This window comes from Pantherophis guttatus, chromosome 10, assembly GCF_059756535.1.
Source record: "Pantherophis guttatus breed Tessera chromosome 10, ASM5975653v1, whole genome shotgun sequence".
NCBI classification, from domain to species: Eukaryota; Metazoa; Chordata; class Lepidosauria; order Squamata; family Colubridae; genus Pantherophis; species Pantherophis guttatus.
The window spans coordinates 12,849,284-12,921,372 of record NC_142072.1 but is presented as its reverse complement, the minus strand read 5'-3'; the positions used below and the strand labels follow the sequence as shown (position 1 = coordinate 12,921,372).

Below are 72,089 nucleotides of genomic sequence, written 5' to 3'. Positions count from 1 at the left end.
TTGTTTTTTTGTTTTTTGGGTTTTTTTGCCTCAGTATATCAATGATACATTTGAATCTCCTTGTCATAGCTGTGATCATTTTTTATCTTTAAACAGTTTCATACGCCTACGTATTCCATGGCTGTACTAGACTAAGAGCCTTATATCCTCCTAGTAAATGTCATTACATGCCAGTTCCTGCTATTTGATCTCAGAATATTTCTTTTTCTTTTCTTTTTTTCAAAAGGGAGACATTTTATATACAGTACATTTTGCTAGTCTATTTCAAAGAGCAAAATTCACTGAGAGTTATTTCCAGTCATGAAGGTTTTTCCAGGTCTAGCGAGGGGGAGGAGGAGTGGGGGGAAGGCTTCCTTATTATCTGTTGCTTCTGTTGTGGTTGTCATTATTATTGCTTTACAACAACGTACAGGAGAAAAGTAGAAACGTGGAGAAGGGGGAGGTCTCGTTTTGTAAACCTATACAGGAATTAAAACTGCCATGTGTTGTGTTGTGTCTGTTTGACAAGCGATAATTAATTAGTGACAGACTTATTCCGGTTGTGACGCAGGCTTGTTTCTCATTAGAATGAATCATGGAACATTTGTCTTAGATGTTACAACTATTCAAATCTCTAAGGCTATTTAGAAATACATATACCCGTACTTTTCGGAGTATAAGACGCACTTCCCACCCACCCCCATAAAAGAGGGTGGAAATGTTGGTGCGTCTTATACACCAAATAAAGCCATTTTTGGCCTCCCGAAACCCCACCCCATGCATCCCATTTTCTCCAAAAACAGGCCCATTTTTCACAAAAACAGGATGCGTAGAGGGTTTGGGAGGCCTGCAGAGTGCTCCTGGGGGCCGGGGAGGGCAAAAAATTGTTTTTTTCTTGTTTTCCTCCTCAAAATCTTGGTGTGTCTTATACTTCGGTGCATCTTATAGTCTGAAAAATACGGTATATGTCTCTCTCTCTGTGTAGCTATAGCAATACATACAGGAGAGAGAGGGGGAGAAAGGGAGAGAGAGAGAAAGAACTGTTTTGATGATAAATTGATTAGATGCCATTTCTAAATCAATACCGGTAGTAGGCAGAGCAGTTTAAATTCTATGAGTATGATTGGTTTGGCTCAAGGAACACTGTTTCCTTATAGAGTGTGTATTAGGTATAGATGTATACGTTGTATCTATCCATTATTACTTCTGTTTTTTCTCCATTTTTTAAAACTTTACATTTGGTTCATCTCATGTCTGTCTCACTTTGGAGATCAAGCTAACTACTTAGACAACCATCATGCTGGTATCAGCAAACTGGAACACATAGGTTGGAGCATATTGACGCAGATAACACATGAATGAAAAAATCCAGTGTCAACTCTTTATATGCCAGCTTTTTAAAACTCTAGGTCTTCCCACTAAATTATGTTGTACTGGAGGGAAAGGGAAAAGGACATGGGGGAAGGGGAGGGAATTTCCGCAACCGGTTCTCCAGAACTGGTCAGAACCTGCCGAAACCCACCTCTGATCCTACCATTCTTATTTCCCATCTCTATACTTTCTCTATACTTTTTTTAAAAGTTGTACCGAAAGAACCTGACTGCACAATTTTTCCCCACCAAACTTCACCGTTGGCCTCAATTCGGTTGAATCCCCATCAAGTCCCCTGCCTCCATTTTCCAGCTGACAAATGCCTTCCCACCATGAGAAAGACCACTTTCCAAGTGAGAATGTTGCCAATTCTGAAATCAGGCAAAATCACTTGAGATTCCCAAACCCGAAAGAAAAATTCCAAAATGGAGAGTCTTGGATATGTTTCTATTTCCACGGGAAGCACAATGAATAAAGGCCTATGAATGCTCTATGAAATGGACCACAAAGGGCCCTGCAGCCTCTTAAAAGACCAAATACATTCATCCTGGCATCAGCTATTGTGACAACTCATTTTTGCTGCAGGAGGCTAGCATAGCTACCTTTTTGGAACTGGATTACATTTTTTTTTTTTGTTCTACCTGAAGAGATTGTGCATTCAGTCTGGACTCTAATTTTCTCTGATTTGCCAGGTGTGATTTTTGTGGGTCTTTGGAGAAGATGCTGCATTAGCAAATCCGGATGTTTCTAATCATCACTATCCCTTTTCATTTCCCAAACTCATTGCTGGAAATGATCTCCCTGCTTCATTCTCTCTCTCTCTCTCTCTCTCTCTTTTTTTTTTTTTTTTCCCCGTCAAGAAAGAAAATAAGGAAGGAAGGAGGCATTGTAAGATGAGCTGGAGTACTTATTACAAGAGGATAATGCAATACGTGCCAGTTAGCCAATTTGCCATTTCAATGAAGGAACGATCTGAATAGGCTGAGCTTAGCGTAAAGGGAGCTGATTACTGCAGCATGATATACTTTCCATTTGTACTGGCATTGTTTTGCAAAATCTCCACCCTTCCTCTTGCCACTCAGCAATGTTTTTAAAAAGTCTTCCAAGTGTTGGAAGAAATGGCCATTTGGGTTCAGTTCCAAGTGGGGAGAAAGACACTGGAAACATGGAGGCTGCTTGGAAAGATGGTTTCATGGTAAAGCAGAACCACCAAGCATGTGTGATTTTGGATAGCTGACAACATGGAGTGGAGAGTGAGAGTTATTTATACCTTCTCTTGGGCTCTGCCCTTAAGCTTCCTGTTCCTGTACAGTGGTGGGTTGCCTCCAGTTTGGACTAGTTCTATAGAACTTTTAGTAAAACCAGCGGGAGGCTCCACCCACTGACCCTAACGTCATCAGAAGCAATCTGTGCAAGCAAACGATCCCATTGTGAACCGGTAGTAAAGGTAAGTAGAATACACCCCTGTCCCAAGGAGCTATGCAGGGGTAACTTTGTAGGCTTTCTGAATCAAGCTTGATTGAACTGTGAGCTGATGTAATATCGCCAGGTGGGGAATGGAAGGTTTTATACTCCTTACAGACAGTTGGTCATTTGCATTCTTTTAGTGGGTCACCTGGAGGTTTATCTGTGTCATCAGGGTCAAAATTGAGTGGTGCAAATGGGTGTGGAGCCTTCTTGGAACTGTTGAAAGGACTGTGTTGTAGATTGGAGATAGAGGATGTTGTATCCTTCCCCCTCTGTTGAGAGAGGGCTGTTCAATTTTGACACAGATGGCCTCTTTAACCCCTCTTTCAAGAAGCGAAACGTCTTCAAAGAAAAACCAGAAAGTCCAGTTGCCTCTTGAAAAAAAGCACCCTTGGTTCAATGAGATCTCTTTTCTAAGTGTCTGTCCAATGAGGCAGTAGTGATTAACTGCCAGAAAAGTAACATTTTAAGGGGATTACCTGATGCTTCAGGCTTCTATTTTCCCCATAATGTTGACTGGCATCTACTTTGTGGTGGTTTGGTAATGGATGGAGAAATGGAGGTGGAGTGGAGAAGGAGGAGGAAGATAGGAGAAGAAGGAGGAAGAGAGGAGGAGGAGGAAGAGGAGAAGGAGAGGAGGACGAGGAAGGAGAAGGAGAGGAGGATGAGGAAGGAGAAGGAAGAGAGGAGGACGAGGAGAAAGAAGAGGAGGAAGAGGAGAATGAGAAGAAATGGAGGAAGAGGAGGAAGGAGAAGGAAGAGAGGAGGAGGAGGAAGAGATGAGGAGGAGAAGGACAAGGAGAAGGACAAGGAGAAGGAGAAGGACAAGGACAAGGACAAGGACAAGGACAAGGACAAGGACAAGGACAAGGACAAGGACAAAGACAAAGACAAAGACAAAGACAAGGACAAGGACAAGGACAAAGACAAGACTGTTTTGAACTGACAAAAACTTCCAGAAATTTCAGGACATGATCCAGATTATAAGTAATACTTTTCTAACAATGCAAAGGAAATGGGGTAGGTTGGTTATTCTTTTAGACGTGAATTTATAATCCCTAGGAAAGTTGACTCAGATCCTCCTTCGGTGTCAGTGAAACCCGTATTACCATCAAATGCATCCTCACCTTCGTGTGCATCTTGTATTTTTTTTTTCCTACCTGCAAAAAGAAGAGATGGTTCCCATTTGAATTATTTAAGTGAGAAAATCACGGCAGCTCTAGGAATGCCTCCCAAATGATGAAAAGATACCATACAGGCAGTCACACAATCGGAAGCAGTCGTGGTGCCCTTCATCACCTCCACCCCATCAAGTCAGCTCACAAACCGCCAAGAGGGAGTTCAAAAGAAATCCTCCTGATCCTTTAGTACAAGACAGAAAAATAAAAAACAAAACAAAAACTTCTTTGCGCAAGAAGATTTTGGTGCCACTTTATTTAAAACACCACCTGCATCCAATTCAGGCAGCCTTTGAAATGAAACTAAACCGTGAACTCCGTTTGTACCCATTTTTATTAAAACCTGATGTGCATTCTTATAAGCAGGCAAAGATTCCATCCATGGAGGTCAATAAAATACCAGTTTTGGGATCTTAGCATTTGGATATTTGTCCCTTGATTCAAGAAATCTTTTTTTGTTGTTGTTGTTTTTTAAGAACTCCTGCCAGATTAGTTGACAGCTTCTTGGTTTTCAGGCAAAGCATTTTTTTCTCTGTTGCACATATTTCTCAGCATATGCATTGGCAGAATTCCTACAGCCCCGTTACCAAATCCTCATCAGAACATAGAGGTATAATTATACCCAGAAAAAAACCAAAATTGTAATACGCATCTTGATATTTTCCCTACATATGGGAGATAATTATCCACAATTACCTTGTGCTTACCCTGTAGCATGTATAAACTTTATTCTCTCCGAATACAAGCTCTCGGTGTGAACCGAGCTATCTCGGCAACTTCGTTTTGCAGCTAGGCAGCAAAATGGTTTTTCTGCATGTTCTCGGTCTGTTATCATATAGGAGGTATGGTGACAGGAGTGGTACTCACTTACCTTCACTACCAGTTCGCAAATGTGAGTGCATGCGTGCACTCGGTTCGCTCACACATACCACCATATCAAAAATGGAACGTGATGACTTACCTTTACTACTGGTTCGCAACGGGGCCATGCACACACTCCACTGCACATACACAGAAGCGTTTTGATGACGTTGGGGTGGGTGGGTGGGCGGAGCCTCCCTCCGGTTTTACTACCGGTTTTATAGAACCGGTCCGAACCAGGGGCAGCCCACCACTGGTGATGACATCCGGGCGTATGGGCGGAGCCTCTTGCAGTTGCTGCTACCGGTTCGCACGAACCGGATAGAACCGGCTGAATACCACCACTGCATGGTGGCACCATGGTTAGAATGCAGTATTGTAGACAAGCTCTGCCCACAGCCAGTAGTTCGATCCTGACCAGCTCAAGTTTGACTTAGCCTTCCATACTTCCGAGGTTGGTAAAATAAGGACCCAGATTGTTGGGGGCGATAGGCTGACTGTGTAAACCGCTCAGAGAGGGCTGTCAAGCTCTATGAAGTGGTATATAAGACTGGGTGAAATCCTCCCGGTTCGGACCGGATCAGGTGATCCGGTAGTGATTGTGGCAGGTGGTTCAGAGAACCAGTAGTGATGGCGATGCGAGGCTCCGCCCACCCACCCAGGTGTCATTACTTCCTGGTTTTAACCAGGAAGTAATATGTTTTTTACCCTCTGCGCATGCGCAGAAGGTTTTGCGCATGTGCAGAGGGTCTGCGCACGCATGTGACTTCCGAACTGGTAAGGAAGGTAAGTAGATTTCACCCCTGGTGCTATTGCTATTGCTATCATGGAAGACTAGAAGGAGGAATTGACTTTGAGTTGCCCAACTTCTGCTTCCCACAATGTCCTTGATTAATAACAGCAATCCACAAAAACATCCAAAGGGTACTTGGTAAAGTCTTGGTAAAGTTTCTCCTTTGACGTGTTAAGCCTAGGCTGTTTCAAAGACTTTCCCAGGATGGTAGACCAAGGTTTGTGCATGCATAGACAAATCTTCTGCCAGGACTACCACCAAAATAATGCGGCTGTGAAGGCCCACGCGAGCAGAAACAAGCTGTTGAAGTTTTTAAAGCCAGAAAAAAGGGTTGCAATTTGTATTTGCAACAACCAGCTTCCTGATATGTTCCTTCTAATAGTTTGCAGAGCTGATTTAGCTAACACCACTCTAGATGTTCCCAGCTATATCCTTGATATCTCTAGCCAAAAAGCATCTCAGATACTGGATGAGGTGTTGTATATTGGATGGATGGATGGATGGATGGATGGATGGATGGATGGATGGATGGAAAGAGAGAGAGACAGACAGGCAGACAGAACTGCTCCTGTTGCATGGTAACAAAGCAATAACAATAATAATTGAAGAATAAAAACTGAAAACAATGCAGCAACAAACACATGAACACTGAATAACTCTCAAATCCATGAATCTATGGAGCACTATTCAAGCATAACACAACTCATGTTATCATCCTCTGCAGCTCTCTTCTCAGCCAAGAAGCTTTTTCAGCTCTGACTGGATGGTGGGGAATGGAAGGATTTGCCCACCATCCAGTCAGAGCTGAAAAAGCTTCTTAGATGAGAAGCAAAACATCTTCAAGGACAAACAAGAACATCCAGTTGCTTCTTGAAAAAGCATCTTTGGAACAACCATGACCTGGATGACTGAGAATCTCCGTAGACATAAAACTCTGCATGTGTCTCTCTTTCCTCCTCCCTCCCCTCCCCTCCCCCTCCTCCCAAGACAAGTCAGCAAAGAAATTGACTTACTAGTTCTTCAAATGTAGATGAATGCTAGAAGGAAAGAGAGGAAGGAATGTGCAAAGATGATGGTTTCCATATCCAGCTTGTAGCAGTCAAGTCCACATTTTGTAGAACCCACCGTCCTTTCCTCTTCCTCCTCTGATGGTACAGTAGTTTAAAAATTGACTTACAAATCCGTTTATATATCTTTTCAGTGCACTGGATTTTGATTTTTTTTCCCCTTCCCCTTAGCAATTAATGTTGTTTACATTCTCCAGACCTAGGAATATGATTATGCAAATTGCCGCAAGGATAGAGGATGAAAACTTTGAGAGCAAACAGGAAGAATGAGCAATGTAAATGCTCAATTAGAAATATTTCCCCTTTCATCTCTGCAGAATCAAGTATTTACTTCTTCCACCTCTCATTCATCAGTTTTATGCTGACAGTGAATACTTAGGAAGGATGAAATGTGGAAGCTCTTGGCAAGAAGTCCTATCTCAATCTATGTATAGTCAGCTTTTGATTGCATATGGGTCTTTCACACACACTCTCTCCACCAAAGATGGATGTGGACTTCTAGGTGTTATTACCCCGCTTAATTCCTATCAGCCTAAATAAAGATGGGGAAAAAATGTATTAGTAAGATTGTTGGCCGAGCAGGCACAAAGATATCCAGGGAAATGATTGAAGCCGGAGAAACGTGCCCCTTGTCAATCACAGAATTGTTGATTTACAACCAGTTTATCGGGTACTTAGGAACTAAGGGCTTGGCAGCACAAGGAAACATCACCCAATCACCGGTCATCAATACATCAATCAAAAAAGCCAACACAGTTCTAGGCTGCATAAACAGAGGGATAGAATCAAGATCACCTGAAGTGTTAATACCACTTTATAATGCCTTGGTAAGGCCACACTTGTAATACTGCATCCAAGTTTGGTCACCACGATGTAAAAAAGATGTGGAGACTCTAGAAAGAGTGCAGAGAAGAGCAACAAAGATGATTAGGGGACTCAAGGATAAAACATATGAAGAATGGTTGCTGGAACTGGGTATGCCTAGTTTAATGAAAAGAAGGACTAGGGGAGACATGATAGCAGTGTTCTAATATCTCAGGGGCTGCCACAAAGAAGAGGGAGTCAAGCTCTTCTCCAAAGCACCAGAAAGCAGGACAAGAAGCAATAGACTAATCAAGGAGAGAAGCAAATTAGAACTAAGGAGAAATTTCCTGATAGTTAGAACAATTAATCAGTAGAACAATTTGCCTCCAGAAGTTGTGAATGCTCCAACACTGGAAGTTTTTAAGAAGAGATTGGATAACCATTTGTCTGAAGTGGTGTAGGGTTTCCTGCCTAGGCAAGGGATTGGACTAGAAGACCTCCAAGGTCCCTTCCAACTCTGTTATTCTATTTCTATATTCTATTTCAATCAATAGGAAGGCACCACATAAATACAACTCATAAAATAACTCAAAACACAAATTCCAGTACAAAGAAGTTATCTGATGATGGGCTTCAGCACAAATCGAAAAGCTTGGAAAACTAAACCTCTGGTCCTGTTGATCGACCCAGATTGGATCTTGGAAAAATTTTCTGCCTAGCATTGCATAGAAATCTGGTTTTATACAAACAGAATCATAACACTGGGCACTAGATGATTGCATAATCTATTACAGGAAAGTCAACAAGTGGAGTAAATCAGATCACAATAATTCATGGGGTTGATTTCTTCAGGCATAATATGTTATGTCAGTACCGTAATTGAGTTTTGTTTTGTTTCAACTCAGTCCTGAAGCAAGGAGGGGAGGGGGGGGAACGGGACTGGTCTGATTTGATTTGACAGGATTGAAGGGAATTTGACAGCCTTCATTCTGCTGACAGATACGATCAAAGTATTGGGCAAAAGTGATAGATTTTTTTTTTCTTTTTTGCCAGGAGAGTGTTATGCATTTTTTTTTAAATGCATTTTATTTCTCTCCTCTATTCTGTAAAAGTGGAATTGATTTACTGCCCACTCTTATTGTTTTGCTTTGCTTTGCTCTGCTCTCCAACCCAAAATAGACATTCCTTCCAAGTGATTCAGAAGAGGAAAAGGCGGGTGTGAAATCCAGCAGGTTCTGACAGGTTCTGGAGAACCGGTAGCGGAAATTTTGAGCAGTTCGGAGAACCAGCAAATACCACCTCCGGCTGGCCCCAGAGTGGGGTGGGAATGGAGATTTTGCAGTATCCTTCCCCTGCCATGCCCACCAAGCCACACCCATCAAGCCACGCCTCACCCACCAAGCCACGCCCACAAAACGGGTAGTAAAAAAAATTGAATTCCACCACTAGTTAGAACTCCCTCTAGTAAAAACTCTTGTGTCGATCCTTATTTTCTGTCAGGCTGGAAATTTTGTGACCTTCCAAATTACCTTTCCCCCCCAAAAAATAAGCATTCTCCAGATGTATGGAGGTCAGCTCTCAGAATTTCCTAACCAGAGTGGCCAATTTGTGAATGTTGTGAGCTGCGAGTGGATCCTCATATTGAAAGAGAATTAAGGTCAGGTAGCATATGTAACCAACATAGCTAATGGACAGAAACTCTGCAAACTGAAGTCCGGGTATATTTGAAGGATCACAGCTTCGACGCTTCTATGATCATTTCTATGTGACTGGAGACTTGAAACTAAACGCTAGGGTGGTGAGAATTCTGTTACAAATGAAATCCCATAGCAACCTCTTCTGTCTCAAGGCTTTTATCATTATGGTTATGATTTCCAATGCAAGTAGCTGGTGTTTAACATACAAAACAAGGTCTTTGAATCTATGTTGAGCAATAATTAGCTAACTAACCATCTTTCTCTTTTTTTTTTTGCTTAGTTTCAGCAGACTTAGCAATCAATGTAATAGGGAAGATAGTGTAATGAAAGCATAATTGGATTCTGTACCACTTGTTATGCACAACTGAATGCTCTTATGGATAGGCACATGTACTCTAAACGTTTTGGGGAGTATCATTTGCCAAGTATGCTCGGTCTCAGCAGAGGAAGAACACAAGCATAATTTATACGTGGAAGAGAAAAAAAAAAGGAAGCATTTATAACACAAGATTTTTTTTCAGATGGAAATAAAAATCTTCCTTCACCTCAAACAAGTTAAGAATGACTGGAAATATAGGCAGTCTTCAGCTTATGATCACAACCGAGCCCACAATGTCTGTTGCTAAGCGAGACATTTGTTAAGTGAATTTTGTCCCATTTTACGGCCTTTCTTGCCACGATTATTAAGCGAACCACTGCAGTTATTAGGTTAGTAACACGGTTGTTGGGTGAATCTGGTTTCCCCGTTGATTTTGCTTGTCAGAAGGTCGCGAAAGAGGATCGCATGGCCTTGGGATGCTGCAACCGTCATAAATACGAGTCGGTTGCCAAGCATCCGAATTGGGTTCCCGTGACTGTGGGGATGTGGCAACGGTCGTAAGTGTGAAAAACAGTCATAAGTCACTTTTTCCAGCGCCGTTGTAACTTTGAACGGTCCCTAAAGGAACTGTTGTAAGTGGAGGACTACCTGCTTTTTTAGAAATTTTGTAGGACTTTAGCAAATGTTTACCAAAGAAAGGAGCTCTCAATTTAGCATCTGAGGCAGTTTTATTAATGTACTAGAGTCTTTGTTGGTTGTATTAGTTGCTCCTCTTCTTCCCTCTGCACTGTGATTAGGGGCACAGTTAATCCATTTACTATTACTTCTCCATACTACTGATATTACTACTAGAAGGAGCAGTCAAGGCAGGGGTGAAATCCAAAATTTTTCCCTACCAGTTCTGTGGGTGTGGCTTGGTGGGCGTGGCAGGGGAAGGATACTGCAAAATCTCCATTCCCACCCCACTCCAGGGGAAGGATACTGCAAAATCCCCATTCCCACCCCACTCTGGGGCCAGCCAGAGGTGGTATTTGCCAGTTCTCTGAATTACTCAAAATTTCCTCTACTGGTTCTCCAGGACCTGTTAGAACCTGCTGGATTTCACCCCTGAGTCAAGGCTTTGAAAACTTAACTGGCACTTTATCTAGCTGACATTCTTCCTTTCATTTTGTTGCATAAACAGAGCTCTTATTGCCTGTAATATCCATGGAATCAACCAACAGAAGACAAAGAACAACTTTTATACGTGTGTCAGACATCACGACACCATTGCATAAGCGTCCTATTTGTGCAATATATATAACTTTTGTGCTATTTGTGCTATATATAACTATAGATCCGTGACGGCAAAACTACGGCACGCATGGCGCAGCTGGTACGCAGAGCCCTCTCTGCGGGCACATGAGCCGTCGTCCAGCTCAGCTCCACCGCACATGCGCTGCCCAGCTGATTTTTGGGTCTCTGCTGTGCATGCATGGGGGGGAGGGGGCACATGTGGGAGATACGGCCGCATGTACGGGGGTCACACGTATATGCATGGGGGGACGGGGTCACATGTGCATGCATGGGACGGGGGAAGCGCAGGGGATGCAGCATGTGCGATTTCTGCACGGGACGACAAAAAGGTTAGCCATCACTGCTATAGATGAACTGCAAGGGAGGGGCCGTCTTTCCTGCCTACCAGACATTCCAAGCTCCAGTATCTCTATGCCCACAGGAAACAGATCAGAGGTGGGTTTCAGCAGGTTCTGACCAGTTCTGGAGAACCGGTAGCAGAAATTTTGAGTAGTTCAAAGAACCGGTAGTAAAAATTCTGACTGGCCCCACCTCCATCTATTTTCTGCCTCCCAAGTCCCAGCTGATTGGGAGGAAATGGGGATTTTGCAGTAACCTTCCCCTGGAGTGGGGTGGGAATGGAGATTTTACAGTATCCTTCCCCTGGAGTGGGGTGGGAATGGAGATTTTACAGTATCCTTTCCCTGCCACATCCACCAAGCCATGTCCACCAAGCCATGGCACCCCCCCCCAAGCCACTCCCACAGAACCAGTAGTAAAAAAATTTGAAACCCACCACTGAAACAGACCCCCCCACACACACTTTCTGTGACCCCAGACTTCATTCCATCACAACATTGACTCTTTATCCTTTAGGATGAGGGTCCCAGTCCCACTACAATGGATTTTCCCAGCTCAGATTGTACAGAATGCTATTTGTATCCCCTCTTTTCATGATACTTAAGCCTCATAGAGTGTATTCCTGAAAAGTTCAGCCACACCGTTGGGGGAAAGGAAAAAAACAGGCTACCGATTTTGACATCACATTCATTATTGCCTCAGAGGGGAGGGAGGGTTCATTGGTTTTTGTTCCCTCCGCAGCAACCCCTCCATTCTCTCTTAATAAAACAGGTTAACTGTGCCAGGCAGGGACGCCACTGGGACTGATATAATTAATGTCTCTAATGTGAAAGTTTAGGGGTTCATTAGATTTAGAACTCAGGCAGGTTTTTAATCAAGCATGTTATGGAGAATCATTAACAGCTAAACACAATTTGTAATAGAATATTTTGCACCGTTTAGTCATTTCTTGGCTCAGAGCAATGTGGCCATATAAAGGATTTTGGCTTGAAAATGATCATCTTTAGTCATTGTGATTTGAGGATTACTACCTACAGATGCTCTCTGATACTTAAAAATCTACTTACCGTATTTTTCGGAGTATAAGACGCACCTTTTTCCCCCCCAAAAAAGAGAGTGAAAATCTGGGTGTGTCTTATACTCCGAATGTATCCCCACCCAGCTTCCCAAACGGAGATTTCAGAGGCTTGAAGAAGCTTCAGAAAAAGAGCCTCTGAAAGGTTTTTATCTAAAATAATATGGCAAGCAACAAAAGAAGAATCAGTAAAGGTTCTAACTAAACTATGTTAACAAATCTGGAGAATGACACAATAACCAACAGATGGGAAGAGTTTAATCTACATACCAAAACCAAAGAAAGGAGATTGAACAGAGTACAGATAGTCCTTCAGAATAAAAGCCTCTGAAAGAAGCTTCAGAAAAAAAAGCCTTTTTTTTTCTGAAACTCTGTTTCGGAGGCTTTCAGAGGCAGAAAAAAAAAGTTTCTTCTGAAATGGAGTTTTAGAAGTTTCAGAGGCAGAAAAGAAAGCAAGGCACAGAGTTCACAACTAAGGAACCTGTTGCTAAAATTCACCTCTGGAAACAGCTGATTGGGGGTATTCCGGGATCCACCCACCAATCAGCTTTTTTCTTATTTTCCTCCCCCAAAACTAAGGTGCGTCTTATACTCCGAAAAATACGGTAGTTTCAAACGTGTCATTGGGAAGACTAACTTTTGGATCCTGTTGGATGGAGAGAAAAAGTCCTTTGGGATTTTTTTTAGATTAGTGCAATGAAAGATCCATTTCTCCAGATTCTTTAGATTCTCTAAGTCCTTTCTGAACTGTATTCCTGAAATTGCTTTTCCTTTCTTATGGGAGCTACTCTTCACACACAAAAACATATATGAAAATATTGTATATTCTACCGCCTGTCAATGCTTTCTTAAATTAACCATTTCCTAATAGAAGCATATTTTCTCATCAGTGAATAGAATGAATATACTGCTATCCTGATGCGTTGATATGGACTCATTATCCTCTCCGTCTCTTGAAATGTTATAATTCCAATGTTTATACACGGTTTCTTTGTTCTTCCAAAATTGCCAAATTCCCCAGTAAGGTTAAGTCATCCGCTAGATCTCTCTCACTCATGTGTTCTCATTTTAATATCTTTTTTTTGTGTGTGTGTGAAGATATTAGTCCAGGAATTAGTATAGTTTCATCGTTATTCCAAGAAGCCCAAATGGTTTATGAAGGCATTATAAATTGTTACTGCCTTCTTGGTATTATACCAAAGAATATGCCTTGATGAGGGTCAGCAAAGTCTCCAGGTAAATCTCACTCAATTGTTCATGCTGTAGTTGTATTGTAACTAGCCTAAGAACCTGACAATGTGCCAAACATTTCGTACGTTCACCTTTTGCCTTAATTTATGGTATATTGTCATGTTCTAAGTAAAATATGTGGGAAGACTTACAAAAGCAGAGCAATAGATGTGCAGGGGGGGAGACCAGTAATGGGTTCTAAGCGGTGTTACCACCAGTTCGCTTCGCGCACGCACTTTTCTTGCTTCGCTCGCATGCACACCAAACTTGCACTTCACACAAGCGCGTTGACTTACCTAAACAGCTGAGGTAGGGCAATCTGCTCTGCCGCGCCTTTCAGCTGGGCTAAAAATTAAGGACTAAAGGTAGGAATAGCGCAGGGGTGGGCGAGAAGGCCCAGCTGACAGTAGGAGTGAACCGGTTCGCTCTCACATCAACATTTCCACTACCGGCTCTCCCGAACCGGGGAGAAACGGTAGCAACCCACCACTGGAAAAGACCATAGACAGTTCTAGGTTGAGGCCATTGAGGCTAGTACTGTTGTGACCCAGGCCCACGTAGTTAATATTAAATGCAAAACAGTTCCAAAAAACAAACAGATTTTATTAAAACAGCTGAGAATTAACTCATGCTCAGCGTATTCCAAATTAAATGAAAGCAAAGTCCTCAAAACACCGTTCTTCAGTTTATCTCTGACCTTGGGATAATTAGGCAAACTGCCAAAGGCTTTTCTTTGCAGAAGTTCAGGAACAGAAGATGCTGACAAGAAAGAAATACATCCAAACATGAGGGAAATCTCTCAACGTTGTTTTCTGGCAAAGAGGCCAAGAGCTGTTGCCGATCTTTTAAGCCTTATGGGAGGGGCCAATCATCTCTTGGCCCTACTCCAGAGTCATCCTCTCTGCTTTAGCTGCTCCTGCCTTCTGGCAGCTCTTCTCATACATGCACTAGGAACAGGCTCCTCCTGTTCCTCTGCCTCTCTGCTGTCAGCCTCTGGAGGCTCTGAAGTCCGCGCATCACTCCCCAATGGCCCTGGCCCCATCTCTGCCTCCGTCACAGAGCCCTCATCTGGGCCTTCCCCAGCCTCCAGAACTGGCCCATGTTCTTCCTCAGCCTCATCGCTGTCCGCCTCCGCTGCCAGCTCTGCAGGCTGCTGGCGGACCACAACAAGTACATACACCCAAGAGCAGCAAACTGTTGTCCTTCAGCAGAAGGTTTAAATTAAAACTGGACCACTCAACGCTTCTAGTTGTGCTACCCACTAAGAAAATTAATGATGCTTTAAATGACAGAGATTGGTATTTCAGGTATTGAAATATCAGGGGTTGAATTCTTCTAGGTTGAAAACCAAGGAGGCAAGGAACAGTGATGAAGATGGATGTGATAATGGACCCAGGAGTTGTCTCTTCACAGATGTCTTGACCAATACGACAATTATTTTCTGGGAGCAAATTTCCACATCTATCTTATGTCCTAATTTTCCTTGCCTAAAGGGGTACAAATGTGGCTTATCGGAACAAAATGAAAAAAAAATATCCAAAAACTCCCATATTTTTATTTGTTTGTTTGTTTAGGGGTTGTTTCTGAATTGAAATCATGGGCACATCTATTGGGGATTGAATCCCATTATATTTAGCTGGGTTTATGGATTAATTAGCATAGAGTGACATCATTTTTTTCCATACACAAAATAACACACAGTGACAAGAAAGGCAACCATCTCAAAAGAGGGGGGGGATATAAATTATGCACAACACGGCATGCACATAATTTGAATGTTTTTTCTAATATGCAATATGTAACTATCCTTTTTCAAAATATAATTAATAGAGGCCAAATGTATTTCTAATTTTTGCAATTCATCCCCACTCACCCCACCAGCACTTAATTTGTTCATAAACATGGTTTCCCACAGTTTATCAGCCAGTCAATCCTTGCACCATTTAATCTTGCAATTCAAATTAAGCCTCTATCAGCTCTGCATGTGAATCACTCACAAAATGTCTATGGAGATTCTCAGTCATCCAGGTCATGGTTGTCCCAAAGGTGTTTTTTCAAGAGGCAACCGGACTTTCTTGTTATTCTTGAAGACGTTTCACTTCTCATACAAGAAGCTTCTTCAGCTTTGACTGGATGGTGGAGATTGAAAGGAATTATACTGCTTGCAGATTCATTTGCATTCTTTTAGCAGGTCGTTAAGGCCCCTGATGACACAGATAAACCTTCAGGTGACCTTAACCACCTGCTAAAAGGATGCAAATGACCAGCTGTCTGCAAAGAATATAAATCCTTCCATTCTCCACCATCCAGTCAGAGCTCAAGAAGCTTCTTGGATGAGAAGCAAAATATCTTCAAAGAAAAACAAGGAAGTCCAGTTGCCTATTGAAAATGCATCTTTGGGATAACATCACATATGTTTTTTGTTCATGCAACATACCAAATGCACTTAGGGTTAGGATTAGGCCCCCATGAATTTAGTTAGTAAAATAGGACATCACCATTAGATTTGTGGCACATTGGTATGGTTAGGAGGGCTCTGAGCTCACCTTCCCTATGTTTCCTGATAAAATGCATACATCAACTCACAAAGCACCCCTGGCCTGCTCTCGAGTTGCTATAGGCAAGGGGGATGGGAAACCGACAAAACAGCACGGCAGCCAAAGATAGATGCACATTCCAGACTTATCTCTCTCAAGGCTGTCTCCCAGGATTCCCCAAAGCAGCCGGAGGGGAGTGATCTCTATAACCTGTTCTGTTGGCAAATGTGATAGATGATACTTCAAGGTCTTAGTTACCACCTTTAGAGCGCTCCATGGCTTAGGACCGGGGTACTTACGAGACCGCCTTCTGCCACCAATAGCCTCTCACCGCCCAGTACGCTCCCATAGAGAGGGGCTTCTCAGGGTGCCGTCAGCCAAACAATGTTGACTGGCGGCCCCCAGGGGGAGAGCCTTTTCTGTGAGGGCACCCACCATCTGGAACGTGCTCCCCCCAGAGATACAGAAGATTCCGGATCTGCGCACTTTCTGCCGTGCCCTCAAAACATTCCTGTTTCAGCAGGCCGGCCTGGCCTAATTTTCCCTTTATATTGCTTTTTGATTTTATTTTAAACTAGGATGTCTTGAATTATCTAGGACCAGAATGTTTAGTATATTTTAATTGGTTTTTTATTATTAACGTTTGTATTACATGTATTTTTATCGTTCGCTGTTCACCACCCTGAGTCCCTTAGGAATAGGGCGGTATATAAATTTAATAAATAAATAAATAAATAAATAAATAAATAAATAAATAAATAAATAAATAAATAAATAAATACACCCTGGGGGGAGGGGGGAAAGAGGATCATGACTGGGGCGTAAATTACATGGGGTCAGAGTTGGCTACACTTGAGAACATGCCGACAAGAAGCTCCTAATAAATAACTGGGTTTCTTTTGAAGCTTGGCTCAAGGCTCATGTTTTAATTGGGGCATCTATCAGAACCCTGACAACATGGGTGGAGAGTAGAGAGGAAGAGGAGGAACGGGAGTCTGCCATCAATCCAACGGCCACCTCCATGTTTTTCTCCATTAGGGACACACTTCCAGTGGTCCAGACAAGAGATGACCAGGACTTTAGCAACTGAGCACAGAGTGTCATCATTCAGAAAAGGCTGCAGTTGATGTACAAAATTTAAGAGGCTTTGCTCATGTCTGACTCTTAACCATGAGTCTCTGATGTAGATTGGAATGAGGGAGAATTAATTGTCCCAAAGTCACCCAGTGAACTCCCTCATCAAGTAAAAACTTAAACCAGATGACTGCAAATTCAGTCAGAACTGAAGAAGCTTTTTAGATGAGAAGCAAAATGTCTTCAAGGGAAAATGTCCAGTTACCTTTGGAAAAGCAGCCTTAGTTTAAACCTGGATGTTTCTAGTCCCAGTCAGGGGTGAAATCCAGCAAGTTCTGACAGGTTCTGGAAAACTGGTAGCGGAAAGTTTGAGTAGTTCGGAGAACCAGCAAATACCACCTCTGGCTGGTCCCAGAGTGGGGAGGGAATGGGGATTTTTGCAATATCCCTTCCCTGGAGTGGGGTGGAAATGGAGATTTTACAGTATCCTTCCCCTGCCATGCCCACCAAGCCACTCCCACCAAGCCACACCACACCCACCAAGCCACAACCACAGAACCGGTAGTAAAAAAAAAATTGAATTTCACCACTGGTCCCAGTGAACATATTAATCACGTATTTCACTGGCTGATTGATAACAGTATTATCCAGTAGCGATACTGTGAAATAGTGACCAAAAGTGCACAAATAAGTGTATCTATATGGGGGAACAATTAAAAAAAAATGTTATCTATCCAGCCACTCCTTTTCCCAGGAGTTGTTTTTCTTGTGTCTGTTTTCCTAAGATATCTTTCAATAATGTTTTTTTTATAAAAACAAAAAACTTTTAAAAAAAGTTTTGTGCAAGTGGCATTTATTTCCCAAGATTCAGCTCTTCTAATTGCAGCCCAAATAATAATCTTAAAAGAGTACAATGTGACCGAAAAAGACTGAACTACGAAATGTGAAGAGAACAAAAGAAAAAAAAAACTGTATGTAAGTTGATATCAATCAAATTGCAGTAATTAACAGAGGGCTTTCCATTTATATTCATTCCCTAAGTGATGGGAGAGAGAGAGGGGGGGGGAAAGGCTTTCAGCTGTCTTGTCAAAATATCCACTCCAGACTGGTGAGAAGAAATACTGTTGAGCTGAGAAATAACTGCTTGTCCTTTGAAAATTGTATTCCATCAAATATCCCCTTAGGTTTCTCCTTCTCATGGCTGGAGAGCATAATAGATCAGGTGGCCTTCTAAAGAGAATGCATATGGACTAATTCTAATGGTTTTAGCAAGAGCAGGAGGCAAAACACCAGACCGGCAGGAAAAAAAATCCCTGCTAGCAGTTCTAAGATTGCAATGCAAGCCATCAGCTATTACACACCACGGTGCTCGGATAGAAGGCTAAAGAAGTTCTACAGAAGTTGTACAGGGCCTCCACTCCACCATCAAATGATATTCCCAGAAAGATTCTCAGACACTCGTTCCTTTCTACCCCGATCACTCTTGATGGATGACAATGGCAGTCCTTTCTGAAATAAGAGCCCAAAAATTTGCTGGGAAGAGAAACCATGTATCTAGGGCAGGGGTGTCAAACTCAGAGGTTGGTTTCAGCAGGTTCTGACCAGTTCTGAAGAACTGGTAGCGGAAATTTTGAGTAGTTCGGAGAACCGGTAGTAAAAATTCTGACTGGCCTCGCCCCCGTCTATTCTCTGCCTCCCAAGTCCTAGCTGATCGGGAGGCAATGGGGATTTTGCAGTAACCTTCCCCTGGATTGGGGTGGCAATGAAGATTTTACAGTATCCTTCCCCTGCATGCTCACCAAGCCACACCCACCAAGCCACACCCACAGAACCGGTAGTAAAAAAATTTGAAACCCACCACTGGTCAAATTCGATTTCACAGAGGGCTGCATCAGGGTTGTGTGTTTGACCTTGGGGGACTGGGTGGGTGTGGACAAGGTGGGCATGGACAGCTTGACATCACTCCTGTCGAGGGTGCCTGTGGTGGCCCGGGTGGGGCTGGAGGGGATCCATTGTCTCCAGCAGAGGAAGGCAAGACCAGGGAGAGCACCAGACAATGACCTCCTGCAGCCCTCTGCCAGCGAAAACGGAGCTCACGAAGCTCACGGCACTCCCGAGCTCCATTGTCATTGGCAGAGGCACCGTGGGCTGGTCCTTTCCAGGCAGCCCCGTGGGCCAGATCTAAGTACCCCACGGGCCGAATTTGGCCCGCAGGCCTTGAGTTTGACACCCCTAATCTAGGGTAAGGAAATGTGGCCAAGGCCTGTGCAATTCACCCATGACATGGATTGAGTTTGGTTTGATGATTCAACCCCATTTGGTTAAAAAAAAAAAAAATCCAATTTGATTCAGGTGTTCGGCACATCACTCAGCTTGATTCCAAAGTGTCTGAATGGATTGCAAAGTATCTGATTCAATGAGCTGAACTCTCTTTCCAATTCTGAAGTCAACAACAGAGCTAAATTGGTGCCCAGCAGAAAAAGTCTATTCTGAAAAATATTGGTGAATATGTGTCACAATGATGGGCTTGTAGCAATTACATGATTCAAAACTAAAGTTTAGTGTTTGCTGCTCTATGGTACACAATTCTGTCCATTCAATTATGTGTTTATCTTGGAAGTCGTTTATTCTATTTTTCCAGTCTCTCAATCACCTGCAAGCATTCTCCCTCCATTGGAACTTGGCTGTGTCTCTCTTGAGATCTGCTTGAGATTTTACCAATTTAAATTTTGGTTAAAACAAAACATCCTGTGATAAGTCATTGGTCCAGCTTGCACTTTGAGATAGTTACATCTCTTCCTTGAAAAAGTAAGTAGATTTGGATCTCACTTATTATGTACTATCTCTTCTAGCTACAGTAGAACCTCTGGTGATGACTATAATTCATGACCAAACTGATTTGGTCATGACCTGAACCCAATTTTGGAAATTTGGCACTTACAAAAAAAATGGCATGGAAGGGGAAATCAGCCACAAAAAAAAAAATATTGTGAATTTTTTGTTCTGAATCCGATTTGGTCATGGTGACACCAGATAAAGTCTTGGTAGAGCATAAGCAGAGTTTTGGACCTAATATCCAAAAAGAAATATCAAATATCTGCTTGCCCTTGATTCCAAAGGTCCTGTTTTCAAAAGTCAACTGGACTTTGTTTTTCCTTGAAGATGTTTCACTTCTCACCCAAGAAGCTTCTTCAGTTCTTGAAGAAGCTTCTTGGATGAGAAGAAGCTGAAGAAGCTTCTTGGATGAGAAACAAAATGTCTTCAAGGAAAAACAAAGTCCAGTGGCCTTTTGAAAAAGCATCTTTGGGACAACCATAACCTAGATGATTGAGAATCTCCATAGATGCTCTCCCTTGATATTTTGTCATAGTATTATCATTTCCTATGTTTTTTGGCATGTAAGCCCATTGATTTACTCTTACTTTGACCGCGGCTCTTAAATTTCCTTTGCACTGCAGGCAGAGTCCTTTATTAATCATTGTCACTATAGCACTTATATCTGCCTCCCACATTCATAAAGGTTGATCTCGAAACTTCATTTCTCTTCATTCACAATACATAACACAAACGCATTTCTGTGCCTTTCCTTTCACCTCTATGTAGTAAGCCATCTGTTTCTTTCCCTGTTCCTTCTGGTATGATGGAATTCATTCTTTTTGAGCCCGCATTAAACAAGCCTACTTTTTTTTTTTCTCACTGACAATCTTGTTTAGGCGTTTGTGAAACTTGGGACCATTTAGCATTTACCAGTAAGGGTAAACAGCCTCTTTTGAAACAAATCATTTGCCCGAGGCTACAGTACAAGAAGTATTTCATGTAGAAGAAAGGTGAGAAGGTCTAGAGACTATTAATCAGCTCTTGATTCTGAATCAGAAGTCTTTCCCAGATCTCTTCACAGAAGTCCTTTTAGCTCAAAGGTGGGAACTCTGGTCTCATGAGCTGCAATTTCCAGTAACTTCTCTTGTCCTCAACAGAGGAGAAACGTCAAGATTGAATCTCAGCAACATTTTGGGAGTGGTAGGTTCCCCAACGTCACCATTCCTGGCAAACCATGGAAAGTTCGGATTAGTCTAAATCTACCTGAGATGAGTTACACGTGGAGCACGTAAATATGATTCCATTATGCAGGCAGCCGGCAGTCAGCAGAAGCAGCTTGCAGTACTACACTCTAGCCACTGCGCAACTGCAGCTCTACCAACCTAGAACTAAGGAGAAAATTCCCTGACAGTTAGAACAATTAATCAATGGAACAGCCTGCAAATGTGAAGAAGTGATCATTGTTGTTTAGGAACCCCATTAAAAATACAGGAAATGAGATGGTTTAAACCATAAGGGGAGCCATTCCCTGGCAGAGGATACAAGCATCTTCATAGTTAACTGGTGAGCTTCTATATCCCATCTAGCAGATGCTCAAGTGACTATACAGAGATCTGAATTTAATTTGTTGAAAAACTGAAGGATCATAGTTATTTCCAGCCTTGGAAGCCTGGAGTGGGGGGGTTTGCTTACATGGAGGGCAAGCCTTCATTATTTTGCACGCAGCTGCCTCATTTCACTTGTAAGATTATTTATTTTGATACATAATTATGTGGGTTGATACGTTAGTCAGCCATTAATTAGTTCAAATTGAAGTGGAAATTAATTAAAAGAGCACACTTTGTCACTTGCAATCAGTCTGGATCCAGCTCAGTCCTGGGATAGGTGTGAAAAAGAAGAACAATCCACAGCGGGGGCTCTTGGTGCCTCCCCTAAACGGATAGGAGGCTGCATTTGATCTGAGCAAATTTGGCAAGACTTCATAAGAATGGGAGTCGTTTAATGAGGGTCTTATTTCAGCAGGTGCTCCGCAGAAGCTGTGCTCTTGCGGTTGCAACAAAAGCTACAGCTTTAATTTGGTTTGTTTGGTTTGACTTAATATGTGATGTGTTTGTTTAATCATGGTTTAGGGCTAAAGGTTCCCTGCTAATCCAGCCACCTGTGATCTGTTTAATAACTCACAGTTCCACCAAACTAAGATTAGTTTAGTGTACTGTGTTGTATGGACTGTGAACTGTATCATTCCAGGGCATATCAAGAAAAAAAGAAAAGTGGCATTTTCCACTGGATGTTATTTTTGTTTGTATTGAACATTTTGAGTTTTTTGAGACAATGAAAGGTCAATCACAGGAAGGCAGGCAGGGAGGGAGGGAGGGAGGAGAAGGAAGGGGGGAGGAGAAGGGAGGGAAGGAGGAAGGAAATTCAGTTCAATAAAGATGACATTGTATAAATTGTGGCATTGTTGTGTAAGTTATGCATATTGCATCATTTCTATCAGTTGTGCAACTCAATTTGTCCCCCCAACTTTTGCTTTAAGGAAGGAAGGAAGGAAGGAAGAAAAGAAGGAAGGAAGGAAGGAAGGAAGGAAGGAAGGAAGGAAGGAAGGAAGGAAGGAAGGAAGGAAGGAAATTCAGTTCAATAAAGATGACATTGTATAAATTGTGGCATTGTTGTGTAAGTTATGCATATTGCATTATTTCTATCAGTTGTGCAACTCAATTTGTCCCCCAACTTTTGCATTCATGGATATCTATGGAAGGAAGGAAACAATTAGTACTTCAAAGGAAGGCCGAATGAATGCATATAATTGAAATGAGTAAATAATCTAATGGCACAAATGAACAATGAAAGAAAGATACAACCCATTCTTTGTCTCCATTAGGGATTACCTGACTTCCTCCTACTGCATAGCACTTACCAACATGTTATATTCAGCTGGCATTTCCCTTACTAATGGGAGAAAATCCATTTCCTTCCATTGCAACCTTTACATTTTTTTTTCTTTTATTGCATTCACAGCTTTAATTACATTGGTTTTCAGAAATGCTGGGTATCTGTAATTGCCAAGGCCCAAAGAACAGTGCATTTCTCAAATGCTGACCACGTGGTCCTTCAAAGAAAAGCCTAGTTTTTCTTTTGTTAAACTAGACATACCCGATTCGTGCTGGGGAGCCAAGAAATATACATTCTATATTGATTTTGATGACATAAAAGAACCGATTCTGCTGCTGAAGAGGACCAAACCTTCCATTGTTAGAAAAAGCCATGTTTGTTTATTTCAATTTAATTCTTAATTGAACATAAAAAGAACAATAAAGCTAGGAGTTTGTACCGATTTAAGCAATATATTTTTTTATTTGAGTTTTATTGGGCTTTAAAAATTAAATAATTCTTATTCTACTCTTCTGCATGACTGTGACCATTTACATATCATCACACTAATATTCTCCTATACTCTTTATAATTTTACAAAATCTACTAGCTGTTGTTTCCCTTTTTTTCTATTTTCAATCCAATTATACCATTTCTCCCATATTATGTAAAAGTCCGAATCCAACTGTACTTTCAGTTCCAATGTCATTTTATCCATCTCGGTGCAATCTAATATCTTTCTAATTATTAGATCTTCGGAGGGTGTGTTCGAACTTCTCCAACATTGTACAAATGCCAATCTTGCCACCCAGTGGTGGGTTTCAAAAATTTTCACTACCGGTTCTCTGGGTGTGGCTCGGTGAGCATGGCATGGCTCGGTGGGCGTGGCTTGGTAGACATGGCAGGGGAAGGATACTGTAAAATCTCCATTCCCACCCCACTCCAAGAGAAGGATACTGTAAAATCTCCATTCCCTCCCCACTCCAGGGGGAGGTCACTGCAAAATCCCCATTTCCTCCCGATCATCTGGGACTTGGGAGGCAGAGAATAGATGGGGGTGGGGCCAGTCAGAATTTTTACTACCGGTTCTCTGAACTACTCAAAATTTCCACTACCGGTTCTCCAGAACTGGTCAGAACCTGCTGAAACCCACCTCTGTTGCCGCTGTTGTCATATGTAGAATAATATACAATAAGAGCCTTGGTAGTACAGTGGTCTAAAGCACCCTATTATTAAGACCAGCTGCCTGCAATTACTGCAGGTTCGAATCTCGCCAGGCTCAAGAAGAAACCATTTTGGTGAATATTCTATTTGGAAGCCTGTTACTTCCTGTATCCAACTATGTATTTTCATCCAAAAAAATTTTGCCTAATGGATAAGGCATCAGTCTCCGATTTAAACAATCTTAACAGAACACAGAGACAGGCAGATGCATTCTTTTTTTTTTTACTACTAGCGTGTAAATCAGTGGCAAATAGATTTCTTAGATATATTACAAAACCAATTATATGAAACTGGATTGTTAAAGCCCAGCATGATTGCATTAAACTATCCGAACAGAATATTGAAACATTTGGTACAGTTACCCATAGATGAGTTGTCATCCTGGATAGCAACAGGCCTAAGTCTCTGCTGGATCCGGTGACTCTTCATCCAGCTTGGCGTGACACACAGCCCTGGACCCTGTGGCTCGCTGTCTTAATCAGCATCCGCTTAATAGTCATCCAAATGAATGTGCCGTGTTTACAGGCAAGGAATGCTGGCTTATGAGGGACTCTGACCAAACGAAGTCCCTGACCAGGTATCAAATCTGTCTGTACCCACAGACAACTAGACACACCATCTTGTTAGCTGAGCATCACACAAATGTCCATTGAATGCACATGGCAGCAGAATATGACGACAGAAGAGACCAGGGTTAGCCCAGACTGAGGTAGGAAATAACCTAGAATTATAATTGTAGAGTTGGAAGGGAACATAGACTCAACTGGTGCAACCCGTATTCAGAGCAAGAATTCTCTAACTCGGGTGTTTATTTGGGATGTCATATTGGCACGGCTGGTGAAAACCCAACTCTGAAAGGCCCAGGGTTTTCCCCACCTAAATCAAAGTCCAAAGCCCCTTCCCTCCAGGTCATAGGTCCATCACATGGTCCAATCAGGTCATCATCCCAATTCCGGCTGGCTTTGGTCCATGCCCTTCCAACACCTGGTCAAAGGTCCTTGGCTCCCACGAGAAAGAATGTTATTTTGGTTACACATCCTCCAGCTATCTCCACCTCCCCCCTAATGTTCCCACAGTTCCACTCAGCCTCTCTGTGGCAGCCCTGAAGATGTCTCCAAAATAGCTTCAGGGCTGACATCAAACTTGGAAGATTAATTTTCCCCTCAGAGCCATGTTACACATTTCTTGAGTACAACAAGGGGGCCAAAAAGGCAAGATAAAAATCAAATGAATAAATAACAGATCATGGTTCATGGGGAATCCATCTTAAAAATGTGTTAAACATTGAAACATAGGAATGTTCCCATTGAATCAGGCCAAGACTAGACTAGCCTTGCATTTTATTTCTTTTAATTACCAACAAAATGCCTGGGTTTCCCCTCGGGGTGAAACCCAGCAGGTTCTGACAGGTTCTGGAGAACCGGTAGCGGAAATTTTGAGTAGTTCGGGAGGGAATGGAGATTTTGTAGTATCCTTCCCCTGGAGTGGGGTAGGAATGGAGATTTTGCAATATCCTTCCCCCTGCCATGCCCACCAAGTCACACCCTGCTCACCAAGCCATACCCACCGAACCGGTAGTAAAAAAAAATTGAATTTCACCACTGATTTCCCTCCAAGTGGAATTTGGAGGCCAAAATGGAGGCAACACCAACATTCTCACCCTTTTGAAGTAAAAGCTTTCAACATTGCCATCATCCATGGAACCGGTTCTTCTTTTCTTGTGTCTCTCACGAGACGAAATCTACGATATGGTCAGAATGAGTTTTAAAAAGATGACAATATGCAAATCTGACATTTGGGAAGCTTGCGATCATGCCAAGAATCCATGGTGCTGTTGATCTAAGTGGTGTTTATTGAAATGATGACAGGTTTCGGTAGGCCTGCCAATATATTTGGACAGGATATGAAGTGATGGGAAGACTTTAATTGACCCATTTTCCCCCCTTTCTCTCTGTCTCTTGTTTGTTTCAATTTGGGCAACAATTCTAGAAAATCTTTTCCAAGAGTCTGTTATTTGATTTGACTATCTTTAGGCAAATTTCCACCTTCCTTTTGATCGAGATGTTGTGTTCATTCCTCTTTTTCTGTGGTCTGTTTTCTCAGGAAATCCTTTATTTCAGGGTACAGTTAATCCACTTACCTTACCTACGAGACTAACCTCTCCAATAATCTAACTTGAGACCCAAGGATCACACAAAGTGATTGGCAGTTCATACCCAGGCCACAAAATTCTGATATGAAAGCAAAGAAGAATAGCACCAGTTTCTTTGGATCTGTGCTCTTCCTCCCACCTTCAAAAGACAGAACATTGATGAAAAGCAAAGAGGTTACAAAATCAGAAGATACCTCCTTTTTTTAAAGTGTGGGGCTTCTGACAGCAAACTCTTTGGCTGTTCCTGATTAATTGTTTCCATTTCCTTCCTTCACCTGAGAAAATCCATTCTGTATCTGTCAAGTATTTGCAAGCCATTGGCACATGTGTCATATAGACACCAGTGGAGGCAGAGTGTCTCCACCCCTATGTGGAAAGGAGGGGCTTACCCTGAGTATAAAACCCCCTCCAACCTTTTCCACCATGCTCTCTCCATCTCTCTCTTTTCATGTTTGTTGCTCATGAGACTTGATCTCTGTTGTACATAGTTAATATGATTTATCATATGAATAAATACGTTTAAGACATTTATTTATGCATCTGCCTCTGAACTCTTCTATGCTCCTGGGTGGTTCTACAATGCCAATTCCACAGAATCAACTCTGGTCTGTAGAGATTCTCGGTCATCCAAGTTATGGTTGATCCAAAGGTGCTTTTTCAGGAGGCAACTGAACTTTCTTGTTTTTATTTTGAAGATGTTTTGCTTCTCATCCAAGAAGCTTCTTTGGCTCTGATTGGATGGTAGTGGAGAATGGAAGGATTTACATTCCTTGCAGACAGCTGGTCACTTGCATCCTTTTAGAGCAGGGGTGGGCAAGTGTGGCCCTTTTACAACCTGTGGACTTCAACTCCCAGAATTCCTAAGACCGCCATGCTGCCTCAGGAATTCTGGGAGTTGAAGTCCCCAGTTCATAAAGGGGCCATAATTGCCCACCCCTGTTTTAGAGGGTTGTTGACCTCCAAGTGCTTCAGTGGCCCTTTAAAAGGATGCAAACGTCAATGCAAGGAATGTCGATCCTTCCACTGCCCACGATCCTCTCAGAGTTGAAGAAGCTTCTTGGATGAGAATATCTTTTTTAGAGACAAGATTTTTCCATGACGTTCCAACCAGTATCTATTCATAAGAACCTTTGAAAAGTCTGGCTCTTCCATTCTGCATTTCCCTCTTCTTATTTCCCAAAAGAAAGGGTGTTTTTTTAAAAAAGAATTACTATATTATTCTGAAGAGAATCCACAATGTTAGAATTGTTAAACTCCATCCAATAAGCATCCGGTACAAGACCAACCATCATTCAGGTTGATATTAGGAGATATTCCTTTCCTTTAGATTCCACTTTCAACTTTTCTCTTTAAAAAGATCCTTTCCTTCTCCAAATATTTGAATTTAATGCGATATATTATCCATAAAAGCAAGGGGGTGGGGGGAAAATACTTAAAAGGAATTGTACATGGAATGCTATTCCCATCTCCTGGTAGTCAGTGAAATTGCACTTTCTGCAATTTTAAAACATATTATACTAGTTTGACATAATCCCAAATCATCATAGCTGAACCTGAGTTAAGTGTTTGAAGTGGAGTAAGCATCATTGTCGTTTACAGCACAGAGTTTGTGGCTTGGTGTGTGCTGAGAACTCAAGAAATTATACATTTTTTTATATTATTGCAATGGGAGAACCAAGCCAGGTCTTTAGCAAGCCAGGTCTACAGAGATTCTATGCAAATTCCAGGAAAATATGCATTTAGATTAAGGATTCTTGTAAAGTTACTTTTTCATTGCCATTGTAAATGTGAGTGATTACTAAACAGGCAGTTGCTAAGCAAGGACATTGTCACATGTCACAATCATTACGACTAAATCAATAGAATTTCAGAGATGAAAGCAGTTATGAGTGTCCACAACTACATAAGAATCTATACTCCATTATTTCCATCTCCACCCCAATGTGTATCACATTAATGCTGGAAGACTTCCTATGAAAAGGAGTCTACTGTTGAGTAAAATAGTATGCCATTCCTTAAAGCAGAACAGTATTTGATAGCCTGAAATGCTATTAGCTGAGCTTATCGGTTAAACAGCAGTCTCCCAACCTTTTGGATGCCAGGCAGTGGTGAAATTCAATTTTTTTTACTACTGGTTCTGTGGACATGGCTTGGTCGGCGTGGCAGGGGAAGGATACTGCAAAATCCCCATTCTTCCCCACTCCAGGAGAAGGATACTGAAAAATCTGCATTCCATCCCCACTCCAGGGGAAGAATACTGCAAAATCTCCATTCCCACCCCACTCTGGGGCCAGACAGAAGTGGTATCTGCCGGTTCTCCGAACTGCTCAAAATTTTTGCTACCGGTTCTCCAGAACCTGTCAGAACCTGCTGGATTTCACCCGTGGTGCCAGGGACTGGTTCCAGGGAGGTTGGTTTTCCGCAGACCAGGCGGGAGGGTGGTTTCACATGCTGCCTGGATCCCATGCGTGTGCAGATGTGGCTTCGCTTGCTTGCATTGTCAGGTTCCTGAAAGGTTACAGACCAGTGCTGGTCTGAGATCGGGGGCTTGGGGATCTCCCGGGTTAAGTCATATGATGATATCACAACATAGAACATGGCCAAACAGAAAATATTCCAAGATTTCCTTTTTGGTAGTCTTGGAAAACATTTTCAGATTCCAATTTCTTAGCATTTTAAGATGGAGAAGCAAGTGAAAATTATTCCTAAACTCCATAATAAAGGAAAGAAGGGAGGGAGGGAGGGAGGGAGGGAGGGAGGGAGGAAGGAAGGAAGGAAGGAAGGAAGGAAGGAAGGAAGGAAGGAAGGAAGGAAGGAAGGAAGGAAGGAAGGAAGGAATTCCACATCCACTCTATTCCACTCTCTTGACATTTGGCCGAGAGACCCTTTGGCCTCAGAGTTGCTCGTTGCCCTAAATGATTTGGCGTCATTTTACAATATGTGAAGAATTAGAAACCTATGAAATGAGACCTCATTAATCACAACAGCTTGCTGACAATGCTTTGGGAAGAGATGGCGAACCTTCTTTGCCTTTGTTTTGTTTTGTTTTGTTTTTTATAGCCAAATCCATTGTTTTGAAAACAATGCTTCTTTCCTGCTTTCAGTCAAGGGCTCTATTAATTAAACCTAGCAGGAGAAACATCTTGTGTGGTACCATAAAGACATACAGATTAAACTCTGAAGCAAAACTCTGTTCAGAAACTTAAGAGGAGCCAGGTGTTGTGGCCCGCCAGTGGCCAGCAGAACTGGCAACAAATTCGGACAGTGAGGAGGTTGGGGAGGAACATGGGCCAGCCCTGGAGTCTGGGGAAGGTTCTGATGAGGGCTCTGCGTTGAAGGCAGAGAGGGGGCCAGGGCCGGATGCCAGTTATCAGCTGCCTTCAGAGGCAGACATCAGTGAGGCAGACGAACAGCTGGAGCCTGTTCCCAGTGTGTGCATGTGCAGAGTTGCCAGATGAAGGGAACAGCTAAAGAACAAGGGTCAACTTGGGAGTAAGACCACAGGTGGACGATGAATGGCCCCACCCAGAGGGAATAAAAGAGGAGCGAAAGGGGAGTGGAGTTTGCAGGAGACAATTTGTTTCGCTTAATTGGTTCATGACTCTCGGAGACTCTTTGCCAAGTTTTGAAGATATCAGCCTGGCAGCTCTCCAAGCCAGGTAAGGTCTGTGACTGTAAATTCTCCCTTGAAAGACTTTGCTGAAGGTGAATGAGAGGAATTCACTGTTTGTTTAATAAAAGGGGTTTTGTCGGGACCAGGAATCTGCTTCGTACTTTTTGGGGAAGCCTAGGTCAGAACACCAGGTGACTGCTCCCATCGGTCTGTCAAGCATTCCAGGTGCATCAACATAAGATAATTTGAAGTATAGGAAAAAAAGGAGTTACATACTAGAAGGGAGACTGAGGTGTATACCAGGTGATAGGATCTGCCCAAGAGCTCCTCGAACAATCGGGGCTAAATAAATGCACTTCAGCCACAAATACTGGGGCTGTCACAATCATAGGCCTTAAGCTTTTCTTGAAAAGAGAAAATAATGGCTCCTAATAGCTAGAAGAGGCCAGTTTGTGGGAATAAATGTTTAGGAGTGATATCTTGATTTAGAGATCTCTCAGCATGGTGCAGGCAATCAGAGACTTCACTCCCCATTAATGGTAGAAGGAAAATAAAAGAAAGGAAAGGAAAGGAATCAGCCAAAAGCTGCAGATCTTTTGAATTTGATCTAAATTTTAACCAAAAAAAAAGGGAGAGGACATCAATGGACATATGCCAAAAATTTGAGAAAGAGAGACTCCAATCATCAATAGATAGACCACTCTCTGCACAGCCTTCCTGTCCAAATCAGTAATGCTCCCAAACCAGACAGTAATGCGATATGACAGGATGCTCTCAATCGTCCCTCTAAGTCAGGGGTGTCAAACTCAATTTCATTGAAGGCCGCATCAGGGTTGTATTTGACCTCAGAGGGGAGAGCAGGAGGGGTGTGGCTAGCTCCACGTCACTCCTATTGGGGATGCCTGTGGGGCTCGAGCCCCCTGCCAGTGAAAACGGGCTCCTGAGCTTCATTTTCGGCTGCAACGGCCTTCTGCAACCCTCTGCCAAGGAAAACAAAGCTCGGGAGGGCTGCAGGCGGCCCCCCGAGCTCCATTTTCACTGGCAGAGGCACCATGGGCATATCCTTTTCTGTTTCCAGGGCAGCCCCACAGGCCAGATCTAAGCACCCTGTGGGTCACATCCGGCCCCCAGGCCTTGAGTTTGACCCCCCTGCTCTAAGTGGTAAGGAAAAGGGAAGGAAGTTGTAATAGCAAGACCACACCCTCTCTATGGCCTACAACCAGCTCAGCGGAGAATAAAATGTAGGAAAAGCTTCCTTAAGCCGATGGAGGATTCTGAAGAATTTGAAAGCAGGGTGGACCTATGGAAAGCTACAAAGAACCAACCCTGGATGGAACCAACAGAGGAGCTGGATCTGACAAAAGCTGGGAAGTGTGGACATCGTTGAATAGACTACGCACAGGTATCCAGAGACAGTCTGAACAAATAGGGTTCTGTTCTTTGCAATTGTGGAGACATGCAGATAACAACACGTGTGTGTATACCTGCCCTTTGTGTCCCGATCAGTGTACACTTGAGGACCTCATGGTAGCACAACCTTGCTGTCAACATCCAGCTTGAGTACCCAAATGAAAGTCCAAGATCATGTCTTTTCAGGCATGCTACGTGCCTCATCATTTCAACTCGTCAGTTGCTAGTATCTGGGCAAGATCTGTTTAATTTATAGATATTTTAATCTTGTATTTTATATTTTAAATTTTATGTCATATTAAGGTGACCAACTTTTTTACAATCAGGAGGACACAAATAAATTGAAGGAAAAAAAGAAGTGAGTCTAATGCGTGCGTGTGTGCCGTGTTGTGTTTCAGTAAGGAGTAAACAAAGCCACTTGCACGCGGCGCACTCTCTCAAAACAATTCTCCTGTGCGGAGCGCATGCGTCTCATAATCACATCTCGCTGCACTGTACCGAGCCTTGACAAATCGTCATGTCAAATACAGATACGTCACATTGCACACAATGGATCAGATTGGCATCGATCGAATACGGAGATTTACAGATTATTCTTTAAATATTGAAAAGGAGGACATGTAGGAGGACACTTTTCGAGAGAGGACAGAACTTACAAAAGAAGGACTGTCCTCCCTAAAGAAGGACGATTGGTCACCTTAGTCATATAGTATCCTTATTTTAATTAGGATACCTCTCATACAAATAAACAAAGCTGAAATCTGGGGGCGGGGGGAAGAGGTTGGGATAGGGCAGGAGTCAGCAACCCACAGCTCTGGAGCCTCATGTGGCTGTTTCATCCCTCTGCTGCGGCTCCCTGTCACTCAAAATATGCGTCATAATCGCCAATGTGCAACACCTGCTGGCACATTATTTATTGAGCTTTTCGACCACTGGTAGGCCAACCATGGATAAATCCAAGAAAAGAAAAGTTTAAGAAGAAAACAGAACATTTAATTCAACTACATATGCTAGTTTTCTGGCCACTCAAGAAATAGTCAGGCACGGGAAGGGTTTTGTGGCTCCCGGTGTTTTCTTTTCTGTGGGAAACGGGTCCAAATGGTTCTTTGAGTGTTTAAAGTCGCCGACCCTTGGGATAGGGGATCAAATATATTTAGAAATGTATTCTTTCCTAAGGAAATTTCTTTCCTAAGGAAAGTACTTTGGAGCACTTGTGGGAATGCAATGACTCTAAGCTAATCATGCATTTAACTCCACTTGCCCACCTCTGCCTGCTCCTCTCCTTTAGATATGCAGAGAAAAGGTATTGTAGAAAGTTAGCACCCTCCTTTCTCCTAGAAGAATGAAATATTCTAGGAAATATTAAAAAGGCAGAATATTATATTTCCCTGGATGAGAAAAGGAGAAACATGTTTTTAAAGACAGAGAGCAACTTCCTGCCCCCAACAGATATTTGGTGCACATTAAGATTGGGCCAGCCTATCTACAAGACAAAAGTCCTCCAGCTCCAGGGTGATGGGATTAAGACATGACCCTTCAGGACATAATAGGATTAGCCCTCTACCCATCTAACAGCAGGGTTCACTGCATTGCAAAATCACCTGTGGATATTACATAGCCCAACGTTCCACAAAACTTGATTCAGACAAACATGACTCCACATGGCAGTCTGACGACAGCCAATAGACTACATGCTCTTGCCACAGGAACAGGAAACTCAAGGGCAAGGGCCAAGAGCAGGTTTAAATAACCCTCACTCTCCATTCCTTGTGTTCAGCTGCACCAGGATTTCAAACCCATGTGGTCCTGTCCATCAATAACCATCTTTCCAATCAGCCTCCATGTTTCCAGTGTATTTCTCTCCACTTGGAACTGAACCCAGATGGATATTTCTTCCAACAGTATGAAGAAGAAAAAAAGAATAATTGTACCCCTACAACTTCTGCATGAGTTGTCTCACTCACAATATTAGCAGGCAGTTGGAAATTAGCAGGAAATGCTCAAGCTGGATGCTACATAAAAGGACATGTTTTCTCTAAACAGAAAAAGATTATTTCTCAGCAACAACCAATTAAACCTCAGGGTGTATATCTTTGCCTAAGTATAAGTAAAATCCTTGCAACCTTACACAATATGGTCACCTTATTCTGAGCTTTTGCCAAAGATTTCCTTAAAATCACCAATGGGTGCCACTTATCTTTCCCCAAATTGCATGATGGATTAAAGCTGGATAGATTGTACATAAAAGCCTGATTTTCAATCTGTAAATAGTTTATAATTTGGGATAAAGCATGTTATTACCTAGATCAAAGCCTCTGTTTAGTTGCCTGCTTAAGATATCAATTAAGGAAAGTGTCTGGCGGAGGCACATGAAACAATTAGAAACTAAACTCATAACTCAGATCACCTGTAGGTTTCAGAGACACCATCAATGAAACTATGATAGGTTACTACTTCTCCCATCCTACTAGGGGTGGGTTCTACTTACCTTTACTACTGGTTCACAACAGGGCCGAGTGCGTGCACTCGCTTCATTCGCTTCGCCTGTGCAGAAGCATTTTGATGATGTCTGGGTCGGTGGGCGGAGCCTCCCGCCGGTTTTACTACCGGTTCTATAGAACCAGTGCGAACCGGGGGCACCCAACCACTGCACCCCACCATCTCTGTTTTAGCATTTTCATCCATTGCTATAGCACCCCTTTTGCAAATTAGGTGCCATCAAATCAATGTTCACATATAATTTGATCCTGGTTATTTGGGCCTCTAATGTCAGCTACAAAAGACTAGGTCCATACATGAAGGTTCATTTAGGCTGATTCATTGCTAAAAACCTATGCACAGGATCTTCTCAACTAACTGTCAGCACCTATTTAGAATTAGATAAGGCCCAGCAGGACTCAAGAGAAACTGGACTTAGTTCACTTGTGACTATGTATGAATTCTAGGCTAACCTCCCTTTTTACTCCACCCCCAGGTTCTGCCATTCCTGCTCCTGCATCAAATGAAAACTGCTCAGCTTGGATTCATCTTGGATCTCCAACAATAAAGTTCAAGAAATTTCTATCCTGCTATAAACAAGTACAGTAGTGGCCAAAATTGTGGAAACCTTTTGGGGAAAATGTATTTTTGAGGTTTGATGGCTAATAGCACCACTTTTTTGGAGAGTTTCAAAATAATCCTATTCCACTGCTGGAATGGCCTGGGAATAGCCCAGACCTTAACCCAATTGAAAATCTATGGAGCCAACTAAAGAAACTTGTTAGTCAGAAGCGACCCAGCAATAAAACCCAGTTAATAGAAGCCATCATTCAATCTTGGTTTCACATTGTAACAGCTGCAGAACTAAAAGACTCCATGGAAAGACATTGTAAGGCCGTAATTCATGCTAAAGGTTACCCAACTAAGTATTAACTGACATGGTGATAATGTTTGTATATCTCGTTTTTTTCTACGGTGATCATTTTTGTATATCTCGTTTTTTTCTACCTGTTTCACTTTTCTTCTTTATACTGTAACTGCTATTCTAATAGCAAATCCTTCATAAAAAGTTATTGCATTACATTCTTGATTAAATTATCTTTCCATTGATATAAAATTTTATGGTACTTCTCCAAAGAAAAAAGTGGTGTTATTAGCTAGTTTTAGAAAATACACTTTTCCCAAAAGGTTTCCACAATTTTGGCCATTACTGTAGATAGATAGATGAATAAATATTTCTAATAGTTTCCATTAAAAGGGGGGAGGAGGGTTCCATAACATTCTTTGGCAGGCCATTTGTGGCAAGACTGAAGCCATATTCTTCTTTATCTGACTAATTCTTCACCGCCACCACCTCACAGGCTGCAGCCCGAGAGCATTAAAAAGTTTCTCTTCATGCTTTGTAAGCACTGTCCAGGTTTCATTTTCAAAGCATCCAAGGTTTTTTGTTTGTTTTGTTTTGATTTGATTAAAGATGGCTGTAAAATAAAGCTGGGGAGAAGAATGAAAAGGCACTTAGAAGTAGCACAATTGTATTTGATAGCAAACTATCTTGTTTGTTCTTTTTTTTTTCCCCCAACCGCAGATACATATCAGAGGATTGATTTGTGGTGGTTATGTTGACTTTTATAGAACGCAAGGTTCTTTTGTAGGCGTGGGTGAATACATGAGAGATCTGCCTAACCGTTGTGAAAGCAAAGATGGGAACGTTCGCCTCAGAAGTGAATTTTTGAAAATTCCACAAAAAGGCGTATTTCAAACGAGCTGCATGTCTTGGGCAGATTGGCCAAAAAAGAAAACTCTGTGGTTTCTGTCACAACAAAAGAACTTATTCCTGTTGACAATAAAACTTCATAAGGGAGCAAAAGGATATCACATAGAAAGATTGAAGACCGTAGAGATATTTTTCTGTGTTTGGTCAATAATATTGACTTTGTTCTCTCTCTGTTCTAAAGACAAAAGTGAAGAAAAAAATGTTTTTTCATCTGTTCAAACAAGTCCCATTTTTTGGAGACAGCCTAGACAAGCACCTGAGGATTTCTTGGTTTTTCAAGTTTTTTCGAAATTGGTTTGCCATATTGCCTCTTTCCTAGGGCTGAGAGAAAGGGGGACATGGCCAAGGTCACCCAGCTAGCTTTGGGCCTAGGGCAAGACTAGAACTCATGGTCTCCCTGATGCCTTAGCTTCTACACCAAAACTGACTCTGCGGGGAAAATAATCAGAAGGAAGCAAATTTAGCAATTGACTCTCGAGCAAAATGAAACTGTCTCTCAAACAAAATTAGAAGGAAGCCAATGGCCCTTTGAGAAGGCCATTAAATTAATTAAGTGATGCTAAACAAACCACTTTCTTCAAGCAGGGGTCCTCTTGATCTTGCATTGAAACCGAGTCTCATTTTCCAACCAAGTTGCTCATGTGTTAGAATACAGCTACTGTCAGCCTTGGAAGCCATATTAGGCTGGAAGCTCCAATGCTGCCACCTTCTCATGTGTGGGAAAGTAGGAGGGGGGGTTAAGGAGAGGGGTTGTTAGTAGACATAATAGCATTCTTCCTGTCTGTCAAGGTCAGGGCGATCCAGCATCTGGAGGAGGAGTGGTCAGGGAGCTGGATCGAGATGGAACGGACGTTGATTGGAGCATGTGATTGACTGGGGGGGAAAGGGGGATGGTTTTGGGAGCTTTGACTTATTGAAGGAAAACCCAGGCTTTTCAGATTCGGGTTTTCCCAGATGTACCAGTTTCCCTAGTCTAGTAAAGAGAACTTTGGGAAAATGCTTGCTTCCGCATCTTTACTTGGAGTGGGGGTTTTCTTGAATGCTGACAGCAAAATATGCATTGCGCTTACAATTGGGTGAGAGGCAGTAGGCATCATAGCTCAGCATTTCTGGTGAGCACCAAGTTGAGGGAGGGAGGGAGGGAGGGAGGGAGGGAGGGAGGGAGGGAGGGAGGAAGGAAGGAAGGAAGACATAACCCTGCCATTTTCTTGGCAAGAGAAGAAAGGTTTGCTAGTGACTTTTTCTGGGAAGCGTTCTGACTCCCCACCCTAGCCTACATCCTGGAATTCCCTGATAATGTCTCCTTTGGTAACAAACCAGGCACAGTCCTACTTAGTATCTGGAGTCAGATAAAGTCAGCCATACCGCTGATCAAATCCATAAGACTTTAAAAACAAATATGGAAGACGGCCACAGAGGGAATCTCTCTTGTGCCAAGGGCCCTGCCCTCAAGACAGGATTTTGCTAAGCGGCCCTTCGTCAAAAAAGCACAACAAAAAATGTTCTTTCTGCGCCACCTCAGGAAGCTCAAACTGCCCAAAGAGCTGCTGATACAGTTCTATGGAGGAATTATTGAGTCTGTCATCTGCACCTCTATAACTGTCTGGTTTGGTTCTGTAACCCAACAAGACAGACACAGACTTCAGAGGATAATTAGAACTGCAGAAAAAACAATGGCTACCAACCTGCCTTCCATTGAGGACCTGTATACTGCACGAGTTAAAAAGAGGGCTGTGAAAATATTTACAGACCCCCTCACATCCTGGACATAAATTGTTTCAGTTCCTACCCTCAAAACGACGCTATAGAGCACTGCACACCAGAACAACTCGACACAAGGACAGTTTTTTCCCGAACGCCATCACTCTGCTAAACAAATAATTCCCTCAACACTGTCAAACTATTCACTAAGTCTGCATTACTATTACTATTAATCTTCTCATCATTCCTATCACCCATCTCCTCCCACTTATGACTGCATGACTGTAACTTTGTTGCTTGTATCCTTACGATTTATATTGATATTGTTTCCTGATTGCTTATTTGTACCCTATGACTATCATTAAGTGTTGTACCTTATGATTCTTGACGAATGTATTTTTTTCTTTTTATGTACACTGAGAGCATATGCACCAAAGACAAATTCCTTGTGTGTCCAATCACACTTGGCCAATAAAGTATTGTATTCCAAGCCCGACTCTCTTGATTTTTGCTCTCATTCGAGCCAGGCAACCATATTCGCCTTTTGTCTCATCACTTCCTGTCTTCTTCAGACCGGCAGTCATTAAAGCAAAGCTCAGGGCTGGCTGCTTGCAATGCGCCAGGCGTATTGCTGCTTACAAATGTGATTGTGCATCCTTTCATGTGCAACTGCCGTATTCTCAGCAACATGTTCTTTCATCGTGATCGTTAATAACAAGACGTGAATACGATAGCACTGCCTGCTGCTCCCTGGGTCTGCCTACAAATTGGTGGCACAGATAGGGAGATTGCTACCAGAGGCCTTAAACAATTTCCTCGTGCGTCTGGTTATATTTATTCAACCTGAGCTACCCTAAGCCAAACAAACACACTAAAATAGCTCTCAGCAGGCTTGGTTTCAACAAATATCCATACATGGCAAAGACAGTGATGGATACAGACTAAAGAAGCACCCTGCATGGGGGAAAATGTAAATAAAACATTGATTGGAACAGCAAATACTTCCTAGCTTCGACACACATAGGATTAAACTTGGAAATGAGTCTAAGGCACCTATTGCATCTTCCCTGGGCTCTCCTTTCATTCAGGGTCTAGAGCCAACATTAAAAGGATGTCGGAAGCTAAAAGAAAATTTCAAACTATCAAGAGGAAAAGAAGCAATGGTGGTATTCTGCTGGTTCTAACCGGTTTTGGCAAACCCGTAGCGGCGATGGCGGGAGGCTCAGCCCACCCGCCCAGACGTCATCATGTTGCGTTTTTGACACTCTGCACATGCGCAGAAGCTCTTGTGCATGCGTGGAGGTGGCTGGTGCGAATGAAGCAAGTGAGCGCGCATGCACACTCCTATTTGCAAACCGGTAGTGAAGGTAAATGAATACTACCACTGAAAAGAAGGGAATGGAGAAACAAGTCCGATGGTAAGACATCATCTGAATAAAGATCTGTATAGGTAGTCCTCGGCTTATGACCATAATTCAGCTCAACAATCCTGCTGCTAAGTGACACAATTGTTAACTGAATTTTATGACCTTTCTTGCCACCGGTTTTAAGTGAATCACTGCAGTTGTTAAGTTAGTCACACGGGTTTGTTAAATGAATCTGGCTCCCCCATTGGCTTTGCTTGTCACAAAAGGTGATCACATGACCCCAGGACACTGCCACCGTCATAAATATGAGTGAATTGCCAAGCATCTGAATTTTGGTCACTTGACCATCAGAAGGCTGCAATGGACATAAGTGTGAAAAATGGTCATAAATCACTTTTTCCAGTGTTGTAGTAAGTTCAAATGGTCACTAAACAAACTGTTGTAAGTCGAGGACCAGCTGCAATGGCAAAGAAAGATGCGTGGGGAAATTCTAAAAGAATAATTTGAGAGAGTTGAACCGGACTGAGGAAGCTCAGCACCAACTTTCCTTTTCCCAAAAAAATAAACCAAGTCATAAATAAGGCAGTATGAATGGTAAATTATATCAAAATTGAAGAGACATCCATTAGGCACAAAACACAAGGTCCACACATGAAAATTCAATTAAAATGATTTATTGCTAAAAGCTTATGCACAGAAATCTTCTCAATGATCCGTCAGCACTTGCTTACTTACATAGAGACAGCAGCATTTGAGGAGGCTTGGACTTAGTTCTCTTATGGCTACATAACGATTCTAGGCTGATCCCTCTTTTCACTCTGCCCCCAGGTTCTGCCATCCCTTCTCCTATATAAGCCTCGGTGGCACAGTGGTTAGAGTTCAGTACTGCAGGCTAATTCTGCTGATTGCCAGCTGCCTGCAATTTGGCAGTTCAAATCCCACCAGGCTCAAGGTTGACTCAGCCTTCCATCCTTCCGAGGTGGGTAAACTGAGGACCCAGATGGTTGGGTGCAATAGGATGAGTCTATAAACTGCTTAGAGAGGGCTCTAAAACACTGTAAAGCGCATGAGTGGGATTCAGCTGGTTTGGACCAGTTCAGGCAAACCGGTAGCTCTGATAATCAGCTGGGAAGAACCGGTTCGCTCCGACGATCAGGTGGATCCGCCTGCCCGCCCCTGCACTTTCCTTACCTTTATCCTCTCAGCTGATTCGGGCGGCAGAGCGGATTGCCGTGCCTCAGCTGTGTTACTCTCCAGAAGTAATGTGAAAGGTTAGTTTTGTTAAAACTGTGCGCACAGCAAAACACACAATCACCGAACCGGTTGTTAAACCGGCAGAAACCCACCACTGGTAAAGCGGTATATAAATCTAAGTGCTACTGCTATTGCTACATCAAGGGAAATTGGATGGCAGAGAAACAGAGAAGATGAAGAAGAATGTAGTGAGTGAAAGGTACAATTCAAGGTCTAAAAAAAAAAAAAAAGCAAAGGGAAATAGCTAAACCGGAAAAAGATAATTTCCTCAGCTCTCTCTGCAGATCAAGGAGAGATGGCATTGTATTTCCGACTGAGCCCATAGATGCCAGCTTGATTTACAAGTGATCTATTGCAGTGTGATATTACAAAGTCCAGTTTAATACTATTCGAACGGATAAATAACAAGCAGCTGTAGCCGGATTTTATATGCATATATGTGTAATATGAGATGTGGTGGCTCAGTGGCTAAGATGCTGAGCTTGTCGATCGAAAAGTCGGCAGTTCAGCGGTTCAAATCTCTAGTGCCGCGTAATGGAGTGAGCTCCCATTACTTCTCCCAGCTTCTGCCAACCTAGCAGTTCAAAAGCACGTAAAAAATGCAAGTAGAAAAAATAGAGACCACCTTTGGTGGGAAGGGAACAGCGCTCCGTGCACCTCTGGCATTTAGTCATGCTGGCCACATGACCACGGAGACATCTTTGGACAGCGCTGGCTCTTCGGCTTTGAAACGGAGATGAGCATCGTCCCCTAGAGTTAGGAACAACTAGCACATATGTGCGAGGGGAATCTTTACCGTTACCTTTTATGTGTAATATGCAATTGAGCCCTGGGTTTTGTTGATTGAAAGAGAAATGAAACCTCTTAATAAAACAAGAGTAAGTACCAACCATTCTCAGAGATTGCCAGAAATGTGTCCATGCACATTTGGGAATCACAAGTACTGCAAGAAACCAAAAAGGAATGCTCCCTGAGCCTCAAATGGAGTTTATCAAATAAGAATCAATAAATTGCTTGTAGGTTCCTGAGGCTTTCACCTGCTTTGCTCTGATTCAGTGCAACTGGGAAATTTTTTCATTCAGCAGAGCAAGGAAACAACATGTTGAAAGATGCATGAAGCAGAAAAAGGAGGCACGTATGTTACCCAGATTCACCTGCACAAAAATGCACACACACCCAAAACGTTAACTGGTTCACCCCAAATCACAGGAGGCTAAATGGTATTATTCTCAATTATTATCAATGTCAGGAAAAATCAAGATAAATCTAGCAAAAAAGAAAGAAGAAATAGAAGCCTGTTTATCAAAACTGAGAAGTGGGAGGAGGGGAGGAAATAATTAGTACCAGCTACTTGATTTTCATTCCAAGAGTACCATCTAGTGGTTAGTGTGAAACAGGGGATGTTGGTTGAGGAGGAAAGTGATTTGCAAAGCTTTTTATAAAAGTAACCTGAAGATGTTTGCTTGTTATGTTAATGCTCTTGAGAAGAATTATTTGCAAACCTCATCTTGGTGGTCTTGTAGAGTATTTTGCATTTTTATTTTTCTATATCAGCAGAATTCTGGCTGGGTTTGGACGAGATGTTTCTTGCATGCAAAAGTTATTAAAAGCAGGAAGGCTGCAATGAAGGTGCCTCTATGGATATAATGATAAAAGGGGTGAAATCTACTTACCTTCCTTACCAGTTCGGAAGTGCACGCACTTAAAATCAGGAAGTAATGACACCTGGGTGGGTGGGCAGAGCTTTGCTCCGCCATCACAACCGGATCGCCAAACCACCAGCCAAGATCACTACCAGATTGGGCGATCCGGTCCGATCCGGGAGCATTTCACCCCTGAGATAATGGAATTAGGATGCTGTGGAAGGAGAAACAAAGGCAGCTAGGCCAGACTCAATGAAAGGTCCACCTCTGAGTAGAATAGAATAGAATAGAATAGAATAGAATAGAATAGAATAGAATAGAATAGAATAGAATAGAATAGAATAGAATAGAATAGAATAGTTGGAAGGGATCTTGGAGGTCTTCTAGTCCAACCCCTGCTTAGGCAGGAAACACTATAACATTTTAAACAAATGGTTATCCAATCTCTTCTTAAAAACTTCCAGTGTTGGAACATTTACAACTTCTGGAGGCAAATTGTACCACTGATCAATTGTTCTCACTGTCAGGAAATTTCTCCTTAGTTCTAGGTTGCTTCTCTTCTTGATTAGTTTCCACTTATTGCTTCTTGCCCTGCCCTCAGGTGCTTTGGAGAGTAGCTTGACTCCCTCTTCGTTGTGGCAGCCCCTGAGATATTGGAACACTGCTATCATGTCACCCCTAGTCCTTCTTTTCATGACTAGACATACCTAATTCCAGCAACCGTTCTTTATATGTTTTAGCCTCCAGTCATCTTTGTTGCTCTTCTCTGCACTCTTTCTAGACAGAGAAGGCAGCAATATCTAAATGAAGAGACCTGAAATAGTCCTCCTTCCAACTCTTATTGGCTGGGAAAAACAAATTAGGAGAAGGTGATCCTGGAGACATTCAGATCCTACATCAATAAAATGATAACCATCACCTTGATTAGCATCCAGTAACCATTTTATTTATTTATTTATTTTTCAGATTTCTATACCGCCCTTCTCCTTTCGGACTCAGGGCGGTGAACAGCTAAGATAAAAAACATTTATACATAAAAGTTAAAAAGAGATTTAAAATAATTAAATAAATTTGGGCCGTAATTTAAAACTTTTTAATTAAAATCCATATCAAATTTTAAAACCAACCATAAAATCAAGACAGCCTGGCTAACTGAAAAAAATAGGTTTTTAGGGCCCGACGAAAAGTCCGGAGGTTGGAGATCACTCGTATCTCTGGGGGTAGATTGTTCCAGAGGGTAGGTGCCACCACAGAGAAGGCTCTCCCCCTGGGGGTCGCCAGCCGACATTGTCTGGCCGATGGCACCCTGAGGAGGCTCTCTCTGTGGGAGCGAACTGGCCAGTGGGAGGCAATTGGTGGCAGAAGGCGGTCCCGTAAGTACCCTGGCCCTAAGCCATGGAGCACTTTAAAGGTGATCACCAACACCTGGTATCTGGTAATCTGGTAATCAGTGCAGCCAAGTCACATTCTGGATCAGCTGCAGCTTCCAGGTGCTTTCAAGAACATCGTCATACAGATATATTTGACTTGTCTTCCATTTTGTTGGTAAATTCCTTATGAAATAAAAATGTGCAGTCAAGCAATTTACACTATTTCTTCAGAAACCAGTACTCAGCTTCTTGGTTGTCTTTCAAACTTCAAGTTTTACATTATGGAGGGAGGGGGTCATTTGTTAACTTAGAAAATACCTGATAAGGGATGCACATTCTACAAGTATTTTAAATCCATATCTTTTAGAATGCAGTCATTTCTAAATCACGGCCTTCCCATCAGCAGTGTACGGTTAAATTCAACATTGCGTCTTTTATTGAGCCACCTTTATTTCTATGTAATTAATGCAGATTGTGTAATTAAAAGATTAAGAGTGTGTCTGGAATGAAGGGCATACCTCTTTGCAGTTGGCATCAGAAGCTGGCTTGAATATTTTCAGAAAGTCTAATTACATTGTCAAACATTGTTGCCTATCTAATGTCTAATTAACATTGGAGCCAAGAATGCAACTTTTCATATTTTAAACTGGTACAAGAAGAGAAAAGAGAGTTAATTAATGTTTCTGTCTGTTCAATTGACCCAAAACAAAGCAGAAAGTAGTTTTCTGACTGCTAATATTGCTTAATACATTGTAAGCCGCCCTGAGTCTCCGGAGAAGGGCGGCATATATAAATCGAACTAATAAATAAATAAATAATAAATAAATAATATATTCTAGCTTTCTGGGCTCTTATGTAGCAAAATAGCTGGAGTATCCATATATTGGCACTGAATTTGGCTCACAAAATTATCACAATGTGTTGTGCTTGGGTCCTTAAAGACTGTAAATATGTCTTGCGCTATATATTCGAATAAATAAAATATATGAGAAGCTGACCAGATATTCATATCCATGACCTTGAAGAAACATTTCAATTCTAAGCTGAAAGACATAAATATAAATCATGTCTGGTCCAATATCTTTGCCACCCATTTCAAATTCCAGATTCAGAAGTTCATCAGTTGGCAATTACATCTTATTCCAGTTGGCATATGGACCCAGCATTTTCTTAAAGGCAGCAAGGAGCTTTGAGGAGGTTAACTAATTCTCCATTCCATGTGGCCACTACCCAAGTCTATAAGCCATTGTGAATGCTGAGAAAGTCATGCCACTCTGCTTAATTATTTGTCTGTGAATATAGCAATAGCAATAACATTTAGACTTACATACAGCCCCATAGTGGTATATTTAGATTTTAGAAAGAGCGCAGAGAAGAGCAACAAAGATGATTAGGGGACTGGAGGCTAAAACAAATGAAGAACAGTTGCTGGAACTGGGTATGTCTAGTCTGATGAAAAGAAGGACTAGGGGTGACATGATAGCAGTGTTCCAATATCTCAGGGGTTGCCACAACGAAGAGGGTGTCAAGCTGTTCTATTCTATTTACAGCACTCTCTGAGCAGTTTACAATGTCAGCATTATTTTCATATTTTCCCCAACAATCTGGGTTCTCATTTTACCAAAGGATGGAAGGTTGAATCAAGCTTGAGCCCCATCAAGATCAAACTCCAGGCTTTGGGCAGAGTTTGCCTGTAATAGTGCACTTAACCACTGCACCTCTATGATGACAAACTGTTTAGGAATGCACAAAAGCTGACTACTTCCTGAAGATTTTCATCCAATCAAGATTGGCTTTTTATCTTTTTGACATTCCTTTACTTTGGAATACTTTTAATTTTTTAAATCAGAAAAATAAGATTAAAATATGAAGAAGAGAGAGACCATCAGCATAAGCCACAAAACTCTTTAGTGATTTTTATTTTATTTTTTTTCACACAAAACAACATTCTTTTAGCATGATATTTCTGCAAAGACCATTTATATATCCTCAAGTATAAATATTTTGGTACAAACTCTTTGAAAGAAAAAGAACTGAACTCAAGTTCAACCACTTGTGCTCACACTGGAAAGGGTGCAGTGGTGATAAACAGATGCAACATAGATGGCATAGCTTGGGACTTGGTTTTTAGTCTTCTAAAGCCAATAGGAATTGTCATATCCCTGGGTGGGCTCAGACTGCCCTGTAGATATGGTACCATCTAAATAGAGATCATATTCATGTACCACATAGTCAATAATAACATTCAGGAATGTCTGCAGGATTTGGTCAAAAAAAAGTCAAGATAATGGCCCAGCCATGGAATTGAAGGTATGCCATAAAAAAGGATGGAGCTTCAATCAGGCCATAATGGCTACTGTCTTGACTTTTGATTGCACCCTAGGAATATCCTTGTGTTAGAAATTCTGTTTATATAAAGCACCACATAGAGCAAATAAGGAGTACAATCACCATGTGCCTTACTGCTTAACTATACTACTGTAACAGGAAACAGGAAACTACTTAGAACAAAAAAGCATAGAGTATGTACCATAGATCCAAACTTGTAAACACTGCCATCTACTGGCTGAATACCACTGTGGTTGTTGCATAGAAATATGTTCCAACAATGAATTCCAACACCTTGGTACATTAGAAGCTATCTAGCTATATAGAAGCTAATGATAACAGTATAATTGCTATCATTATCATTACATTCATAGATGAATTCACTATAGAAAACTTTTAATACCAGGGGTTATGCTGTTAGGAGCAGAAAAGTCAGTCTTTACTATTATTATTCCTGTTATTATCATTATTAGATATCAAAACTCACCTTTTTTCAGGTCTGTAGCAGATGCATTGTATTCTAACATATCCAAGCTAGTTTGATATAATTCTTTCATCTACTTGCAGGTAATTCATAGATATTTACCATTTTAAAAGAAAAAAACCCGTAATATTCAAAATCACATCAATCAAAAAAAAAGCACACAATGATCCCCACCACCCCAAAAATACAAAAAATCCCAATTAGCATCCACAGCATTTGCAAGATGATGCATTAAAATATAGTAACTGTATATATTAAGGTTTGGTTAAAACAATTCTCCGGGTAATTAATGCATGCATATTCGGTGAGGTAAGGAAAGTTTAGTGACATTCAATAAACAATTACATAAGCTTTTGCTATGGTTTTTCATTTCCCAAGACACTTCCAATAGTTGAATTTTGGGTACCATCAGAAAGACATATCCATCCGCAAAAGTCTTCTGGTACATTCGTTTTAAGTTGGGAAGGAGCCACAGACAGTATCCAACTTTTTAAACACTGATCTTGTTTTCTAGAATGGCAAGCTTTTTTGATACAGCTTCCAGTGAGCAAGACTTAAGGAATAACATACACAGAAAGAAGATGGACATATATTTTCAGTGGTTTCAATTCAATAGGATGGACTGAATAAAAATCATTGAAATACTGTACAAAGAACACAAATAAGTAAAAAAAACAAACCCCAAACAAAATTGTTGGCTACAGATATGAATCAACCTCAGCAATTTTAAGATGTGCGGACTTCAACTCCCAGAATTCATCAGACAGCAAGGGAGTTGAAGTCCGCACATCTTAAAAAGTTGCTCAGGTTGGGAAACATCGTTCTAAGCAAAATAGAACTATCAGCTCTCCAGAAAAGGTCTTGGTCAGTTGTATCCCCATCACCACCAAGTTTCTGCTGCTGATCCTAGATATTTTAAATATCCCTGAATATAATCCATGGATTATATTGGATGAACATTCAATTTCTGCTTAAAGTCACATTCTTTTAAGAATGATTCATTCAAGGTTCTAATAGCTGCCAAGAATAGAAGTCACTTAAGCAAAAAATGGAAAGAGGTGAGTACAGCATCTTTCTCCTTTCTGACTTCCCCATTCTCCAGTATCATTTTTCACCACACCACACCACCCCTGTATATCTACCTGTATCTATCTATCTATCTATCTATCTATCTATCTATCTATCTATCTATCTATCTATCTATCATCTACCTATCCATCAATATCTAAATCTGTTTCTCTCTCTGTGTGTCTCATCTATCTTATCTCTCTCTCTCTTTGTCTGTCTGTCTCTTTCTTTCTATCTATCTATATCCATCCATCCATCTTTATCTATCTATCTGTATCTATCTATCTACCTATCTATCTATCTATCTATCTATCTATCTATCTATCTATCTATCTATCTATCCATCCATATCTCCATCCATCCATCCATCTATAGATCTATCTATTTATCTATCTACCTATCTATCTGTCTGTCTGTCTGTCTGTCTGTCTGTCTATCTATCTGTCTATCTATCTATCATCTATCGCTACATCACAGCAGGAGATATGAGGAATATTCTATGCATTGTGGGTAGAGAGCTAGTTTTGAAATAAGATCAGTAGCTACATAAAATAATCCTAAACAACACATGCAGCAATCACTCATTTTTCATTGCTTAGGAAGAACCATAAATATCCTCCTCTTCAAATCTCAAGCACAGCGGACAAGTGCATCACCTGGTGTAAATCAGGTTTCTGCTTTCCATGATCACTTCAAGCCCAAAAGATGCCCTAATGCAGCCTATTCCAAGTGGCTGCCAAAGGATATGTTTTCGTGTCAATGCCTTTATGAGATTGTCTACTTTCCTCTGGAATTTGACAACAGCTTCACATTCACATGGATCTTCCTCTGAAGAGACAAGACAAAACGGTTCAGTAAATAAAATATCGGAAGAAGGTCTTGAGTATTATGAAATGATGGAAGCTTATAAAACATATTTTGTCTAATCCACAGACAGGCAACCTGTGATTGTAGATTGCAAACATTTTCAGAGCACTCTATTTTCGGTCCTGAGATTGCAACGTTGCATCATTGAAATTCAGCAATAACTAATTCTCAGCAGCACCATTTGTGTGTTTTATTTCTTCAAAAGTCAAGTGCAATACGACCAAGAAGCCTATTCAAACCAATTTTCTTTCAAAGAGCCCCAAATTGTACTGCTGAAATTCTGTCATTTGAAAACTGAATTTCTGAAGAACAATTTTGGATCATTTGGAAGAAATGTTGATGTGTGTGTGTTTAAGAATGGAAAGAGAAACAATTTGACTTCCAGAGATTTCTCGTACTGACTTCTACCCCTAACTCCTTTTTAAAACAATGAAAAGTATGAAGGGCTACGGGTGACATGATAGCAGTGATAGCAATATTTGAGGGGTTGCCACAAAGAGTAGTGGGTCAACCTATTCTCCAAAACACCTGAAAGCAGGACAAGAAGCAATGGATGGAAACTAATCAAGGAGAAATCCTACTAAGGAGAGATTTCCTGACAGTTAGGACAATTAATCAGTGGAACAACTTGCCTCCAGAAGTTGTAGGTGCTCCATCACTAGAAGCTTTTAAAAGAGACTGGACAGCCATTTGTCTGAAATGGTATAGGATCTCCTGCTTGAGCGGGGGGGAGGGTGGACTAGATGACCTTCAAAGTCCCTTCCAACTCTGTCACTCTGATAGTTTGTTAATAGTTCACAACTCCTTTCTTTGACACATTGATTCATCTGGTATCTTTACCGGTGGATCTGCAATGGGTTGAGAAAGCCAATTGCAGCCCTCACTTTTGGAAATGTTTTTGCCATGTTCGAGTCCCTACTTAGATAAAAACCCCAAAACATTATTTCGCAGAAAGAGACTGATTGTAAGCATTGGGTATATTCTAACTCAAGATGCATGAACAGGCTAAAATGCTTGCTGCGAAAATGAATTGAGCTCTTTGAGCATTCAACTGATTGGCTGGACCATCCTCAAGGAGGTTAATGGAGCATTTCAAATAATAGCTTTCAAGTAACTCTTGAAGGGATTGATTCTTTCTACCATCTGTTCAGGGTCAGACTGAAGCACTTTGAAATGTGAGACACAACAAGGGATGTGAGACTCTCCACCAACATCACTTTCATGGAGAAGTTCACCGGTTGAGCAATTTAATCTTACTTCAACATTGATCATGACAATGTTCTCTGCCTTCCTTGAGGGGAAACAGGTTTGAAAAATAATAGACAAGACTGTATGACATGAGTTGCTATGTCCTCTAACAGGTTGTCTTCCCTTTGCTGGAAATCAGTGCTTAATTTTACATAATGGTAAAGCCAGTTTTGTGTCTGCTTGACAGTCATCAGCTTTAAGAAACTCACCTTGATGGAAGAATGGGATGATAAGCAGCGAAGACTGCTTCCTCAAATAGAGATAAAGCTGGTGGTGGGATTCAAATAAATTAACAACCGGTTCTCTGTCCTAATGATGGGGTGGGTGGGTGGGCGTGGCCATGGTGGGCATGGCCAGGGGGTGTGACAGGCAGCAGTTGGCCTCCTGCACTCCCCTGGGAGCAAAAATAGACTGTGGGGGGCACCTCACCCTCGCATTCCATTTGGGGCCTGGTAGGCCTCCCTCCATCCGCCTGGGAGCAAAAACGGGCCACAGGGGATGCCCCCCCCACACCCTGTTTTGGGCCTAGTAGGCCTCCCTGCAGCCTCTTGGGAGCAAAAACAGGCTATGGAGGGCCCGTTTTCCACCTCCCTGGGCTCCATGCGCCCCCTGCATTTACCTGGGATCCAAAATGGGCCACGTGAGGACTCCTGGGAGGGGCAGGGTGGGGTGGGGTCATCCGGTCACTGGAACTACCAGTTCACCGAACCAGACATAAAATTAACATCTGTTTCATGTGACTCAGTCCGAACCGGCTGAATCCCCCCTCTGGATAAAGCCTCTGGGTTTCTAACTCCTTCCCCCCAATTGTTGATAGAGTAAAGGCATTGGCAGCAGTTCTCCCATGCAGGCACCATGAGAGATTGTACACATATGTTACTCAGTGGGATATGGTGCTACTAGTCCATTGAGGGTTATATAATTGTGGAACCAGCACGAAGCCTCTGCTCTGAAGGTCTTAATCCCCAAAGAGTGAGGGTGATAACAATACAATAAACATAATGTGAACCACTTTGAAATGGGTATCCCACAATGAAGGCCTACCTGTCAGGCCAAGAAGCCATCTTTTGCCTTGGGCCTCCAAGCCTGCCACATTTACTACTGTGGGAAATTGGGACGGGGGATTGTATGGAGCATGGGTGATATATAGCCATAATAAAATTCCTTTGTCAGGGAATCAAATACATCTTGCCCTGCACCTGGAGGGTTGGAACTGGGAGGCATCTCCAGTTGGGATGGTGCTTTGATGGGACCATGTGATGGATATGTGGGTGCTGGGCAGGGATTTGAAGTTTTCTTTGGGTGGGGAAAACCTGGAAACTTTCAAATTTGGGTTTTCCCAGATGTGCCAATATGACATCTTTAATAAAATGGAACTTTGAGGAACTTCAAGCCTCGGAGTCTTCTTTTGTTGGGGGGGTTACTTGGAAGCCTGATATTATCATTAAGAAACACTCTTTGGGATCCGTAGCTGGGGCAGAACAGCTGTGCCTTAGAAACTGTTTTTTTATCCCAAGCAGAGGATAAAAAACCAGCAAACTAATGTGCTGAAACTGACCAGACTAAGGACGCTAGCCAGATGAATACCTGGCAGGCAGATTTTTTTTCCCCTATTTTCCTCCCCAAAAACTAAGCTGCGTCTTACACTCCAGTGCGTCTTAAATTCCGAAAAATACAGTAAGTGGAATCTGCAACTAGTCACAAGTATCGCACTATTAATATCCTATGCACAACTTCACCTACCAACACATATTTTAGTCTGCAGCTTCTTTCCAATTTGATTGATGGTTCGGAAATCAGCTGTGTAGAAGTAGTGCTCTGCCACCGGTTCAGAGGCAATTGCCTTGAGTTCATCTTCAATGGCATTGCCCACCCCAATCGCAAACATCTTGTACCCTGAAACAAACAAGATCTAATCATTTGCGTCTTGCCCTGTTCATGAAAGCACAATAAAAGCATTATTGATCAAAAGGCATTGCGCCGGTGTGTATGTAAAGATTGTTTTTTTATTTTAAAAAAAGAAAAGCCTGGAAAACATGGAGGCATTATAAATGAAAAGCTTTCATCTGGTCTGTTCCTCTCCAGGGGCCATCACCTTATCTTCTGACAATGATGTTCAGGTATTGCATCAGGCAAATGACTTTGTTATGTCTCTCCTGGCTTTGTCAAGTTCACATCTAGCTTTGTAAACATTATGAAATCATAGTTGCATGAGTTGGATGCAACAGGAAAGAGAGGGTTGATCAACCCCAGAAGAGAAAAAGGGAATGTACTACTGTAGAAATATAATCCTCATTGATATAATAAAGGTAAAGGTTCCCCTTGCACATATGTGTTAGTCGTTCCCAACTCCAGGAGGCAGTGCTCATCTCCGTTTCAAAGCCGAAGAGCCAGTGCTATCCGAAGACGTCTCCGTGGTCATGTGGCCAGCATAACTAAGCACCAAAGGCGCACAGAACGCTGTTACCTTCCCACCAAAGGTGGTCCCTATTTTTCTACTTGCATTTTTTACGTGCCTTCGAACTGCTAGGTTGGCAGAAGCTGGGACAAGTAACGGGAGCTCACCCCATTATGCAGCATTAGGGATTCGAACAGCTGAACTGTCGAACTTCTAATCGAGAAGCTCAGTGTCTTAGCCACTGAGCCACCCTGTCCCCCTATTGATATAATACAATGGACCAATAAAGGAGAATATTTGTAGCTCAGGGTTGAAATGAGGGGTTCTTGGTGCTCTCTGAGCTTGGTTGTTTCCTTGCAAACGTTTCATTACCCAAGCTAGGGAACTTCATCAGTGTCACAAACAACCAAGCTCAGAGAGCACCAAGGACCCCCTCATAGCACAATGTTATCGATTTATGAGATTCAGTAGTCAACTTAACTGAGCCAGTGGTGGGATTCAAATAATTTAACAACAGGTCGTCTGCCCTAGTGACCAGCTGGGTAGGTGTGGCTCGGTGGTCATATGACCGTGTGGGCATGCCCAACTCAACGTCACTCACGGCGATGGGTGCTTCGCCTTAGCTATTACAATGTAATAAAGGTTAACCAGAGAGGCAGTTTCTGTAAGCAGGGCAATAAAAATTAGGCTAGAAACATTACCAGAATGTTTCCTTCCTGCCTTCCTTACAGGATTAGCCCTGTAAAGTGGGAAAAAAACAAAATAAGATTTCTTCCAACAACCGATTCTCCGAACTGCTTAGAAAGTTAACAACCGGTTCTCCCAAATAAGTGCGAACTGGCTAAATCTCACCACTGAACTGAGCTCTCATCAAACTGCTGTCCTAATTTCCAAATGCTTACCTAGTTCTTTAGCTTTCTTGGCTGCATCATTGATGTAATCTTGGGAACGTCCATCAGTAAATACAATGGCCACCTTGGGGACACCAGGCCTTGCTCCACTAGAGATGGCGAAGGAATTGTCTACGAGGTATTTCAAAGCCTGGCCAGTCATGGTGCCCTTTTCCATATATGTCATCTTTCTCACTGCTGTTTTGATATCCTTCTTGTTCTTGTATTGCCCCAGGGGGAACTCCTGCTTGACTGAACTAGAGTACTGGACCAGGCCCACCTGAGTGGTTTTATCTGACACCTCCAGAGAATCCACAATCTGGTTAATGAATCTCTTCACCAACTCGAAGTTCTCGGGCCTCACGCTCTTCGACCCGTCTATCAGAAAGATGAGATCTGTGGCAGCTCCTCCATTGCAAACTGTAGGAAAGTGGAAAAGCAGAAAACGGGAAGAAAGCCATTACTGGGGGGGGGGAGAGAGAATCACTTCTTCCATTTAGATAGCAACACTTCTTTAAAAACTGATTTTAATAAGCATTTTGAGCCAGATCAGTGTGCTTAGAGTGGTGTGTCCTCACTACAAGAAGTAAAATAAGTAAAAGAGCCTTGGTAGTACAGTGGTCTAAAGCACCCTGTTATTAAGACCAGCTGCCTGCAATTACTGCAGGTTCGAATCTCGCCAGGCTCAAGGTTGACTCAGCCTTCCATCCTTTCTAAGGTAGGTAAATTGAGGACCCAGTTGTGGGGGCAATAAGCTGACTTTGTATAAATATACAAAAGGATGAAGGCTATTGCTGAGCACATTGTAAGCCGCCCTGAGTCTCCGGAGAAGGGCGGCATATAAATCAAATTTAAAAAAATAAATTAAAATTACAATTAAAAAAAAATAAGTCGTTATGTTTAAGCACTATAATTTCTGCTTCGCCTCACTATTTTCAAGAACGGGTTATTCTACTATACACCATAGTCAGTGGTGGGTTGCCCCGGTTCGGACCGATTCTATAGAACCGGTAGTAAAACCAGTGGGAGGCTCCGCCCACTGACCCTGATGTCATTAGAAGCAATCTGCACATGCACAGAAGCAAGGAGCATGCGCGAGTGAATCGAGCACGTGCGCGTGATCCCGTTGCGAACCGGTAGTAAAGGTAAGTAGAACCCACCCCTGACCATAGAATACAGTAATAAACTACTGAACTATACACTAGACCAGTGGCTCCCAACCTTCTGGACACCAGGGACTGGTTCCATGGAGAGATGTTTTTCTGGGGACCACAGGGGGCATAGTTTCATGTACTGCCTGCGGATGGGTCTTTGCTTATTTGTGAGACACGGTGGCGCAGTGGTTAGAGTGCAGAACTGCAGGCTGCTTCTGCTGATCACCGGCTGCCTGCAATTTGGCAGTTCAAATCTCATCAGCCTCAAGGTTGACTCAGCCTTCTCTCCTTCCGAGGTGGGTAAAATGAGGACCCAGGTTGTTGGGAGCAATAGGCTGACTCTGTAAACAGTTTAGAGAGGGCTGTAAGCAGTGGTGGGTTGCCCCCGGTTCAGACCGATTCGCAAGAACCGGTAGTAAAACTGGTGGGAGGCCCCGCCCACTGCCCCGGATGTCATCATTGGCGATCTGTGCATGTGATCCCGTTGTGAACCAGTAGTAAATGTAAGTAGAACCCACCCCTGCTGTAAAGCACTGTAAAGTGGTATATAAGTCTAAGTGCTATTGTGCGAACCAATTTCTGGCATGCCATGGACCAGTGACAGTTCACGGACTGGGGTTGGGGACCCCTCCACTAGACAAGAGGAAGTCAGAAGCTAAGATTCATGTCTGAAAGCATTTTTCTTTGTTCTCTTTGGCTGTTTTACAGAATGGTAGTTTATCCTCAAAAGAATGAGGTATTTCACACATTGTGAATTGGGCACGCCTTTCCATGACTTCGAATCAACTTTGGTTCCCTATACAAAGTTTTGAATTATGATCTATTTACCACTGCAGGTCTTCCCATCATTGTTAAGAGTGAAACCCACTTCACAAGCACAGGCGTACGAGGCTCCTGTACTGACACAAATCTGCTGGCAATCATGGTCTCCGGTGGCACACAAATCTGACACAACTGTAAAGTAATAAAATAATAAACACAGTAAACAAGCAGGTTTGACTTTAGCTTGCAGTATCATTCTTCTTTTTCAGTTTAACGTTTTTATTGAGCTATAAGATAAAATAAGACACAAAATACAAAAGTAAATAGGAAAACGGTGGGGAGGAAGAGGGGGAAGAGAAGTGAGGAAGGATAAGAAAAAAAGAAAAAGAAACATTGACTTCTGACTCTCTGTTGCAGTAAAATATGGCATTAACTTCAAATCACAACTTTTTGTTTTTTCATAATAATATGAACAAGCCATTTCTATCTATCAATCTAATCGGTAAAACCCAAAATCAAAGTTTCATTCTTTTCCACTTCAAGCACAAAGCTGAGAAGAGGTCTCCATGTGGAAACAAAAGCACTTATATTCTTTTCTTTTAGCAAAATGTTTTGACTCCAGTATCATTTGTCTTGAGTAGATCACCTAGAAGACAGGTGTCAAACTTGTGGCGTCACTTTGCCATCACATGATGTATCACAACCTTTTTCCCTTTGTGGAGCTGGGGTGGGTGTGGCCTACGCATGATGCATCCAGCCCACGATCTACCAGTTTGACACCCCTGAGTGCTAGAAACTTTAGCAATTCCAATCTCCAGGAATCAACATCTGACCTTATAAACCATCTGAATGTTCTTTTCTTCATAAGCCTTTTAACCAGGATCACTACTTAACAGCCCAGGAGCCATATGCATCCTTAGAAACTCCTGAACAAAGAAGGTGCATCAGCCACCAAGCCACGTCCACTAAGCCATGCCATGCCCACCAAGCCACACCCACAGAACCAGTAGTAAAAAATTTTGAAACCAACCACTGAATCAGATGCTTATTTTTAACAATGAAATACACAGGAAGATCTTGTAGTTGGGAAAGGACCATTTCTCATAGGTGTTTCCTTCAGGAAAATTTCAGACTTACCGCAGAAAGCTTCCTGAAACTTTCTGCTTAGCTTCTCAATGACACTATAACTTTCAACATAATCCACATGGTCATCCAAGGGCTGGCTGGCTATCTGTCGCAACGTGTGCATGTCGACGCGGCCCACACCAATGGCAAAGATTTCGATCCCAAGAGCTCTTGCCCTTGCTGATACGTCTTTCACCCCATCCTGGGGGTGACCGTCGGTCACTACGATAGCCACCTGGGAATGAGAAAATGAAGGCTTCATTGATTTTCTTTTTTCCAACTGGGCCCAGCAACAGTTGGGATGGATGATGATGTTTATCTTCCTCTGATAGTGTTTATCATACCAAGTGAGATTAATAACTCATGTTCAGCTAGCTCAACCACAAATAGAAACAAAGGATCCTATTCCCTAGATATTGTAGTAATCTCTTGCTCCTTTATTAAAAGGCTCTTTGGCGCAAGGAAGGGTCCCCAGAGTACATCATAAAAAGAGAAAGTGTATCTGGGCCTTAAAAGTGATGAGCAATAATACAAAGCAGTGCTGCATGATTGCCAGGAGGGAGAACCATATATTTGAATGGAAAGAAAGAAAGAAAGAAAGAAAGAAAGAAAGAAAGAAAGAAAGAAAGAAAGAAAGAAAGAAAAAGAAGGAAGGAAGGAAGGAAGGAAGGAAGGAAAAAAAGAAAGAGAGAGAAAAAGAAAAAGAAAGAAAGAAAGAAAGAAAGAAAGAAAGAAAGAAAGAAAGAAAGAAAGAAAGAAAGAAAGAAAGAAAGAAAGATGGAAGTGTAACAGAGTAGTTCTTTGACTCTTATTTTTTCTCTCTCTCTAAAAGACTCATAATTGAATTTTTCTGGTCAGAATCAGGTACAATTATTCCTCATCTTAAAATTACTCTCTGTCTGTTCTCTCCAGTTCTTTAAACATTTTCATTTTCAGCTGGATAAATTTCATCTAGATATCTGAATCCCCAAATGAAGGACTGTTTCCTAATATTTCACAGCAAAAAAACAACAAAAACAAATTATCCTCTCATATAGATACAAATGCCTGCAAAAAGTGAGGGATTAAGATGCTGGCTGTAAAACTCCAGCCCTGTTTAATGTGATTCATAAAAAGGAGTAGAGCATCAATCATGCTGTTGACCCACCCTCGACAGATGTCCCCTTATATAAACATTTGTCATGTGACTCTAAAAGGCCATAGGCAGACCTGATACCCCCCCATTCAGCTTACTCTATGCCTCTTCTCCGAATTTTCAAGTATCTTCTCTTCATAGGGTTGCAACCTGTTGAACCCTCATTATGTTCAGAGTTAAATGCAGCTACATCTGTTCAAATTGCTGGACATCCACCTGGCTAAGTTAGGTGAATAAAAGGTGAAGCATTGTAATCATTAAATCAACTGAAGAACAACAAGAGGGGGAGAAAGAGATCTGAAAGGGGAGAGATCCAAATTTCTTCTATTGCGTGCAAGTGCTTAGCTAGACTAGGCTAGGCTAGGCTAGGCTAGGCCAGGCCAGAATAGAATAGAATAGAATAGAATAGAATAGAATAGAATAGAATAGAATAGAATAGAATAGAATAGAATAGAATAGAAGAGTTGGAAGGGACCTTGGAGGTCTTCTAGTCCAACCCCCTGCTTAGGCTGGAAACCCTACACCACTTCAGACAAATGGTTATCCAACATCTTCTTTAAAACTTCCAGTGTTAGAGAATTCACAACTTCTGGAGGCAAGTTGTTCCACTGATTAATTGTTCTAATTGTCAGGAAATTTTTCCTTAGTTCTAAGTTGCTTCTCTCCTTGATTAGTTTCCACTCATTGCTTCTTGTCCTGCCCCCAAGGTGCTTTGCAGAATAGCTTGACTCCAGAGGTGGTATTCACTTACCTTCCCTACTGGTTGACAAATGTGACCAACTCTGTGTATGCGCACTCCCTTCCATACATGTACACAGCCTCAAAAACATGCCTAAAAAGCACGTCCTAGAACCAGGTCAGGTGGGTGGAGCCACCCATAATTTCCGCTACCAGTTTGGGCGATCCGGACAGAACCAGCTAAATACCACCTCTGCTTGACTCCCTCTTCTTTGTGGTAGCCCCTGAGATATTGGAACACCGCTATTATGTCTCCCCTAGTCCTCCTTTTCATTAAATTAGACATACCCAGTTCCTGCAACCATTCTTCATATGTTTTAGCCTCCGGTCCCCTAATCATTTTTATTGCTCTTCTCTGCACTCTTTCTGGCCTGCCCCATTCAGTTTCATGGTATCATTTGCTTTGAAGATACTTTCACTGCTTCTGCTGTAGAAGTGTCAGATCATACAATGCACCTGATTCATAGGCTCAGTTACATCCAGGGCTTTTCTCGAGAGCTCAGTGGCAAAAATGCAAGAGCAGCAGCATGAACGATTTTGAAAGTAGGGCACTGGCCAGCGTATTTTTGAATCACATTCAGCTGCTGAAGAAATGAGGCTAGCAAGGAATATCACTTGCAAAGGACATGGATCTCATTGTTAGCCCTTCAGGGTAATCTGGACAAGAAGCATAACCAGGAATACTAACTCTATTGCAAGGTTATATTAACAGAATCTCGCAAGACTGAAAACATTACTAATAAAGGGGAATATTTGTAGCTCAGGGTTGAAGTGTGGAGTCCTTGGTGCTCTCTGAGCTTGCTTGTTTTCTTGCAGGCATTTCATTATCCTAACAAGCAGGGGTGAAATTTGACCAGTTTGGACCGGTTCGGGCGAACCAGTAGGGACGATTTGAATCGGTTCGCCGAACCAGTAAAAACCACCCCTGGTTGGCCCCTCCCATGCCCACCCGGTCGCCCAGTCACTGCTCACCCCTTCCAGCCGCTCAACCTCCTGATCTCCCCTCCTTCCGTCGGGACTTGAAGACTTGGCTTTTACTACTAATTAATTATTTGGATTAAATTATGATTTTATTGTACTTGTTTCTTAACTTGTGCTCGCCGCCCTGAGTCCTTCGGGAGAATGGCGGCATATAAATACATGTAATAAATAAATAAATAAATAAACCCATTCAACATTAAATGCTGCACCAGAGAAAATCCGAACTTTTCTCCCTCCATTCACAGCATAACTGCTGCAGCCTTTGACCTGGATGCTTCGACGCCCAGGAGAGAGTGGGCCAGGCAGGGACCATAAAGGGAGCAGCAACACCACTGTGAATGGAGGGAGAAAAGTTTGAATCTGCTGCAGCATTCTCTATGAGCCCTTCTGGTGCTCATACGCACATTTCTTCCTACCGGGTTCTGTGGGCGTGGTTTGGTGGGGGGTGTCATGTGACTGAGTGGGCGTGGCTGTGAGTGACATTGAGTTGGCCACACCCACTCAGTCACAGGACCCACCACTACCACAGAACTGGTAGGGAAAAAAATTGAATGTCACCACTGCCAACTAGGTAACATCTTCAGTGCTGTTTGCTGTTAGTTTACATTCTGGTGTCTTGCCTGTCTGTGGGTGGGTGGGATCGGTTCTTTGGTTGGGCTGTTTAAGCAAGGCTCTTTGGCAGTTTCTTGATTGGGATATTGCTTATTTGATTGCTGGTCTGAAGTCAACCTTGTAGTTAATCTATGCTGATCTCAGCGCTGATTACTGGTGGAGAGGTGCTGGAGTCTTTTTTTCTCTTTGGGGCTGGTTGATTATCTCTTTTGCATAGTCTATAGATGTTGTTAATAGCTATGTGTCTATGGATTTGTCAGAGTGCCAAGCTTCTAGAAACATTTCTACTGAACGTTAACTGAAAACATTTCTCCCTTGTTTCAAAGGTGCTTTTTTCAAAAGGCAACTGGACTATGTTGTTGTTTTTTTTCTGGAGGAAGAAATGTTTTCTCTTTGAAGGAGATGTTTGCTTCTCATCTAAGAAGCTAATGAAGGTCAGAACTGATGAAGCTTCTTGAATAAGAAGTGATATGTCTTCTACTTTAGAAGACATTTCTTCCTAAAAAAAATAACAACATAGCCCAATTGCCTTTTGAAAAAGCACCTTTGACCTGGATTAGGGGTGGGTTCTACCTACCTTTACTACCAATTTGCATCACGCCTGCATGTGCATGCTTTTCTGCGCATTCGCAGATCACCTATGATAACATCCGGATCAGTGGGCGGAGCCTCCCGCTGGTTTTACTACCGGTTCTTGCGAACCGGTCCGAACCAGGGGCAACCCACCACTGACCTGGATGTTTGAGAATCTCCCTAGACATTTCTCTCCTTCTTTCCTTTTACTTTCTGGAAACTGGGGAGGGTCCTTTCTGAAATGCATCCCACACCTGTTCTCCTTCTGTAGGCTGAGAAATCTTTTACATACCCTCCGAGGTTCTTCCTCCCGTTAGCCAAGGTCCTTCCCACATACCATTACATTAATTCTTTCTGTCTAATGTTATCTTTTAAAGCCCACCCAGACTCCTTTTAAGTTCATTGTGCATTGGTGTCAATAAGTTGAGTTTCTTGAAATAAATAAAGAAATTGAGAAATAAAAGGTCCACATAAAACTGGGTCTTAACTGGATTGGTATGCAAATACCATTTAGACATTTGATGTGTTCCAAATGGTGTAACATGCCAATCTCAGCAATAGGTGGAGCTGTAAAATCTCTTATACCTCCCTCTTGCTTTAAGAAATCAAGACTGTGTGGTATATTTGCAACCTCGTAGCTTCACTAACAAACCTTTTGTGCCTTCAACGATTCATTTATATAGTCCAAGAAGTGTTGCAGAGAAAGAAATCTCCCTAGGAAGCACCTTCCACTGGTGTGAATAAGCAGGAGATCAAAGAAGCGTGAACAGATTTCTTGGTCATGTCATATGTTGAGAAAAACAAATGAAAATTCCTAACCATCTTTTTTTTTTTTAATAAAAAAAAATGTAAGAAGATTCTGAATCAGCCTAACCTGGACTGCCAAAGCAGACGATCAGATTTTGAGTTTCATTCTAAACAGACCAGAATTTCTGAACCTTGATCCCAAATGAAAAGAATGACTTCATTAGGAATTAGAGATTTAAACACTAGAACCTAAATAAACTGTGATTATCCAAGCAGAAGAAAAGAGAGTGTCCCAGATAAATAAATATTTAGTCTTGATCCCCACACATAGAATGAAGACAGATGGGACCTGCGATAATCAGCTTCCATCTTTAGGCATTCCTAGTCAAACACTATAAAAAGACTTCACACATACAACTTTATGTACAAACGTTTCTTACAAGTGTTGAATGAACATCTGTAGTCATGAATCAGAGCGTGACATCCAGTTCCCCATGTACATTGACTTGACATGAATCAATATTTGGAAACAGAAAGCGTAGATCATGTTGCACAAACACCGTTCTTATATGAGGAAGAAGAGAATAAGCAGAATTGCTCTTTTCAGCTTGTGAAAGAAATTGAACCTTGGTTTGGTTTAAAAACAATGAGAGGCTAGCTAAATTGTGGTCTACCATTTCTGTACTTAAGACCAAAGGACTTCATGATCCATAAAGTTCTTTTAATGAAGTTGAAAAGGCCTCCCGTTTGAGGTAACTTTTTTCCCTGCACCAGAAATAGTCATAACAACAAAAACAATATCAATAACAGGTACCTTTGTGAAAATGTTAAGGACTTGAAAGGAACCTTTAATTTATAGTATTTCAAGCTCTTTCCCACAAGAGAGATTTTTTTCTCTCATTGACCTATGGCTCTCCCCAAAGAATACCTGCATATATATTTTTAGTATATATTTAGCTTCTAGCCCACCTGCGAGTGAAATTCAAGGTGGTGAAGTCAACTACATTTAGCTAATTTTACATCCTTCCAAGAATAAAATGCTCATAGAAAAGGGCATTTATGCCTAAAAAAACCCTAAATGCTCCGAAGGGCTCCTCACTTTCATCCAACTTTGTTCTTCAAAGAACCACATTTTTATAGCCTATTTTAACAAGTAGAGCATCATGGCTTGATAAATTTGTTGATCCCATTCAGGGGTGGGTTCTAAATTTTTTTACTACCGGTTCTGTGGGCGTGGCTTATTTTGTGGACGTGGTTTGATGGTCATGTGACAATTCTTTAGGATTTAGCAGAGGTACTGGTCTACTGGGCTTTTAACTGTTTGCAGAGCTATACTGGTCTACTCATTTGTTTTTGGAGGCACCGGTCTACCACCACCACACTGCCTTTTAACATTGATCAGCTGTAGCCCCACGGCAAGAGTTCAAACAGTTTTTTTCCTTCTAGCTGATCAGCTGGGACTCGGGAGGCAGCGAATAGATTGGGGGTGAGGCCAAATAAAAGATAAGAATAATGCGGGGGGAAGCGGGGGGCGGGGGGTAGAACCGGTTCGGTGACGTCATATTGTCACCGCTACCGGCTCGGCAGAACTGGGCCAAACCAGGAGGAACCCACCACTGATCCCATCCCACAAAGCTGAGATGTACCAATTCTCCAAACTGTAGGCTTTATGGCTTTGTGACTAGTTCTACGAGGTCAGGGAATCTGAAGTGGTGCCTCACAAAACAACCAAGACAAGCGGGAAGGAACTTATGGAAGAAGGTAATCTTTGTTCCTCCTGAAGGACTTTGTGAGGAAACATTTCATCAAAAGGTTGTTACCCTGAGTTGTGACTAAGCGTCAGTTAGGTAACTGAGAAGCAGGAGAGCAGTTGGGGAAAGAGAAGGATGTTATGAAATTAAACATGACAAATAAAAAGGATGAAAGCATTTGTTCAAGAATAAACGTGTATTCCTCTTGGGTGTTAGTGATCAACTGCAGGTCTGCAGGCCTCAAATGACCTTCCGGGGCTTGTTAGATATGGTGTACATAAAGCTGGGAACTCTACCCATTTCTCTGCGTAAGCAGGGGGTTGGACTAGAAGACCTCCAAGGTCCCTTCCAACTCTGTTGTTCTATTCTGTTCCTAGTAGCTAATAACAGTGGGAAAGCAAATATCTCATTAACTTGCTGAGAGGAGGTGAGGCCCCTAGGATGGGAGAAACCACAGTTAGTTGCCGTGAGACATGTCAGGAGCATTAAGTTAACACACTTTCCATTTGCCCTGCAGTTAAATGGTTCAAATCTTATATGACAACATGAGATATTATTATGATTCTTTGCGCAGTCAGTCAGATGTTGAAACTGGATTTGGCCTTTTTGTTCGCCTATTGAGTCCTTCCCAAGGACCTGGGATAGGCAGAAGTGGATATTTAATGGTGTTCCAGAAATCGTCACAGGATGTAAACTCTTCTGAGTGAAGCTGCCTTTTGCAATTGACTGATGGTGGATTTGTCGATGCCAATGGTGTTCAAGTGGTGCTATTAGAACTATTAGATTTCCAACAATTATGTCAAATCTCATTAGACTTTTTTTAAAAAAAAAAATCATCTAAGCAGCCATAAAATGCACCTACCGAACTCTGAGGACCACCAGTGCTCCTGAAAACACAGGTTGCAAACAAAAGAGACGGGGAGAACTAAGTTCATGGAATGATTGCCACAAAACAAAGCAAGAAGAAAATAAAATAAAGCTTCTTGACAATCTCACCTTGTTGATCTCTGGGGATCTCACTCTGGCTCCTTCCCCTTCACTGAATGCTCTGTTGATGGCAAATTGTATAGCCAGGCCTGTCATGGTCCCAGTGGAGAGAGGCTCAATTTTGCGAACCGCTTGTAACAGGCTGGTCTTTGTTTGATGCGTTCTTAGGGACAGTTCATTCTTGACAGCACTGGCATAGTTGATGACTCCAACCCGTGTTGTATTAGGACCTACATCAAGGGCCTCAATGACCTGAGACACAAAAATCTTGACTTTGTCAAATTCATTGGGGCGCACACTTCGGGAGCTGTCCACAATGAACACCAGATCTGTAGGCCTTGTCCTGCACTGGGCACCTATTTGAGAGAAGGGAACAGCTTTTTCTTTTCAAAAATTAGAAATGTGACAACTCAGAAATAGGTCCCACTGAATTCATTTGGATTTCCTCTCAACTAGATGGAGATAGAATTCCAACCTTATGATCATTTCAAAGGTGCTTTTTCCAAAAGGCAACTAGACTTCCTTGGGTTTTATTTTTCCTTTGAAAATGTTTTGCTTCTCAACCAAGAAGTTTCTTCACTCCTTCAGAAACACTTTCAAAGGGAAAAACAAAACAAGAATGGCCATTTGCCTTTTGGAAAAGCACCTTTAGGACAACCATGACCTGGATGATTGAGAATTTCCATAGACATTCATCCTCATGATTTTTTCCAATATGAAAACGACACAATTTCTTCCAATGATTGCTCCTTCTATGCTACAATCTTATGACTTCTAGTGTAGACGATTCCATATGTTGCATTTTCCCCTGTGAAGTTAGTACTGGAATTTTCTTGGAGAGACAAATCCCAGCACTTGTTTCTCCTCCTCGTTCCTCATCAGTCTCTATTGCTGACGTCGGTCAATTGTGGGAAATTCAGACACTGGAATAATTTAAAATGTGGCATGAGAACTCGGAGCTGTTCAGAGGTGGGTGTCACACACTGTAACAACTGGTTCGCCCAGCACCGTAAATGTAAGTGCGCGCCATCCACACATGCGTGCAGCATCACAAAACACGGCAATTCTCTCGCATGTGCCATCCGTGCATGTGTGCTGTGTCAATAAACATGTCAATTCACTCGCACGTTCCTTCTGTGCATGCGTGCGGCATCAAATACACAGCAATATAGGACGGGATTGTGCCCGGGCAAGTGGGTGGGGCCACCCACAGGTCGCAACTACCGGTTCGCCTGAACCAGTTCGAACCGTCAACGGCCCACCACTGGAGCTGTTGTCAGAACAGGAAGTGGTTTTATCCCAAACTATCCAAGATTCTCACCATACCCTAAATAGGGAAGATATATATATAAACCCTCAACCAGACTTAATTCCCCCTTCCCATTTTTTTACTGCTGGTCTATTGGCATCAGACTTATAGTATGTCAGATGACGCCAATAACTATGTGTTTTTCTTTAGGACTATATTACCTCCAAAACAACAAAACCACTGGGGTATATATTTCAATCCTCTTTGACTATTCAGTGTTTAACACACTCACTAATGTTACACATAAATCTTTGACCAAGTCTGAGAGTGGGTTGAAGGTTTTTTTGGCTTAACTGGGAGCATTTCACTCTAATAGGACTTGAAATGTTAAATGAGATTACTTTTCTGGGATTTACATTAACGATGGAAGCTCTGCCTTTGTTCTGATTTGCCTTCAGGTCTGATCTGCAGCCATTATAATAAAACCAAAAGGAAATTAATGGCATCGTTTTTGTCCTAACATTGGTGGCTTGCAGAGAAAAAGAAAAAAACAAGATTGTATTTTTGCCTCTTTCACACCATTCTCCAAAAATTCCAGAAATCTACACCCAGCAGCCTGAACAGTCAATGATGGGCCAGTGGGTGGGGGCTATTTTGGCCCAGTGATTGCTTATTTATCTATCTATCTATCCAGTGGTGGGATTCAAATAATTTAACAACCGGTTCTCTGCCCTAATGATTTCTTCCAGCAACCAGTTCACCAAACTGCTCAGAAAGTTAACAACTGGTTCTCCCGGAGGGGTGCGAACTGGCTGAATCCCACCACTGTATCTATCTATCAAATTTATAGAGCCACCCACTTCACAAGGAATGAGCCTTTACAAAAACCATACAGCAAAAAGATGTATAAAAATTAATATCTCAAATGCAGTTCTATTACATAAATCATACACACACATTGTATATACAGTATGCATGTGTGTGTGTGTGTGTGTGTGTGTGTGTGTGTGTGTGTGTGTGTGTATCAAGAGAGAAATTATATTAAATCCTCTTGCAAACCAGAGGAAATGTTGAAATATTGGACAAATCCATCATGTCTTTACATTGCAGTAAAATATGTTTACTACCCATCACACGTATTTGCTCCATTCTGTGATTCCCTAGAGATTGTAAGCAAATACAGTAACTGCCTGAAATCTTCTGCCAAAGCAGTGTTGGTAGAATAGCTAACTTCAAGGTCAAAAGAAAATTTGATCTTAAGAAGCAAGAAAAGTGTGAGAGTCAAAGTAATTCCATTACGTCTTCTGAAAAACCGTCTCCCTTTGCTTTTCCTCCAACTGTCACTGAACTGACTGCTGTTTTCGGTTCAGCAAGACAAAATAAAAACTATAATTTTAACCGTCAGTGTCTGAATTTTGCCTTGTTTCTTCTTTTTTTTCTGTCTCTGTTTCTTGTGGATCCAGAATTTGAGATTGCAAGCTCAAGAGCTGGAAAATATTCAGGGCTGTAACTGATGGATACAATAAGCCTGAAAACATGCCAGAAAGAGGGTCGAGAGAGAAATAACGGCTGTGCCTAATAGCCATTGATAGATCTTTTAGATTATGACTTTCTTCTGCATTGGTAGAAAAGAAAACTAAAAAATGCATCAGTATGTAAATAAATACTTTTATGCATTGTTTGCATATACACTGAGGCTTATCACTTTCTTGTTTGCATGTACACTGAGAGCTTATGCACCAGTGATAAATTCCTTGTATATCTAATCACACTCGGCCAATAAGGAATTCTAGTCTAGTCCATCCCATCCCATCCCATCCCATTATTTCTATTCTATTCTATTCTATTCTATTCTATTCTATTCTAGTCTATTCTATTCTATTCTATTCCATTCCATTCCATTCCATTCCATCCCATCCCATCCCATCCTATTAGTTACATTCTATTCCATTCCATCCATCCTATCCCAACCCATCCCATTAATTCTATTCTGTTCTGTTCTGTTCTGTTCTGTTCTGTTCTGTTCCGTTCCGTTCCGTTCCATTCCATTCCGTTCCATCCCGTCTCATCCCATCCCAACCCAACCCAACCCAACCCATACCATTAGTTCTGTTCTGTTCTGTTCTGTTCTGTTCTGTTCCGTTCCGTTCTGTTCCATTCTGTTCCATCCCATCCCATCCCATCCCAATGCATCCCGTCCCGTCCCGTCCTGTCCCATCCCATCCCATCCCATCCCATCCCATCCCATTCTATTCTATTCTATTCTATTCTATTCTCTTGGATCTGACCTATTCTCTTTGGATCAGCTACCCTCCAAAAAGAATCTCTCCATCCTATTTGCACTAAAAGCTTCCTATTACAAGGAGTTCCACAGATTAAATAATAACATAGCTTTCTATCCTCCTGGCTACTTCTTTCTTACTCCATTGATAAATCTTTTCATTATATCTCCTTCGGTGCAATCTTTGAAAGTAGATTTTAATTGACAAGACAGGCAGGTACCCCCTACTCACAGAAGCAAGAAATCAGCTGAGAAGGCTAAATAGGACATTGGAAGCTTGGGCAGAATCCTAGAAAACCCATTTCACTGAGCTCCACCATAGCATTATTGATTCTCTCCCAGTTCTCCTATGAGAATCTCAGGCTGCAACTTGCTCTCCAGAAGCAGAGTAAAGTTGCAATCCCCCCAGCCAGAAAAGGCTCCGGGATCAAATGTCAAATCCCTGGGATTCGTGAAATTATTTCTTTCAAAAGGATGCTCTGCAGCCAAGTTATTGGAGACTGGGAAGAGTGTAGTGCATGTTTAATTTCTACATATCCTACCTGGGCACCCAGTTCCTTTCTTGGACTCAAAGAACTGATTGAGGACAGAAGCTCTCAGACTGGGATTATAAAGCTGGCATTCACAATAATGTTGCAGCACTAAGGCAAAGTTGATCTTGATGCTAGGTTAGTGGTGAAGGTGAGGAATTCAATATTAAGACCGAAGCATCAGCTGGGAAGAAAACTTTATAGTGTGATTGGATAAGGGAAAGGATCCATCGTATAAATATTTAAGCCACAAATATTCAGACGGCTGCCTCTTTCTGGGTTGCCTTTCTGCATGGCTGCTCTAACCTGGCAAACGTTTTGCAAAAGCTAACCAAGACATTCTATGACTCACCTCTCAGCTGAGGACGGACCCCATCCACAGAACCCTGGTTCTGGAAAAGAAGCAGGAGCAAGACTAGGGAGGCAGAAACGAGCGTCATGATGGCTGCTAGGATGGAAAGCGAAGTGGGATTGTCTCGGTGGTGGCTTTGAGGTATTAATTTAAGGGGCCTTTCCCCAGGAAGGCAGGGGGCCAACCTCTAAGACGCAGGAATGATGGGGAGCGGGAGGGAGGAGATGGAAAAAGGATGTGTGGAAGGATGGCAATTGACAAGGAGAGGTCCCAAGGCCTTTCCCAGTACCTGAAATCGCCACAACGGCTTCATTGCTAAGCTAGGAAGTGGGAGGTTATAAAAGAGACCAGCGACAGGATCGGAATGCAGGGAATTTGAGCCCTGAACAGTGAAGGCAGTCAACTAAGGCTGAAGAAAAGAGTTTATCTGCCAATCACCAACTTTAATCTGGCCCAGGGTCGGCCACAGTAAGTAAACTGCTTCTACTGTCTTGGACCAATGGCCTTTTCTAAGTTCTGGAACACTGAGGACCATAAATAACGACATAAGCACATGGAACATTTCTCAAAAAAGGTATTAGGAAATAGTAACGCTCTTATTCATTTTTGTTAATATGCCTGGTGGTTGGGGTTTTTTTTTCATTTGTTTGTTTTTAGCATTGATTTGAAAGGTAAGAGAACTAAAAGTCATAGAGGAGATATACAACAACAACAACAATTTATTATTACAGTCTTAGACCAGAGACCAGAACAAATAAAAGCACTCAGTGTGTGTGTGTGTGTATGTGTATGCTAGTCATTCCTGACTCTAGAGGGCGGTGCTCATCTCCATTTCAAAGCCGAAGAGCCAGCGCTGTCCGAAGACGTCTCCGTGGTTATGTGGCCGGCATGACTCAACACCAAAGGTGCATGGAATGCTGTTACCTTCCCACCAAAGATGGTCCCTATTTTTCTACTTGCATTTTTTACATGCTTTCGAACGGCTAGGTTGGCAGAAGCCGGGACAAGAAACGGGAGCTCACCCTATTACATAGCACTAGGGATTCGAACCACTGAACTGCCAACCTTCTGATCGACAAGCTCAGTGTTTTAACCACTGAGCCACCACTCAGTGGCTAAGTATAAATTCTAGTATAAAATAATAAATAACTAAAATCTATAATAAAATCCAGTGTCAATTATACATGGTCTAACTATACGATAGTTGCAATCCCTAAACTGTGTGGCCCCTTGTAGGTTCAACGCTAAAAGGGAAAGGACTAAGCAGTGCAAAAGGTTTGCCACAATTGTTATATAACATCGCTATGGTGGAGAAGACACGTGTTTGCAACGAATCTCACAGGAGGAGATATAAAACTGAAAATTCAAAAAATGAAAATGAATTTTACATTTTAAAGCAGTCCTCAATCAGAACATTCCTCCCGATGGTTAGTGAAGAAATACAGCAATAGAAAGTGAGAAAGAAAAATGCATTGGCTAGAGAAGTGCCTTTTTATTCCATAATAATATCAGCAAAATTTTCCTTTGTTGATGACTTTCTGAGGTGAATCAGCATAGGGTGAGCAGCTGAAGTAAATACTTGCCAATAATTCAGATGATTTAGAAAAGTTTTGTGCATGTGCACTTTTTGGAGAAAAAACAATTACCTGAGTAGAATTATGGTCATAGCAAATTTAATGTTTCAAACCAAGTTAATTCATTTAACCTAGGTTGATCCTTTTTACTGCTAATATCAAACTTTTTACAGTTTAGGATATGACACCCTTCACAAATACTATGTGTGGAAATATGTAAAATATATAACCCAAGAAGTAGTTCTGTGTGAGGAGGCCACAATTTTTCTCACAGACATCTACACACATACACACCATGTATGTTAAATGCAGGCTGGGGTCCACAGGATTTTTTCAGGGATAAGACAAGTGGTGGTATTCAGCAGGTTCTATCCGGTTCAGGCAAACCGGTAGCAGTGGCTGCGGGAGACTCCGCCCACCCGCCCTGACATTATCACATCCCATTTTTGACACTCTGTGCATGCGTGGAAGGATCTGTGTGTGCGTGCGTGCCCACATTTGCAAACCAGTAGCGAAGGTAAGTGAATACCACCCCTGGATAAGACTCTCTGTTGGTGTTAACACTAGCACTGTGCTGAAAAGGTCCTATTGGACAAGTTGTCACCGAATACCTTTTGGGGGGATTGAATAGAGATGTGAAAAGCCACATTTCTCACATTTCTCTACTTGCCAACTTGAAATTGTGTGGATGTCGACAATCCAGCATGGAGAATTCTGGAAGTTGATATTCACACACCTTAAAGTTGTGAAGCTTGAAAAGCATTTGTCCCTATCCTTGAGAAAAGGCTGAAGACTCTTCAATTTCCCTGTAAATTTTAGCAAAATCATCTAACTTTCTATCTTTGCCCGCTGACTTGCCCCCCGCCCCTCCACATCCCAAAAAACTCCAGCCCTTATCTAACATTCATGGATATATCTAATGCACACATCTCTACGCTTTATAAGGAAACATATATTTGAACTACCTCTAGAATAAAATACACATTTTATTCTAATTCATTTAAAACGGCCCTCATTCCTTGGTAAATATTACACAGCCACATTATTAGGGAACAGAGTGGATTTTAAACAGCCAAGTGGTGGAGCGGCAGACTAAAGCACTGTTATTAACATCAGCTGCCTGCAATTACTGCAAGTTCAAATCTCACCAGGCTCAAGGTTGACTCAGCCTTCCATCCTTTCTAAGGTAGGTAAAATGAGGACCCAGATTGTGGGGGCAATAAGCTGACTTTGTATAAAATACACAAAAGTATGAAGGCTATTGCTTAATGCATTGTAAGCCGCCCTGAGTCTCCGGAGAAGGGCAGCATATAAATCAAATTAAAAAAAAAAAAACTCTCTCCCAAACTGTATTTTTTTTTTCATGCATTGGCCTTTACACAAAGCTCTTTTGGTATAGACAAGTCCATATAGTCATGAAAGGGATTCATTCACAGCCTTCAGTAAATGAACTCTCTATGGCTGTTCTTAGTGTGAAGAAGGGGGGGAAAAGTCTGAATTTTCTCTGTGCCATTTTTCTGTTTAAAAAAAAACCTGTGAAACTGTGGTATAGAAGGAACATTAACATTCTAAAAACACAGCAAGGCGTCTTTAGATTTTGTACATCAGTATTTATAGCTATGTGCAAGATAAAGAGACAGCAAGCATGTTTGGTATCAAAACATAAATCGTTTCCACCCCCGAGCTTCAAAGAGGAAGATCCTAGCATTTTATTTACCCAAAGGAAAAAAATGCATTCCTGGATTCGTCCCATGTCCATTTATAACAAAATGTATGAACTTTGAAGAGACCATTAAAAAAAGAACATGTCCCACCAGACGGTATAATTTCAAAGCAACCTCCTGTGCATCTGGAGTTGACTTAGCACCTGCATTTGCTGGAGTTTGTTGTTTTGCCAGTGAAATATAGTTTGCTTTAGAGGCCTGGTTCCTTCTGTTCTTGACTTCTGAGCCTAACCAGCTGGCTTAGTAGACAGAAGGCCTTTTCTGCAATGGCATCAAATTGTGGAGCTACAAAAACTGTGTGGTTGTCCACAGGAAAGAGAAACTATTGCTCTAGAACCGTGATGGTGAACCTATGGCACTGCTCTAGAAGTTGCTTAGATATACGTCCTTTTTTTCTACCAACACATGGGCAGTGATCAGATCTTCCTACTGCATTGAAAGCTACACATCAACTATTACGCTATCCAAAACAGGGAACAAGCAAAAATGTAGTCCAGTAAAGAAAGGTCAATGAGCAAGAAACTCTCAAAACAAAGGGAAGGCAACAAGGTTAGGTAAAATCTTGTAGAGTGTTCAAAATAGCAGAGGAAGAATCACAAACCTAGAAGAGCAAGCACAGAGCATAGTCAAAGAAAGATTGAGATCTAGGAGTTCAAGTGAACAAGCAGTAGCAATTCTGGATGTACAAGTGACAGGAAAGGCTATCATCAACATTACTAAGAAGTTGATTCTCTTCTGCTCGAGATCTTTAGGCTGAACCCAGCTGGAAGTTCTTAAGAGAGCATGGACTCAAGGAAATCAGCCTTGAAGCCTGGACCATTCTATTTGTTGCCATAGACTCAGCAACAAGCCTCTTCTCACTAGCTTGAGGGCTGTCAGATATCTCCTAAACTGCAGATCCAAAAGAGATTGAAAGAGCTACTTTGGAGACACAAGTCCCTGCTCAAATCTCCCTTGGTTCTTTCTCCAATGTTTCTATCCTTTCCATCTTCATATGAAAGATTCATCCAAACAGGCTATGAACACACACTATGCATGTGAACACCTTTCCCTCCCAGGAGCTGCATGACAACACAGGACAACTGTAGGCAGATGTTGTAGATATCCAGGCAGATAAGGATTCAGTTTAAGTTTTATATTCATCCCTGTTAAGGATGAAGAGAGCTGCCAGTTCATCAAAAGCCATTCCTTTGGTAGAATTCTTGTAATCCCCATATTGTTTCTTCTGGGTAAATTTAGTGAAAGAATAAGTTCCTGATGTTCATTTTTGTCAGAATCTACAGATGTCTCAACTATGGATTTGATGTAACCTGCTCTGCAGAAGACCGATAAAATCACACCACAGTCCCAAACTCAGACTAGGAACACAAGAGGTTGAAGGACAAAACACAACTTACTCCCAATTCTTTGTCCTCATAGCCCAAGACAAGAAGAGCAAAGTCAATATGAAATGATGCCAAAGCCAAGTAAATGAGCTTTGAATTGCTATTTTCACACCCCATGCTAACCATGTTATATAAATAATCCATATTCTGAGCTGGCACAATACACTGAACCATAAATTAACCCAACCCATAAATTAACTCAATTTCACAGCACCCTAAGCAACAACAACAAACGTATCAGGTTTAATGTGTACCAATACATCAACACTTGGGTTTGTTAAGTGTGTTTTGCAAACAGAGCTTAAAAAGTAGCAATTATGGAAAACGCTTTCTTGATATATTTATATTCCAAGAACATCAAGTACTTATTATAACGTACAAGTCT

General features: G+C 41.9%; 1 protein-coding gene across 1 annotated transcript; it reads right to left on the bottom strand.

Annotated features, from left to right (window-relative positions):
* Nucleotides 1-47,293: 47,293 nt before the first annotated feature.
* Nucleotides 47,294-67,550, bottom strand: MATN1 (matrilin 1). Its single transcript, XM_034413751.3, has 7 exons — nucleotides 67,022-67,550; nucleotides 62,619-62,965; nucleotides 55,098-55,320; nucleotides 54,027-54,152; nucleotides 52,057-52,464; nucleotides 50,500-50,652; nucleotides 47,294-47,469 (listed from the first exon to the last, which is right to left on the bottom strand). Exons 1-7 carry the CDS (start codon nucleotides 67,107-67,109, stop codon nucleotides 47,294-47,296), a joined length of 1,521 nt encoding a protein of 506 aa, XP_034269642.3. The 5' UTR covers nucleotides 67,110-67,550.
* Nucleotides 67,551-72,089: the final 4,539 nt, after the last annotated feature.

Excerpts from the sequence above, each read along its gene's own strand:
- MATN1 (XM_034413751.3), bottom strand. The coding sequence starts at position 67,109 with ATGACGCTCGTTTCTGCCTCCCTAGTCTTGCTCCTGCTTCTTTTCCAG. Across the intron at positions 52,465-54,026 it reads TGATGGGAAGACCTGCAGTG|TTTGCAATGGAGGAGCTGCC; the intron begins GTAAATAGATCA and ends ACTTTCCTACAG. Across the intron at positions 50,653-52,056 it reads CAAGAAAGCTAAAGAACTAG|GGTACAAGATGTTTGCGATT; the intron begins GTAAGCATTTGG and ends TGTTTGTTTCAG.